The sequence below is a fragment of the Solanum lycopersicum genome, chromosome 7 (assembly GCF_036512215.1).
Source record: "Solanum lycopersicum chromosome 7, SLM_r2.1".
In the NCBI taxonomy this organism is placed as follows: Eukaryota; Viridiplantae; Streptophyta; class Magnoliopsida; order Solanales; family Solanaceae; genus Solanum; species Solanum lycopersicum.
In genome coordinates this window covers 8,859,426-8,931,514 of record NC_090806.1, presented here as the reverse complement: position 1 = coordinate 8,931,514, position 72,089 = coordinate 8,859,426, and the positions used below count along the sequence as shown (strand labels likewise).

Below are 72,089 nucleotides of genomic sequence, written 5' to 3'. Positions count from 1 at the left end.
CTATTTCAGTCCTCAAGAGCGGATTTGCCGGTTTGTGAAGGGGTTGAGGTCAGAATTGCGGATTTCGGCCTTACAGGTAGCGGAAACGGCAAAATCCTTCCAAGAAGTGGTAGACTTTGTGATAGAAGTGGAAGGAGTGAAGCTAGACGACTTCACCCCAACATCGACATCAAAAAAGCCTCGAAAGGGAGGTGAGTTTAATGGTTCTTACACTACAGGACAGTGTTCGGGAAGTTACTCAGTCCGACCAATTCAGTCTTCACTACAGACTGTAGTTGGGGGACCACCTCAGACTGGTCAACACTTCTCCGAGGGGCCTAGGATTGACTCCAGAGAATGTTATGGATGTGGGGAGATTGGACATATTAGGAAAAATTGTCCCAGACAAAGTTATAGACCCCCAATAGCTAGAGGTAGAGGTGTTCATGGTAGAGGCCGTTACTCTGGAGGACGTGGTGGTCGAGGTAATGGTGGTCACCAGAACGGCCGAGGTGATGGGCAAACTGGAGCCACTACATCACAACATGGTAGGGGCAACGGACAGACGAACGATAGGGCCCATTGTTACGCTTTCCTTGGGCGGTCTGAAGCGGACACATCTGATGTTGTCATCACAGGTAATCTTCTGGTTTGTGATTACATGGCTTCTGTATTGTTTGATCCTGGATCCACATTTTCTTATGTATCTTACTCATTTGCTAATGGTCTAAATTTACATTGTGAATTTCTTGATATGCCTATTCGCGTTTCTACTCCGGTGGGTGAGTCTGTGGTAGTTGAAAAGGTATATAGGTCTTGTTTGGTGAACTTTGTGGGGAGCAACACTTATGTAGATTTGGTTATCTTGGAAATGGATGATTTTGATGTAATTCTGGGTATGACTTGGCTTTCTCCAAATTTTGCAATCTTGGATTGTAATGCTAAAACGGTGACGTTAGCCAAGCCTGGGACAGATCCGTTAGTGTGGGAGGGTGACTACACTCCCAATCCGGTCCGCATCATCTCCTTTCTTTGTGCTAGGAAAATGATTAGTAAAGGGTGTTTAGCTTTCTTGGCACATCTCAGGGATGACACTACCCAGGTACCTACGATTGAGTCGGTTTCAGTAGTTCGTGAGTTTCTGGATGTGTTCCCTGCAGATCTTCCTGGTATGCCACCGGATAGGGATATTGACTTCTGTATTGATCTTGAACCCGGTACTCGCCCCATTTCTATACCCCCTTATAGAATGGCTCCCGCGGAGTTAAGAGAGTTAAAAGTACAACTTCAAGAGTTATTGAACAAAGGCTTCATTAGACCAAGTGCATCTCCTTGGGGTGCTCCGGTTTTGTTTGTAAAGAAGAAGGATGGGAGTTTTCGAATGTGTATAGACTACAGACAACTAAACAAGGTAACCATAAAGAACAAGTATCCTCTTCCCCGCATTGATGATTTGTTCGATCAGTTACAAGGTGCTTGTCTCTTCTCTAAGATTGACTTGAGATCCGGGTATCATCAATTGAAAATACGGGCAACGGATGTGCCAAAGACTACTTTTCGAACGAGGTATGGGCATTATGAATTTGTAGTGATGTCCTTTGGTCTTACGAATGCCCCTGCTGCGTTCATGAGCTTGATGAACGGGATTTTTAAGCCATATTTGGACCTCTTCGTGATCGTATTTATTGATGATATATTAGTATACTCAAAGAGCAAGAAGGAACATGAAGAGCATTTGAGAATGGTATTGGAAATGCTGAGGGAGAAAAAGCTTTATGCCAAGTTCTCTAAGTGTGAGTTTTGGCTAGATGCGGTGTCCTTCTTGGGGCACGTGGTTTCTAAGGATGGAGTGATGGTGGATCCTTCTAAGATTGAGACAGTAAAGAATTGGGTAAGACCCACTAATGTGTCAGAAATAAGGAGCTTTGTTGGGTTAGCTAGTTACTACCGTCGATTTGTCAAGGGATTCTCTTCTATTGCTTCCCAATTGAAGAACTTGACTAAGCAGAATGTTCCATTTGTATGGTCGGACGAATGTGAGGAAAGCTTTCAGAAGCTCAAGACTTTGTTGACTACCGCACCTATCCTTACCTTACCAGTAGAGGGTAAGAACTTCATTGTTTGTTGTGATGCATCCTATTCGGGTTTGGGTGCAGTACTAATGCAAGAGAAGAGTGTGATTGCTTATGCTTCGAGGCAATTAAAAATGCATGAACGTAACTACCCAACTCATGATTTGGAATTGGCTGCGGTAGTGTTTGCATTAAAGCAATGGAGACACTATTTATATGGGGTTAAGTGTGAGGTCTACACGGATCATCGTAGCCTTCAGTATGTCTTTACTCAGAAAGATTTGAACTTGAGACAGAGAAGATGGATGGAACTACTGAAGGACTACGACATCACCATTTTGTATCATCCGGGGAAGGCGAATGTTGTGGCGGATGCTTTAAGTAGAAAAGCGGGAAGCATGGGAAGTCTAGCTCACTTGCAAGCCTCTAGACGCCCATTAGCTAGAGAGGTTCAGACTCTAGCTAATGACTTGATGAGATTAGAAGTAAATGAGAAGGGAGGATTGTTGGCTTCTGTGGAGTCAAGATCTTCCTTTCTTGACAAAATTAAGGGAAAACAGTTTGATGATGAGAAACTAAGAAGAATTCAAGATAAAGTATTGCGAGGGGAGGCTAAGGAAGCACAAATCGATGAGGAAGGTGTTTTGAGAATCAAGGGAAGGGTATGCGTACCCCCCCGCGTCGATGATTTGATCAACACTATTCTGACAGAGGCTCATAGTTCAAGGTATTCTATACATCCGGGCGCAACCAAGATGTATCGTGACCTAAAGCAACACTTTTGGTGGAGTAGAATGAAGCGTGACATTGTGGATTTTATTGCCAAATGTCCAAACTGTCAACAAGTAAAGTATGAACACCAAAGGCCCGGAGGAACGCTTCAGAGAATGCCCATTCCAGAATGGAAGTGGGAAAGAATTGCAATGGATTTTGTGGTTGGTCTTCCGAAGACAATGGGTAAGTATGACTTCATTTGGGTGATTGTTGATAGGTTAACTAAATCTGCTCATTTCATTCCGGTCAAGGTGACTTATAATGCAGAAAAATTAGCCAAACTTTACATCTCGGAAGTGGTGCGATTGCATGGGGTTCCACTATCCATCATATCAGATAGAGGTACGCAGTTTACTTCTAAGTTTTGGAAAACATTGCATGCGGAATTGGGTACTAAGTTGGACCTTAGTACTGCTTTCCATCCTCAGACCGATGGCCAGTCTGAAAGGACGATTCAAGTGTTGGAGGATATGCTTCGTGCATGTGTGATAGAGTTTGGTGGTCATTGGGATAGCTTCTTACCCTTAGCGGAGTTTTCATACAATAATAGCTATCACTCAAGCATTGATATGGCCCCATTTGAAGCATTGTATGGTAGGAGATGTAGGTCTCCCATTGGTTGGTTTGATGCGTTCGAGGTCAGACCTTGGGGTACTGATCTCTTGAGGGATTCGATGGAAAAAGTGAGGTCTATTCAAGAAAAGCTTCTAGCGGTGCAAAGTACACAAAAGGAATATGCAGATCGAAAGGTTAGAGACTTAGAGTTCATGGAAGGCGAACAAGTCTTGTTGAAAATTTCACCCATGAAAGGGGTGATGCGGTTTGGTAAAAGGGGTAAACTAAGTCCAAGGTACATTGGACCATTTAAAGTACTTAAGCGAGTGGGGGAAGTGGCTTATGAGTTAGCCTTGCCCCCAGGGCTGTCCGGAGTACATCCGGTATTCCATGTGTCGATGTTGAAAAGATATCATGGGGATGGAAATTACATTATCCGTTGGGATTCAGTTTTACTTGATGAGAACTTGTCTTATGAGGAGGAGCCTGTTGCTATTTTAGATAGAGAAGTTCGCAAGTTGAGGTCAAGAGAGATTGCATCCATCAAGGTGTAATGGAAGAATCGACCGGTTGAAGAAGCCACTTGGGAGAAGGAGGCAGATATGCAAGAAAGATACCCACATCTGTTTACAAATTCAGGTACTCCTTTTCGCCCTTGTTTTCCTTCTTTTGATCGTTCGGGGACGAACGATGGGTAAATTGGTATCTAATGTAACGACCCGTTTAGTCGTTTTGAGAAACAGACTTCAATTCTGGAAAAACTGGCAGAAGCGACGGACCCCACGATGGAACGTCATGGGCACGACGGACCGTCGATGGGGTCTCGTCCCAAAATACTTAGAAAATCTGAAATTGGGTACTGAAAATCAACTCTCTGAACTTTGTGACGGAATGGCAGGACGGACCGTCACAGGTGTGACGGACCGTCACAGACCCTTGGTGGAAATTTGGGTCTCTAAACTCTGCGACGACCTGCAGGACGGACCGTCGCAGGCACGACGGCCCGTCACAGGTTGCGCAAATCCCAGGCAGAGTCAGATTTCTGGTGAAGTTTTAAGGGACGTTTTTGGACTATTCTTTCCTTAATTATAGACTTCGTGGGTTTATATTAATAACTCAAATTCTTGAGGGTTAAAAGAGGTAACCCTAAGTTAATTAGCGGCGTATTATTGCCACCTTTTATTCTTAATTATATACTAATTAGGGTAAAAGAAAGAGGGTTGAATAAGAAAAAGAAGAAAAGAACAGAAAGAGAGGGAGAAACAAACGGGAAAGAGGAGAAACGAGAAGAAGAACAAAGCTTTGGGAACTTGCTTGCTTGATTTCTAATCTTCGGTGGAGGTAGGTTATGGTTTTCATGCTTTCATAGTAAACTCTTAATAGAGAATGATATGTATTGGTAGTATTGTAAACCCTACTATATGCTTAATTGTATGTTTGCATGAATATGATTATGTGATTGTGATAAGATAAACATGATCAAAAATATTGAATCCCAAATCTTGAAAAGAAACTTTAATATACATTATTAATGATGATGCCTTGGTATAGAAGAAGGCCTGATAAATTAAAGTAATGGGATTGAGGATGCCTTGGTATAGAGTAGGCTTGATGATTTACAGAATGATATTAGTGGATCGGAGTGTCACGTTCCGACACATGTAGGGGATCAGAGTGTCACGTTCCGACACATGTACGGGATAGGAGTGTCACGTTCCGACACATGTAGGGGATCGGAGTGTCACGTTCCGACACATAGAATTAGGGGATCGGAGTGTCACGAACCGACACAAGAGGAGGAAAGATAATGAATCTCGAAAGATGTTAATATACTCAATCTAACGAACATGATTCCCAAATGAGTATGGTATTGGGGCTTGAGTCCTCATGTGTGAATTTGATGGTACTTATTGATGATTATAGTACTTGTTGTTGTTACATGTTGAGTTTTATAGTTGATTTATGATAATACTTGATACATACTATTCCCTATTTTGAGTTGGCCGATGATATCTACTCAGTACCCGTGCTTGTACTGACCCCTACTTTTATTGTTTTCTTCTTGTTTAATTGTGGAATGCAGCAAACGTGCCGTCATCTTCGACTCAATAGTAATTCAAGCCAGTCTTCGTCACACCGGATCTTCAGGGTGAGCTAACACTTCTAGCTTGAACTGGATCTCCTCCGTCACGTCTTGATGCCTTGAACCTCCGGCACGGACTAGCTTCTTATGTATTTTTAGCTTTTAGAATACTCTTAGTTTAGTCATTTGATTGTAGATGTTCTTGTGGTGATGACTTCCAGATTCTGGGGATAATGATAAGTTTTTTAGTTATAGAAGTTGATTATTGATTTTTATTAATGAGTTTAAGTCTTCCGCATTACTTTTTGTTGTTATTACATTGAAATGTTAAGGTTAGATTGGTTGGTTCGCTCACATAGTAGGGTAAGTGTGGGTGCCAGTCGCGGCTCGGATTTGGGTCGTGACAGCTAAGATGTATCACACTAAATCCCCTAATTGTCCCAACATCTTTCTTTTCAATTGACACTCGAATCCTTAGATTCTAGAACTCAAACCAAATTATGATTATTATTTTTCCCTAGTAGTAGACTCATTAATTTGCGCCCAAAATTGCACATCTCTCCAATGACTTTGAACATGCGTTTAATCGTTTTGTGTAAGAGGTTCATTTGTTTGTTATGGCCATTATGTTTACATCAATAATCCGTTTTCGGTGATTATTGTTTGAAAATATACTACAATATTGATATAGAACAAAAATTAAAAATAGTATCTAAATTATCACAAATACTGTGTCAATTTATGGTGGATCATTGTGTTGATGTTGTGGGTTTTTGAGGGAGAAGGAAGTTGAAAAGTGAAATGTTGAAATAAAGCGACAAAAAATGTGACTCAATTTGAATATATTTGAAAAAGAAAATCATCATTTTCAGTCGAAGTGTTTTTATATTTAATTAAAATTTAACAAGTTCTAAAAATTACATTTCAAAACCATTTAAACTTAATTAGTAGAAGTTTTGACTTAAAATTGGTCAACTTGTCACTTTTTTTAATTAAGAATTGTTGTCACCGTTACTCAATTTTTTTTTGTTTCTAATCATATATATATATATAATAGAAAATTTTATTGTCGCCTACGTGGCAGCTTCCCCATCCAGAAAACCCTTTCACTTTACAATATTCCCTAAAATACCCTTTTTTAAAAGATCCCCCACACCAGCCGCCTCTTCAACCCAAACAATCTGTCGTTTTGCTTTTTGTTTTTCTTTCTTCACACAACGTGTCCTGTCGCCGGAAACAACCATTCATTCTGCCTTCTCCGAAACAACACGCCTCATCGTCAACGGTTTCAACCTCTTTATAAAATGGCTAACACCCTTCGTAGCACCCATTCTCTATCACTTCTTTCTGTCTTTCTGACTACAAATATAAACAGTCTTCTACTTTCTACCAAAGAAATCTAAACATGGCCTATTCACTTCTTTCTGATTTGGATGCTACTCACGATGAATGGCTGATTAGAGTCCGAGTCTGTCGGCAGTGGGAATTTATTAATTTCAAGCGCAGCCCAAAAATGATAAGCCTTGACATGATACTAATTGATGAAAAGGTATGCATAATTCACATCCTTCGCTTCTAATTTTTAATATCGTTATTATGCAGTGTCTTCCACATTGACTTCTCTCAGGGAACTTTGATGCACGCAATAATATGGAAGAACCAAATCAATAAGTTTCGTGATAAGTTGAGTGAAGGATTTGCAGTCATTATTAGAAACTTCAAAGTTTCAGCATTAACCAGTGACTACAGACCAGTACAGTCGAACTTTAAAATAACATTTTTGCGGAAAACTGCCATCCAAAAACTACAGGATGATGTTGTCCATATCCCTCAAAATGGTTTTCAGTTTATTCAACCAGAAGTTATTCGCTCAAGGATCAACAACAACATTCTACTGTCAGGTATATTTATTCCTTTCATTTATGTTAGACGCTGTGTGGACCGTATACAATGAATAATTCCCCTCCTAACTTGTAGATGTTGTTGGATGCTTATGCGGAATTGGTGATGTAGAAAGTGTGGGTTCAAAATGGCAGAAGCGCGACATACACATTCTAACCGATCCGTAACTTTCTTAACTCATTTACGTTCATATTCATTCATCCCCAAATTGCAGCATCAAAACTCATATTGATTCACTGTGTAATACATTACAATTATCTTTTAGAGATGATCTGACTATCAAAGCAAGGATAACTTTGTGGGAGGACCATGGCGAATCATTTTACCCCTATGTATATCCCAACGACTTTGGACCCTACAATGTCATTATCACTGCTACAACAGTCAAAGAATTCAGAGGTATGTACTTATTCTGAACATGCTGCAACATTATAGTAGTGACATGTATATGCCGTTATGACAATTAAGTTGTTATTTATTTCATAATAGGCGAACTAACTTTTGCCACCACCGCTGCAAGTAAAATTTATGTCAATCTTAAAATGGACAACATCACCGCCTTGCGTCATAAATGTTCAAAGAAGTCAGTTGATATTGTAACTATTGCGAGTGGAAACTCAAGTAACGTTCCCAATGCACAAGCTATGTTTGAAAACGGGATGACTGTTGCAGAATTATTAGATTCTGAATGGAGTCCCGACATAGAGGTTAGTACCATAATAACCCTTCAAACAAAAATCACCTTTCCTTTTATCAACATACTGCCTCTTTTTAATATGTGTACCAATGTTTATATGTTTTAATGTATCTATCTTCATTATTCATATGGTAGGAATGTGTGGTTACACTCCGCGCGCAGATCACTGCAATAGAGAATTTCTTTGATTGGTATTATATTTAATGTAACTTCTGCAACAAGAAAGTTGAATCCTCAAATGGTGTCTACACATGCCAGAAGTGCAACAAACAATGTGACTTACCATTGATTAGGTAAGCAACTAATAAACATTCTATTCACACCTTATATTTGAAGGAACACTAACGTTTTATACTCACACAGGTTTAAAATCCACATTAACGTCAAGGACAATGGTGGGAGAACACTACTTTGGTCCTGTTTAATGGAGTTGCTGAAAAACTTCTTGATACTTCTGCTCACAAGTTGGTTAATCGTTTGTCCAAAAAAGAGAGTAATATACCACCCCAGATTCAAAGTCTTTGCGGGATGGAATTGGTCTTCAAACTCAAATTAAGCAGTTTCAAATTGAAAGAAGGGCTGGAAAACTATACAGTCACAAAAGTTTATGTGCCTGATGAAGAATTAGAATTGCAGCACTGCATAAACAAAGACAAAAGGGTTAAGGTATACAGTGTGATTTTTTTGTCAAATTCGAACTCTCTTGATAGTAAATCAGTCATCTTCTATACCATCCATTCAACATAAACCCTCCTTAATTATTGGAATGGTTTTTACTGTACAGGGTAAAGAGAAATTGGAAGATTCCACTGAACAAACAGACTTCAATGCGGAAGGATTAAACACAGACTACTCTAAAGAACTTTCTGATGAAGAAGACACTTTCATTTCCAAACAAAGAGTTTATTCAACAAAGTTCAAGAAGCGAAGGAACTTATTTATAGCTGACAGTGAAGAGAGTGATGATGACACCATAAAAAGGACAAAGTAGAGTTATTTTTATCCTAGGGACCTTACCATTATTAGTTTGATCAAAAAGTGACAACTTTTTTTGTTTAACAGTGGCTATATATAGTTGATGTTTGTTATGGTAGGTGATTAGGTTTAGTTTAGTGTCAAATAATCTTTCATTACTAAATGCACATTACTATCAAAGTTGAGTTGTTTATATATTCCATCTCCCAACACACATTTTGCTCCTCAAGTTATACGTAACACTTATCAAGTTCACAATTAGTCGCTCAACTTACGGTATTTTGAAAATCCTCACCCACAAACATATTACACTTCATTGGGAGTCGTTACCGCATAGTTGAACAATAAAATGCAATAATTACAAAACCATTTTTGGAAAAGTCAAACAAAGATACAAAGTTGTTGCATGAGCAGCTTTCTGTATGGCCCTTGCACCTCTCCAAATCTCATGTTGAATTGCTGCATTCTGCTCTTCACCGCCAGACTATTAAGATATTGCATTTGCTATTCCAGCAAAGAAATATAACTCACTTTCGCCGTCAATACGAGGCCCATAAACCTGCATACAAAACTCAAAACACTTACTAAACAGATACAGAACTAGAGCCATCTTCGCAGACATTGTTTGTGGTGGCTGTAAATCATCTGAAATGACAATTTCATCATTTCACAATTCATGAGATCTTGTAATACTAGGTATTAAGATTTGATATTTTTCCTCTTTAGCAGGGATTAGTTTCATTCTCGTAATACATACTCAGTAGAGTCCAATGGCTGTAGAGACAAGTCGTGTTTGAGAAGATCATTTTCTCACTTTGTTTTTGCTGATGAATTAGTTTTGCAAGTGATTTTTTGTTTCTTTATATTTCTCTTGTACATAAAATGTTCAAATTTAAAAAAATTGTCTTCCATCAGTCAATTTATGTTTAAGGAAAATAATATCAGCATTCTTCTTTGAGAAAACAAAGGACATATTCAGGCATTGAAATAATGATCTGTCACCATATTTTCTATCACACAGACACGAACAGACTACACACTTGAGTGATAGCTAAGTTTCATTCTAAGATAAAGCAAAACTCAGCAGAGATTCAACCAACAGACACGTAAAATCTTTTTCCATATCATTTTTAAAAGTCATATTCTTAGACAGCCCAAGAACACAGGCATAAGTGCAATTCATGAGGAGCTTTTGATCTATGAAGAAGAGCCAAACAGAATTTCAAAAACGTCTTAATTTCAATTATCTAAAACTATATGTATAAAAATGAACCATGAAGAAATAACTCATTCAGAAGGAGCTCCATTCAGAAGTGTCTCAGTCTCATCATGTTTGAAGTCATCTTTCATATTTGCGATGTGAGTATAAAAGGCAGACACTATACAAAATAACCAATTTGACAATCGCAACATATTCCACCACATAATCCCCACAGCATCTCTGGAGTACTAAAAAATATGTGGTTCAACACATAAACCACAATGAAACTAATTAGTTAAAACTAAATAAAAAGAATCAACTACGAAAACAAAATGACATGACAACTGACTGTCTTAATGGACTACTCAACTCTGTCGCACCGAAACGTTGTGTCCTTTCAAACACTTAAAACACACCAATTCCACCCCCGGAACGAAATGGTGTGTCCTTTCATACAGTTAATTTACACTGATTCCTATTGATATAAAATAGGAACAAACAATTACTTTCTTCATAACACAACTAAAATCCAACCTTCTGCTACTAAGAAATCTATTGCAACACATTGCTCTATCGAGAGAACCAGATTGGGAAGAAATCTTACCATCAAATCTATTGCACTACACTAAAAAATCAGTACACCATATATTGGCCAGTATTCTTACCAACATAAATTTTTTTAAAAATTCAGAATTAGCAGATCATGGGGCCAGACATAATGGATTTGATAACACACAGTATTAAGGCATTTTGTGGGTCTACAGATATTTCCTCTGACATTCAGGAACTACACCAAATTCTACCTCATTTAGAAAGCAAATATAGGAAGTCCAAAAAAATATGAAGAGTAATACATTAACAACAACCTATAATACGCGGACAGAGGAATTAGTAAATATAAGAAAATTCCTGCCAAGGTATTCTCGCCTGAAGAGGAAACTCACATTACTTCAGAGGAAATACAAAGATCAACCACAGAAGCAAGCGGATTTGGTTGTACGTTTTCTCAAAAAAATGGCAAACGAGATGAAACTAACTAATATCACAACTATAAAACGGCAACAACAAATACATGGTACGTTCAAATTAACTCGAACATACCACCACACCCGACCCAATTAGTTAAATTGTATACTAATTAATACGTAGGAAATATAAAAATTGAAAAACGTGATAAAACATATCAATTACACATGCACATTATCTGTTACTATGTAACTCCCTTCTCTTACATTATGTGAAGGCCTGACACATAAAACAATAAACAGAGAAATATGATTGCTAGAAATTAAATGAACCCATTCTTTACTAATAAACAACTTCCCAGATGTACAGTACTTAGTAACTAACATTTTCAAAACTATTTTACAGGGATCCAACCTAACCAGTCCTATGATTCGGTTATGGATGAATGTGAAGACGTATCAAATCCAAATCAGTATCACAGAGGCAACAACCCTGTCATTTGCCAGAAAACAAGTACATTTAAAAAACTTATAATTTGATACATTATAACCTATGCACCTAACTCTACATAAGGTTAGGAAATTCAATATTTGTGCATATAATACTTAAACTCATTAGCTACAATCTTCTATGACAGGTGCATACAAGAAAGCTTGGAATTTAGGCCCTCCAACCTACACCTGCCAATATTGCGGAGCAATTCTATGGTATGAAGAACGGACAATCAAAAGTACAAATACACGACAACCCAAATTTTCAATATGTTGTATGGAAGGTCGTGTTCGTTTACCATTACTGAGCCAACCACCACCCTACCTTCAATATCTTTTAAGCACTACATCCGGACAAATAGGTGTACACTTTAGAAAAAATATCAGGGTATACAACTCCATGTTCGCATTTACATCTATGGGAGGCCGAGTTGACAAATCAATCAATCGTACAAAAGGTGCTTATGTATTCAGAATCAGTGGACATAATTATCATCATATTGGCTCTCTCTTACCTGAAATTGGGAAAAAGCCACAATTTGCACAACTATATATATATGATACGGACAATGAAATAGAAAATCGAATCAACAGTCTAATGCATGAAGAAGTTCAAGTAGACATTGTTCAGGGAATATGTGAAATGCTCGACGAGCATAATGTTCTGGTAAAATCATTTCGTATAGCAAGGGATAGATATAGAGAACAACCACAAAGAGAGTTTCGCCTACGTCTTCTATCAGAAAGGATTAATGATGGTCGGCAATACAATATACCTACGGCTTCGGAAGTAGCTGGATTGATCATTGGCGATCTTACAGATGCTAACTTCCAGCGAGATGTTATTGTTGAACACCGCAAAAATGGGCTCCAAAGGATCACCGATTTACACCCAAGTTTCATGTCAATGACTTACCCATTAATACACCCATACGGTGAAGATGGATTTAGACTGGGAATACAATTGGTGTCTCAAAGCCAAAAAACTTACACACGAGAGCACACAACAATGAGACAATATTATGGATACCGCATACAACAACGACTTAATGAGGGGCGCACACTTATACAGGCTGGCAGGCTACTGCAGCAGTACATTGTGGATGGTTACATGACAATTGAAGAGGAGCGATTTAGATATATACGAAATAACCAACCAAAGCTTCGGGCTGTTCTTTTTGGGGGCTTAATGGATGCTGTTGTGCGTGGAGATTCTGATTGTTCACAGGTCGGGAAAACAATTATATTACCTTCGTCACACATGGGTGGACCTCGCTACAGGGCACAAAATTATCAAGATGCAATGGCTATATGTAGATGGGCTGGATACCCAAATTTATTTCTTACCTTCACATGTAACCCAAAGTGGCCAGAAATAAAGGCAATGTTGCACCTAATTGGTCAACATGACGATGGTAGTCGGGTAGACATCATATGCAGGGTTTTCCAGATCAAGCTGGCCCAACTAATGCAACATATTAAAAAAGATAAACCATTCGGGACAGTAATAGCATGTAAGTTCTTTCTATCAAATACTCTTATATACCTCCATACTTTAGCGCACTGTATGCATCATCTAAAAAAGTATTAACATATTACAAAATAGTTTACTAAATAGTGCCAACTAAGACAAGGAAATATCCACCTTAAAATAGCCAGATGCAACACCCAATTTACCAGGAGTTAAACAAGGGAATTCTGTACAAAAACTATACTACGCACGAAATACATGATATACACGTGAAATACTTTATTTTGGAATTTATATGAACGGGAAAAGAGAAATACTCCCTAAAAAAACAGAAGGAACTACAATATTAAATAGGAATTAATACGGCTTCCAACATCCTAACCAAAGCCATTACTATGCAGGTATATATACAATTGAGTTCCAGAAAAGAGGCTTGCCACATGCACATATATTGTTGTTCCTTCATGAATCACAAAAAAATCCTACAGCGGAACATATTGACAAACTAATATCCGCTGAAATACCTGACCTTGAGGAAGATCCAGATGGGTATAATGCGGTGAAGAACTTTATGATACACGGACCATGCGGACAACTAAATCCCTGCTGCCCATGTATGAGACAAGGGAAGTGCACAAAGCATTTCCCTAAGAAATACAATGACCAGACAAATTTTGATTCGGATGGATTCCCTATTTATAGGAGACGCAACACAGGTGTTGAAGTGAAGAAAAATGGAGCCAGTCTAGACAACAAATATGTTGTTCCGTACAATAGGAACTTGCTTGTGCAATTTAATGCACACATAAATGTTGAAGTCTGCAACTACTCAAGGTCAGTGAAGTATCTATTCAAGTATGTTCATAAAGGGTCTGATAGAGCAACAACAATAATAGAATCAACAGATTCAACAAAAGACAACGATGAGATCAGAAAGTATCTAGATTGCAGATACATTTCAGCTACCGAAGCATGCTGGAGGATATTTCAATTTGACATACATTACAGACAACCAGCAGTTGAGCGATTACCATTCCATTTACAAGGACAAAACACCAATATTCGAATAATCAAGGCAAGCTGAAAGCGTATTGAACAGACCAGATATTGAAAAAACAAAATTTACTGAATGGTTTGAAGCAAACAAAGAGTACCCCGATGCAAGAGATCTAACGTATTCTGATTTTCCTACACGGTGGGTATGGAATGTAAAACAAAAAAAATGGACTAGGAGGAAAAAAGGTCGGGCAGTTGGTTGAATCTATTTTGCACATCCAGCAAGTGGAGAGCGTTTTTATCTGCGCATGTTGTTAAATTCTGTCAAAGGCTGCACTTCATTTGAAAGCATAAGAAGAATTAATGGAGTAGATTATAAAACCTATCGAGAGGCTTGCTACGCATTAGGCTTATTAGATAACGACAAGGAGTGGAATGACTGCTTGTCAGAGGCTGCCCAATGGGCAAGTGGAAATGAACTGCGCAATCTATTTGTGACTATTCTTATTCACTGCCAAGTTTCAGATTCACACAAGCTTTGGGAGAATAACTACAACATATTATCAGAAGATATCACATCGATGTAGAGAAAGCGATTACATCTGAAAGATTTGCAACTAACTGACAAACAAATAGAAGCGTATTCCCTGTTAGAAATTGAAAACATGCTCATAAAACAGGGAAGAAGTTTGCGAGACATAAAAGGGATGCCACTGCCAGATAATACATTAGTGCGGAATGTGGGAAATCGCCTAATTAGTGAAGAGCTAGACTATGACAAAGGTGAACTAAAAAAAATGCACGACAAATCATTTAAACTATTAAATAGCTTTCAATTACCGGCATATGAGGCAATAATATCATCCGTTGATAATAACGAAGGCAGATTATTTTTTATACATGGACATGGTGGTACAGGCAAGACATTTCTATGGAATACAATTATTTCAAAAATCAGATCAGAATCAAAAATAGTTCTACCAGTCGCCACTTTAGGTATAGCAGCTTTATTGTTGCCGAACGGCAGGACTGCTCATTCGCGGTTCCATATTCCGCTTGACGTCACACCCGAGTCAAAATGTGACATAAAACAAGGAAGCCAATTAGTAGAACTACTAAAGAAAACATGTTTGATAATTTGGGATGAAGCTCCAATGGCAAACAAATATTGTTTAGAAGCCTTAGACAAGAGCTTGAGGGACATTCTTCGAGATAGGTATGAAAATAGTTGTGACAGGCCTTTTGGGGGACTAACAATCGTGTGTGGTGGTGATTTCAGACAAATCCTGCCGGTAATTCCAAAAGGAACAAGAGCTGATATTGTTGATGCGTCTCTAAACAATTCGCACCTCTGGCCCTACTTTTCAATTTATGAACTAAAGGAAAATATGCGTCTTACTTGTGGAAAAGTGATGGGTTCTGAAGCTGAAAGAATTGCAAGTTTTAATAGATGGTTATTGCAGATTGGAGATGGATCACATTATGTTGATAAAAAGATGGAACTCATTAAGCTGCCGCCTGATATATCCATTGCACCATCACACAATCAAGTGGAATCAATTGTAGATGCAGTATATCCATCTCTATTACAGAATTACAACGACCCGACATACTTGAAAGAAAGAGCCATACTAACACCAAAAAATGAAATGGTACATTATCTAAATGAAAAAATAATGAATATTATACCAGGGGAAGGAAGAACCTACTACAGCTCTGACAATGTGTGCAAAGCAAGTGTGAACACTAATGAGGAAGACATATTGTACCCCACTGAATTCCTTAATAACTTACGATTCTCAGGCATCCCTAACCATGATATACACTTAAAAGTAGGAAGTTCGGTTATGCTTCTTAGAAATCTCAATCAAACAGAAGGACTATGCAACGGTACAAACTTAATGATCACACATCTGGGAAAATGGTCTGTAAATGCAAACATCATATCTGGTAAGAACATCGGCACAACAGTCACAATACCCAGAATTATCATGTCTCCAAATGATTCAAAATGGCCATTCAAGCTTAATAGACGGCAACTTCCTTTAGCAACCTGTTATGCCATGACAATCAATAAAAGTCAAGGACAAACTCTTCAGACAGTTGGACTATATCTTCCAAAACAGGTATTCACACATGGACAATTATATGTCGCACCATCACGTGTAACAACAAGAGAAGGATTGAAAATATTAAATGCAGACGAGGACAGTGAAGATCATACACACATTAAAAATATTGTTTACAAAGAAATATTCCAGAATGTATATCCAAGACTTGTAGAAACACATGATGTCACGTTATAAACAACATAGTCAATCCAAAAAATGACGCATCAGCTACAAATACATACATTGAAGGTGATCACTCACATAACGAATGGTCATACGAAACTTACAAAGGACAATATGGAAACCATGTGAACATGAATCACATATAATGTAAGGACAATTGGATCTGTAGCTTACAATTGCACACAATATGGAGTTTGTGCTTCAATAGGACTAACTTATTAAATATTAATGTAATTTAAAGTTGTAATACACAACAGATATATGAATCGCTAGGTGTACATTTTATACGCCCCTCTTATATTGGCCCCTATTCTGTGACATACAATTGCACACAATATGGAGTTTGTGTTTCAATAGGACTAACTTATTAAATATTAATGTAATTCAAAGTTGTAATACACAACAGATATATGAATCGCTAGGTGTACATTTTATACGCCCCTCTTATATTGGCCCCTATTCTATGACAGCCAATTAAATAAATAATAAAGAATGTGGGAACTTGGAATATGTAAAAAACGAGCATAAAGGAAATATGGCACAAATGATTAATAAAATGTTCAACAATTACTACGAAGATATACATCGAAAAAAATATATTATATATTGATAATAAATCACGGTGATCAATACGAAATAACAATATTAACCTATGATAATGAGTGAGCTAATTAAACAAAACAAACCGCGCGAAGCGCGGACGTTTTTCCTAGTTATAGATAATTGCATTTACATATAAATGTCCAACAACAGCTTTAAAAAACAAAATTTACACGTTCAATATTTAAAATGAAAATTTGGGGTATAAACGTAATAAACCAAAAAGTATTTAACAAGAAGAACGGAACATTTTGAAAAGGCACTCCACTGCATCCCGCCGCTAGTTTCTCGCCGGCGACCGCGCAATTTCTCCGGCGAGTGAGAGATAAAGTGATGCTACGTTACCCAACGACAGTAAGAACTCTGAGAAATCTGATGGAAAATTCGTCTCCGACTGCTACCCAGCAAAAGGTGCATTTTCACTATAACCACACTGACTCGTGTAAGTTCTCCAGATGGACTTCCAGGTAAATTTTCCATAACACTTCACTTTTGCTCCTTAATTTTCCAGAATTTTTTTTGGGGATTCTTAAAATTATAATTTTGTTCTGAAATGAGAATTTAATTGCTAATTGTCTGTGAATAATGTTTTTTGATTTCTCTGCTTTCAATTGTATTCAAGATTTTAGCTCTATATTGGATTTTTAAATTGCATTCCACTATGTGGGCTGTGTTTGATTCTTCAAGTGGATTTATTTGATTGCTGCTTCAACTGGACTGCTACCTTTGGACTGCTACCTTTCCAAGAGGATTATGTCAAATGCTGGTTACTGGGATTTGGTTTTAACTGTATAAGGTTGTATTTATATAAAAAGAATGTACTGTGATGGGTATTCCATACATAGTGGCGTACACAGTTTTTTCTGTAAGCGGTATCAACATTTAATTAAAAAAATGAACAAACCTTAGAACATCCTTATATTAACGGAAAAGACGGTTCTTGTATGAATTAAAAAAAATATGTCATATAGATTACACGTCTTGTATTATTTTTCATCTAAGTTTGATGAAAATGAATGTTGGATTGATTTGTGTATTTGATATCATTTAAGAAGGTAAGCCTCACGAAAAACCTAACATTCTAGAAGATAAAATGGTGAGGCACTTAAATTAAATTAAATGAATGTTCCAGATCCCATGCTGATAATTGAACTCTCAACTCAAAGTAGATAAGTGAGGTGCTTTACCAGCTAGGCAGGGAGCTGTTTGTGACAAGAAATGCCACACACACACACACACACACACACACACACACATATATATATATATATTTGATGATACCTCTTAGCATTTCGGGCGTCCTCCCTTTTGCATATAGCTACTTCTATGATTTATATGCACTTTAGTCGGTAGCTTATATTTGATTTGACAGGGAATGTTACGAGTTCATGTATGCAAGGCCGTGGCACAAAGTTGTTGACTTTTATGCAGACATGGTGAAAGGCCATATTTCATTGTCAGGATTATTTGGAAAAGAGGTACACTTTGGCAAGTTTTATAGTTGAGCATACATTTGTTGTTTGTATCTCTTTTGCTTTTGTATGTACTTGTAAGTTATTTGGAATGGGAATACTCTAAAGAACTTTTTCAAGATGAGCTAACAACATATCCAGTGTAATCTCATAAGTGGGTCTGTGAGAGGAGGATGTATACATACCTTACCTCTACCTTTCTGGGATAGTGAGGTTGTTTCTGATAGACCCTGGGCTTAAAAAGAATGTCGTCGAAGTAAAACTTCAAGCAAATGTAACAACTAAATAGCACAATACAAAGCAAAAAAGCAACAAATAGTACCACACATAGAACAATAGGAGACTACGCAATTACTAAATACTATTACCAATAATGAAAAGTGGAAAAGGAGGTGGCCAACCCCCTACTCTCCCACATCAAGTTTGACAACACCCAGTTACCTACTAACCTTCTTCCCTAACCCTCAACCTCCATGCCTTCCTTTCTAGGGTCATGTCCTTAGTAGACCGGAGTTATCAATACGCTTAAAATGCACCTGTAGTTTTGATGTATGTGGTCATATATATTAATAGTAACCCACCTAAATTTGGGCTTGAATCCCATAGAAAATATGGTTTTTTCTTAGTATACGTATAGGTACTTTGGTTTACAGCTATGTACTTAGTCTCGTGCACTACCACTCAGTCTCTTCCGAGTTCATGAATGATTTGTCTACATATGATGCTTCCACAACTATGAGTTATTGACAATAAGACCGGCCAAATTTGCCAAGTAGATTCAATTATGTCTAATCTAAATGTATCAAACAAAGGTCAACGCCTTGAGTTCATGCAAATCTTTTTCTATCAAATCCTAACCCGCACTTTTGGGTTTGCAGATTAAGATATTATGACGTAGGTTAATGTTTCCAATCACTAAGACTTTTAATTAAGAACAAAAAGAAATTGATATCTTATAACCCTAGTAGCATGATCACACAAAAAGCTTATGAACTTTTACAATCTTATTAGGTTTCACAATATCAGTAGAGGATTTAGGCACTCTTACTTATAATAAATAATTAGAATATAAATTGAAAGAATGCATTAACTTTTAGGAATCTTGAAAGCTTGAACAATATTGAAGAACTTATTGAAGAATTGAATTATTGAGGAAACTTTAACTTAGACGACGACAACCACAATTATGCTTAACCTAAGGAAAATTGTCGAATCTTTCAATAGAAGCCTAACATGTCTATTTATAATGGTCCAAGAAGTAAGTATCCTAAATAATAAGGTATAAGCTTTGCAATGCACTTCATGACAGTCAAATGCTTTACATTCTGTGGAATCTGCCTTTCGCTGTCGGCGATTGCCTTTTAGTTTTTTCGGAGCTGCTTTGTGGAATACTTCTGCAGGCGTGAATTTATTTCATGATATGTCTTTTTCAGTTTGTAGGTTCTTTTGCTGTGGCAGTCTCCTTCTTCAAGTTTTGGTTGTCAAGCAAGTCTATGATTGTATTTAGCTTCGTATTTGAACCTTCCTCTGCGAGATCTTAGAAACAAGTCCTTTGAATCCTTTTATGCTCTGATTTGTACACTGTTAATTGATTTGTGGTCAAGAACACGACTGTAAGGCCTCAGTGTTTGCATTTAATGGAGGTCTGAATCTTAATCATTCAGATTCAACTCATTAAGTACGTTTGGTTTTTAGGTCTGAATCTGAATGATTCAAATCCAGCCTATTAAGTTTATTTGTTTTATTTTTAAAAACCTCTTAATGGGTCTGAAGAGGTCTGAATGAATCAAATTTGTAGGAGACTCTTAACCATATTCAGACTTATTTGATAAGTTATCAAATAATAAATCATAGTTTCTTTGCTTTGAATGTGTCTTTTTATCTCATAACTAAAAACTCTCTTTCTCACTTTTCTCAATCAAACACCATTCCCTCCCCCCCACCCCCAATTTATTAGTTTTCATAAATCCTTTCAAGTATTTTTTTTATATTAATAATTTTCTTGTAGTGATGTGTGTCAAGAACACTAATTGCAATAATATTTTTATTGTACTGTTGTTTATCAAAGTTTTTGAATGAAGAAATAGTACTTCAAGTTGATTATTAAAACTTTAAAAAAAATTTCATCAAAAGTTATATATTTTGCTGAAATGAAAAATTTATAATATTTTATTAATATAATGTTTAATTTCACTTCTACATTCAGATATTGAAAACAAAATGTTTAATTTCACTTCTACATTCAAATATTGAAAACAAACAACATTAATTATTTAGTGTTCAGATTTAGAGACCACATCTTAATATTCAGATGTATATTCAGATTAAAACACCCAGATCTTAATGCAAATCTTAATATTCAGATGTGTGTTCAGATTCAGACCTCTTAATCTTAATGAAAAACAAATGAGGCGTAAATCACCCAAAAAAATTCTCTATGTTTTTGACTTTTGGCCATTTAGACATCAATCTCCTTCAAAACAATAAACTAAACATTAAAATACAAGAAAACATTGTAAACAAGTTTAAGAACATTCCAAACACTAATGATGGAGAATATGTGCTTAATTTTAGGCACATCAGTTGTGCTAAGTGACTAAGTCATGTCTACCCCAGTTCTTTTTAGGTCTACCTCTCCCTCTCCTAACTCATGCTACAACCAACCTCTCACACCTCCGGTGCATCCTTGTACCTTTTCTTCACATGCCCGAACAGCCTGAACCTCACTTTCCTCATCTTGTCTGTCACGGAGACCATTTCCACCTTGTCCCGATAAACTTAATTCCTAATCATATCTCTTCTATTGTGCCCCATATCCATTTAAGCATCCTTATTTCCACTAGATGTAGGCTTTTTTGACTGACCAATATTCTGCCTGATTTAACTATATTTGTCTAACTGCCACTCTATAGAATTAACCTTTAAGCTTTGGCGACACATTCTTACCGCAAAGTAGCCGAAGGGGAGCCTTCATTTTATCCACCTTGTAGTGATACGGTATGCAACATCATCATCACTCTCCCATCTCCTTGGATTGTAGACCAAGATACTTAAAATTTCCATTTAAGAGGAGCTAAACTAAGGGTGTTTGGATTGATTTAAAGGTCCGTCAAACCTACTTATAAGTCAATTTTGTCTTTTGAAAGTGTTTGACAAATTTAAAGAATAACTTAAAATAAATTGAGAATGACTCAAAATAAGTTAGGAAGTGTTTGACAAGGTCAAAAATGACTTAAAATAAGTAAAAAATCAAATCCCCCTACTTTTTATTTTTTGACTTAAAAGTCTTTTCAGATTGACTTTTTATTTTTGACTCAAAAATGACTTTTTTTTAAGCCAATCCAAACGGGCTCTAAGATTTATTTCCATAAATATTTGCTCGAGATAAATTCAAATACTTTATGGGTGTGATACTATCAAAACAAGTGTTCCTTTGAATCTTAAAAGTTTCTACTCATTTGGTTTAAAAGGTTTATCTTTCCAATGCAATTTTGTTCTTTCTCTTAATTATAAAATTAAGTGCCTTATTATATGTTTCTACTTTGTCATTTATCTCATTTGTGTACTTATGCAAGTTCTTTTAGAACAATATTTAGTGTATAGTATACTTACAGGTCGTTTGGTAGGATGCATTAGAAACATATTGCATGCATTAGCTTTGTATATTACTAGTTTACTACTTACCTTGTTTGATACACCTTTTCAACCTATTGATGATTAATTTATTAGTTATGCATTCTATTTGGTACTATGCTATGCATAACTAATACGTAGCAAACCATGGCATTAGCAATGCAAAGATTCTTAATGCATGCATCAACATGATTAAATAGATAATTACCACATCATATCTACCATATTTCTGGAGGACATTTTTGTGAACATTTCTTTTTAGGAATTATACAATGCATGTTGTTTTTAATACACCACACCAAAAATTGCATAAGAAATAATCTCAGCATAACTAATACTACATTATTAATGCCATCATTACTAATACATCTTATTCAACACTTCTCTTATAAAAGTAAGTGTCATATTATATGTTTCTACTTTCTCATTCATCTCATTTTGTGTACTTCTTTTGCAAGTTTGTTTTAAAACAATATTTAGTGGTATAGTACATTTATAGGTCTTTTGGTAGAATGCATTAGAAAAAAATAGTACATGCTTAGCTTTGTATATAACTAATACTTTGTCCGGTGCAACTTTTCGACTTATGTGTAACTAATGTATTAATTATGCATTTTATTTGGTACTATGCTATGCATAACTAGTATGTTGACAAACCATAGTATTAGCAATGCAAAGGTTCTTAATGCATGCGCTAGCATTAAATACATAATTACCTCTCAAAATTAGAATTTCTTCCACATTCTATCTACCATATTTTTGGAGGACATTTTTGATGACATTTCTTTTTAGAAACTATGCAATGCATGATATTCTTAGTACACCAACCAAACAATGCATAAGAAATAACCTCACTATAGCCAATACTGCATTACTAATGGCATCATTACTAATACATCTTATAATCTTATACACCCTATCAAACGACCCCTTATTGTATTTATACTTATCTTAAAAATTTCTACCTCAGACACCTGCTGACCATGAAGATGCTGAAATTCGAGAGGACCATGAAAAATCTGAGTTAGTGAATATTCCAGTTAAAGATAAGAGCAGAGATAAGAGTGGTAGATGGGCGAGAGCAAATTTTATGATTGTCCTTTCTTACCATGGTGGTTCTTTTGATGGATGGCAGAAGCAGCCTGACTTGAATACCGTTCAAGGGTACGTATTTTATAACATAGCTATTCATATCATGAATGAAGTGAACATATGCCCTATGTCCTTTCATGTGGAAATTAGCTGGAGTTGATGATAGTTTTCGACATGACATTCTTTTAGCAGTATGTATGCTCTCAATGGTTAAGTTCAAGTTGATGGATTTCTTATGTCATCTTGAATGAGCAATTCTGTATCTTCAGTAAATGACTTCATTTTGCAGTGTTTGGTTATCTTACGGAAACATGGATATGATATACTCAACATTGAGAATTGTTTCTTAAACTAGATTCTTTGGGCAGATCCCAGCAGAGTTATAAAAAAGGAATTATTTAATGATATAAAAGAAAGAATGTTAAAAACCATAGATCGTCATAGAAGACATCCATTGCAAGAACTCCAGAAATAAAGTCTCGCAGAAACATACTGAGGTGGTGCTGAACTTCTGTCTGCCTTATTTGGAGCTCAGATCATCTAATTGGATCATTCATACCAGGTCCAAAGGGATCTTCAGCAAAATTATCACGCATGTCTATTTCTCTTTTTAACGTGATAAAAGCTGATTTTATTTGAGGCTAATCCAACTGATAACTTCTGTTGGATATGGTATTCATGTGTATTTTACTCTGTTTTATTCAGATTAGTTGAAAGATCTCTCGGTGAGTTTGTTGATGAGAAGAAGGCTCAATTATTAAAAGATAAGAACTTACCATTAGAAGCATGCGCTTTAGTTGCTGGACGTACAGACAAGGGCGTTTCAGCCTCTCAACAAGTTTGTTCTTTCTGTAAGTCACCTTGTTTGGTGTACATCCTTTCAGTTATATGAATCAGTTTCCAATATTCCCCTTTTAATGATCACTGTTGTTAAAGGCATGATTCAGCACTGAAAATAGGTGCAGAGTGAGCTGGGCGCTTCTACTCGCTTCAGTTGTGCTTTTGTGCAGACACTAAAGCACTTTGGTGAGAGTGTCAGCATCCCATGAACTCCTCTTGAACAGGGTTGTCTAAAAACTAAATATAGCTCACGAATCGACCTATCAATAGTTAAAGAAACGTAAAAGTTGAATATGATGTAGTGATTTGGTCATTAAATCGGAATTGAAACAAAAAACTTCATCATTGCATTTTAAATTTCTTGTTTATGCTTAGTCTTGTACTCTTCATGCTTTGCAGATATACTTTTTAATATTTCTTCATTTCTCCTTTCATCACTAAAGCAGACACTTCAATTGCAGTGCATGCTTAAAGCTCTAGCATATCTTGGCTCTAAGAGTGGGATTTTCTCTTTCTGATTTTCCCACCGATTCCTTAGATCCCTAGTCTTTGAGGTAAAGGTAATCTTCTACCTATCTAATTCTTCGAAGGAGAAGGCGGAGTTAGCTTTCCTTTGCTAACAATAATAAGGAATACCATGCTGTCGTTAAAGTAGTTCACTCGGCTCAACAATAGAAAGTCCCTGTGGTTCAGTCAACTGCAACTAATTTGACTCACTCTTCTTGAAGCTCTTGTGAAATTGTTTCTGTCCTTAGCTTTCCTTCTTTCTTATGGTAACTAGGGCTGGCAACATCTTTGCTAGTCTTGTCGAACTAGGAGCTCTACTAGCCTTGAATAAGGGAAACTGTTTTATTTATGAAAGGAAGAATGACCTAGGGAGATAGAGGTAGTAGGAAATCCCTTCAAATGGAAAATGATTCATTTAGAAAAATATTCGATACCAAGTAAGAGTGCACTACCTGGTCGGTGTGAATGATAAAGGCGTAAGTCGCATTGCTATACGCTTCGTCTTTGAAAACACTATTTCTTGATGCCTGTGTCCTTCACTTTTTATGCATCTTATTTTTGCTTGCTCGATCAAGGATATGATATCGACTTTAATTTAGCAGTTAAGTAGTTTTAAACTTAAAAAGAAAATGCATTGTACTGTCTTGTGAAGTTTGGATGCAATTCCTCGATTTGTTAAGGGTATAATTTGGTGTTTCACATTAATTTTTTCTCCTACTTCAAATCAAGACGGCCACTTGCCTGTATATATGTTTTTTTAATCATTAAAAGTCGTGTCATTGATGATTCAGCAAATAGAAGGTGCTGTAGAATATGTAGAAAGGAGCAACACTACAGCCTATGAATAGAACTCAAACAATCTACTATGACTTTTCTGTCATGCTGTCATTTGAAATAGTCATGTTAGTTGTTAAAAAAAGTCAAAATAAAATATAGAAATGCATTTGTATTGAATATTTATTACAGATTCACTTTCTTTCAGAAGAACTCTGGCATTCTTGTTACCCCTCCCTCGGAGCTAACCCATCAATCTCCTTTGGTGACAAAAAACCATAACCTCAAGGTTGGAGGTGGAGGTTCTTACAATCTTACCACTTGAGGAACCCTCTCTTGTCAAAACTTAGTGTTCTTTTCCTTCCAAATGATCCATAAGACAACTGAGGGGATTGCGTTTTAAATTTTGATTTTTATTTCTTTCCAATTCCTTTAAGATATCAACCTTGCAACAAGTCTTTGTTCTCCGCATAGTTTAGTTGACACCAACGATGTTCCGGACCCAGGTTTCTTGGTAAATGAGCAGTGGATGAAAAGGTGATTTATGTCCTCATTTTGACTTGCAACAGAGAACATCTACTACCAGTGTTGACTCCCCTCTCTTTTGAAGATTCTCATGAGTTAGGCATGCTCCACTAGTGACTAACCAAGTGAAGCAATCCACCTTCAATGATGGCTTACTCCTCTAAATACACTTCCAAAGCCAATAGGGAATGATGGCAATGGATCACTTAGAAGTTTGTAGCAATTTGTGACGTAGAAGTTGCCTTTTGTGTGTCCTTTCCACCTATGGGACATTTTTCTGTGAAGTTTCCTATTCATATGATTTTGGGATTGTTATGTCTCATGCTGCAGCTAGTAGGGGTATTACTAAAAATACTCTCTAGCTATATATGTTGAAATCTTTTTTAACTCTAAAATAACTGTTGGACCCAAATTTTCTTTTTGTATTTTGATCACATATCAACAGGTGATCCGCCCTTCTTGCCTTACTATCATATTGCATGGTCTGACTTGTCCATACTTAAAAAAATTCATAAGCTATGGAAAGGCCCTTTGAATACTTTTTCAAACGTTCTTTAGAACAAAATCACGGAGAATCCGCTCAGTGGAAATGGCTTGATGCACGGAGCGGATTTTGGATTCTCCTCTCCATATAGCATAGTTGGACTAACCACCACTCTCGGTAGAACTTGCCTTTAAATTTAGGTGGTACTTTCTTATCACAAAATCCTCCAGATGTGAACCTCCATTTCGTCCACCATGCACTAATAAAATCTATGACATCATCATCAATCTCCCCATTTCCTTGGATCATAGACATATGATACTTGGAAGCTTTCTTTCTCCGTGACGGGTGAGTTTTCATCCCTAAATCCGCTCAGTGCTGAGAAATTTTAACAATTGAATGTATGTTGATAAACTTAATTATACTAGTAACTGAATAGCTCATAAACACTAAAATAGATATTGAACTGATAGAGACTTTATTTGAAAGCATCTTATACATGTAGAATTGAATCAATTGATATATTGAGTATTTAACTGATCATGATGAATTTCTACTATCCTTACTAGAAATCATGCAATTTAGCTATCATAGTTTCAGGACATGATTTTTCCTATTCTAATGGATCATGAGGATAACTATATGTATGCTGAAATATTAGTAAAACATGTAATTAAAATTGTACATGAAAAATGACTGAGATATAATGAACATGATTTCTTATGAAGCCTAGTTTTTTTGTAGAAATCATAACTGAAGAGCTGGGGTTTTACTTTGGGATTCAATGGGTGGAAGGATACCCATTGATGAAATCCCACATACCTAGAATGGAAACCCTAGTTTGATTCCTTGATTTGAAACTTGAAGCTATGCGTGAGAAATATTGGAGAAAATATTATTGAATTGCGTATCTAAATTGTTACATGAAGACCCTATTTATAGACACTACATTGGAAACCTTTTCCAACTAGAATTGCTATTCTTATTCCTTTTCTAATTCCTTTTCTAAGTAAGAAATACTTATTCCTATTCTAACTCTCCCCCTCAAGCTGGTGCATACAAATCATATGCTACTAGCTTGTTACAAATGTAATTATTACGAGGACATGTAAGAGACTTGGTGAACATATCTGCAAGCTGATCATTTGACTTCACAAATTTGTAACAATATCTCCTGAGAGTATCTTTTCTCTGACAAAGTGACAGTCAATCTCAATGTGCTTAGTCCTTTCATGAAACACTAGATTTGATGTGATATGAAGAGCTGCTTGATTATCACACACAAGTTCCATGTGATCAATTTTGCCAAATTTTAGTTCTCCAGTAACTGTTTGAGCCAAACTAACTCACAAGTTGCTGTCGCCATTGCTCGATATTCTGATTCTGCACTAGATCGAGCAACCACATTTTGTTTCTTACTCTTCCACGACACCAAATTACCTCCAACTAAAACACAATATCCGGATGTCGAACGTCTATCAGAGGGTGATCTTGCCCAATCAGCGTCTGTATATCCAATGATATGCTCATGACCTTGATCCTCAAAGAGTAGTCCTTTGCCGGGGCTGACTTTATATATCGAAGAATATGAACAACTGCTTCCCAATGACTATCACAAGGGGAAGTCATAAACTGACTTACAACACTCACGGGAAAAGTGATGTCTGGTCTAGTCACTGGGAGATAATTCAACTTTCCAACAAGTCGTCTATACCTTTCAGGATTACTAATTGGCTCCCCCTGTCCCGGAAGAAGTTTAACATTCGGATCCATCGGAGTGTCAATAGGTATACATCCCATCATTCTTGTCTCCTCAAGAATGTCTAAGGCATATTTGCGTTGAGAGATAACAATGCCTGATCTAGACTGAGCAACCTCAATACCTAGAAAATACTTCAATCTGCCAAGGTCTTTAGTCTGAAGTGCTTAAAAAGATGTTGCTTTAAATCGGTGATACCATCTTGATCATTACCGGTGATAACAATATCATCAACATAAACAACCAAATAGATACATTGACCAGGTGCAGAATGTCGATTAAACACAGAGTGATCAACTTCACTATGAGTCATGCCAAACTCCTGAATTACTGTGCTGAATTTCCCAAACCAAGCTCGAGGAGACTGTTTCAAACCATAGAGTGACCTATGCAATCGACATACAAGGCTACTAGACTCCCCCGGAGCAACAAAACCACATGGTTGCTCCATATAGACTTTTTCTTCAAGATCACCGTGTAGAAAAACATTCTTTATGTCCAACTGATAAAGAGGCCAATGACGAACAACAACCATAGATAGAAAAAGACGAACAAATGCTATTTTAGCCACAGGAGCGAAATTGTCACTATAATCTAGCCCAAAAATTTGAGTATACCCTTTGGCAACAAGGCGAGCCTTAAGTCGATCAACCTGACCATCTGGACCAATTTTGACTGCATAAACCCAACGACAACCAACAGTAGATTAACCTACACGAAGGGAGACAAGCTCCCAAGTACCACTCTTATGTAAAGCACACATCTCATCATCCATAGCCTGCCTCCATCTAAAATAAGAAAGTTCTTCACCTATAGTCTTAGGAATGGAAATAGAGGACAAAGACGACACAAAGGCATAATGGGGTGATGATAGACGATGATAACTTAAGAAGGTATAATGCGGGTAAGTATTTCGAGTAGATTGTATACCTTTTTGAAGTGCAAGCAGTGGGCTAGGTAGAGGCAAGTCCGCAGTAGGAGCAGGGTCTGGCGCATGACATGAATCATCTTGGACAAGGGTTGGACGCGGACGGCGATGATAAGTTAGTAGTGGTGGCACTGCAACTGGAGATGTAGACGTAGCTGTAGATCCCTCAAAGGTTCACACAGGTAAAACTTGAGGTATAGGTAAGACCATAGAGACATCAGTATGATCAGAAGATGTATAGTAAGGCTGAGACTCAAAAAATGTAATGTCAGCAGACATAACGTATCGATGAAGATCATGTGAATAACAACAATACCCTTTTTGAACTCTAGAGTAACTAAGAAAGACAGGGGCACGATGAGCTAATTTATCTTTTCCTGGGGCTAAATTATGAACAAAGCATGTGCTCCCAAAGACACGAGGGGAATAGGATAGAGAGGTGACTGAGAAAACAGTATGGAATGTGGAACTTGATTCTGAATAGACGAAGAGGGCATTTTGTTAATTAAATAACAAGCTGAAAGGACTGCATCGCCCCAAAAACGCAGCGGAACATGGGATTTAATGAGGAGAGTGCAAGCAGTTTCTATGAGATACCTATTCTTTCTTTCTGCAACACCATTTTGTTGAGGAGTGTATGGACAAGATGTTTGGTGAATGATTCCGTGGTGAGACATAAATTGCTGAAATTGGGATGATAAATATTCTAAGGCATTATCACTACGGAAAGTACGAATAAAAACACCGAGCCGATTTTGTATTTCAGCAAAGAAACTTTTGAAAATAGAAAAATTCAGAACAATCTTTCATTAAAAAACCCAAGTACATCTTGAATAATCATCAATGAGACTAACAAAATAACCGAAATCCTAAGGTGGAACTGACTCTACTAGGATCCCAAATATCATAATGAACTAATGAAAAAATAGACTTTGAACGACCCTCAGTACTACGAGAAAACGTAGCATGAGTGTGTTTCTCAAGTTGACACGACTCACAATCTAATGTAGATAAACTAGACAAACTAGGCACCATTTTTTGTAGTTTGGATAGACTCGGATGTCCCAGACGTTTGTGAATTAGATCTGGGGAATCTGTAACGGAGCATCCTGTCAAGGAATTTGAAGAGGTAAGATAGTAAAGTCCTTGTGATTAATGTTCTGTTCCAATCATCTGTCCTGTACTGCGGTCTTGTATGAGAAAAAAATCATCGAAAAAAGTTATGCTATAATGTAGGGATTTTGTCAAACGACTAACAGATGCTAGATCAAAAGGAGAACCAAGTTCATAAAGAACAAAGTCTAGGGTGACGTAAGATAGGGGTTTGGCTTTTCCAACCCTTTTTGGTTTTGCATGGATCCCATTGGCTAAAGTAATAGCTGGAAGAGATTGCGAATAAACAATATCGGATAAAAGTAATTTATTACCAGAAATATGATCAGAAGCCCCAGAGTCCACGACCCATGTTCCAACAGTACTAGATTGCAACACACAAGCAAAAGAATTATCCGTGACAGACACATCAGGTTGTGCAATCAAAATTACTTGTGGAGACGTTTGCTTATTTGCACGATACTGAAGGAACTCATCATATTCTATTTGAGCAATATGAGCTTGGATGGTTGATTAGGTTGAGCACCATATGTTACTGGTGGAGATGACTGTATACTTGCGCGATTTCGAAGGAACTCATTATATTCCTTTAGAACAAGTGGATCATAACTGGGTGGTGGACCATGTAAAATATGACATATGTCACGAATGTGTCCAGACTTATGACAATGACTACACTTGGATCGAGGTTTTCCATAACGTCCTCCCCCTCACCGATTCTCTGTAGACTGATATGTACACTTTTCAAAGGTTTGAGATGCGAGAATAGAGGATTCAACAGTGGGTGATGAAACGACTTTGTGACTAGGAGGTGCCGCAAGACGAAGGAGGCGAGAGAATAATTCATCGATAGTAGGAACTGTAGGGCTATCTAAAATCTGATCACGCACAGAATCATTATCAGGAAGAAGTCCAGCAAGATTAAGAACTAGAAACAATGTTTGTCTATGTTCTTGTTGTTTTTCCACATCTGTAGTTACTGGCATCAACGTGTCGAATTCCTCCATGATTGTCTGTACCTATCCCAAGTAAGTAGACATATCGGATTCTTGTTTCTTTAAGTTGGTCAATCGAGATATCACATCATAGAATCGAGAGATGTCATCAGTGTATAAAGCACACGCCTTTTCCCAAACTGTATAACATGTTTGGAATGGGCTAAACAAGGGCATCAATTTGGAATCAATCGAACGCCATATGAGACTACATAATTGAGCATCTACTTTCTCCCAATGTGCTTTGACTTTTGCATCTTCCTCACTAGTCTTTGTCTTTACATCTATCACATAAGTCTTGTTCGATAAGTGATCCTGCACACCTTGACCCTTGCACCACAGTTTAACTGACGAAGACCAAGATAAATAGTTTGAACTTCCCAATAGAAGTTCTAAAGTGATCATTGGGCTATAATTTCCAATTCCTATATTTTTAGAACCAAAAACATCACATCCAAAAGACATTATGCTAAATTTGTCTCAGGAACAACAAAAAAATCTTGATTATTGAGATCTGATCGTCTGAAAATTCATATCTCGAAAAAAATTGTCGGGAACAGCCTGAAAATAGCCGGAACCCTAATTCCGGCGATCGAATTTGGTCGGAATCAAAAAAAATTACATAGTCAGCCTCGGAATGAAGAGGCGACTAAGATAGAAAAAAAATAATCGAAAAAAGTCACATGCGCCGGTGCGTGGGTTTGACAGTTCGCCGGCGAAAATCCTATTGGCGGCGCATGTAGCACTGGGTTATGGTGGGGATGACTGGGCTTTGTTCGCCAAAAAATTCCGCAGCTAGTGGTGGTATCAATTTTATGAAAACAGTGACGGAAAATAATAAATATCCGGACAGCTACTAGATTAATGGAAAATATCAATTTTGTTTAATTTCTTTTCTTCTCACAATTGCTCTGATACCATGTGAAAAATATTGGAGAAAATATTATTGAATTGCGTATCTAAATTGTTACATGAAGACCCTATTTATAGACACTACATTGGAGACCCTTTCCAACTAGAATTCCTATTCTAATTCCTATTCTAAGTAAGAAATACTTATTCCTATTCTAACACTATGGAACCTAGTTCTTGCTTGAGAGCAAACTTGAGTGCAGAGATTTTGATTTATGAGCATATGGGTGTGAATGGGGAGGTTTTCACTGACTAGGTTCCCCTTAATCCAACTTAGGAAAAGCTAAAACGACACAGTGCAAGGATTAAACGAGTGGGAAATGACCAAAAGGACCTTTAAGAAAAAATGACATCAGCAGATTTCATAAAGGTCATCTACGGTCCGTGGTTCCATCTACTGATCGGAGATTGCGTCTGTGGAAGTTAGGCTAAATATTTAAAATTTTGAGGTTTGATTCACGATACCCATCTACGATCGTAAAAGGATAGTAATCCATGGTTTTGGTTCGTGAAACTCAGTCTGGTTTCCCAATCTCTGAACTTGATTTAACGACATCATCTATGGTCTGTAGTTCATTCCACGAGTCGTGAAGACCATCTGTAAAAATCTAAAAAGTTCCTGTTTCTGAACTTAATCTATAAACATCATCTATGACCCGTGGTTCCATCTACGGTCCGTAGATGCTGCTCGTGGATTCCTGTTTCTGCAAAATTCTCAACTTCTCACGATCGAATCTGAACTTAGAATTTCTGAGGTGTTACAGTTCAAGCATGTGAGGAGAGAAACAAATGCCTTTGTACATAGGTGTGAGAGGTTAACTATGGATAGTTTCAGGAGAGGTAGATGGTAGAGCCTAGAGGAGAGGTAGAGGTAGACCAAAGAGTATTGAGGAGAGGTGATTAAATAAGGCAGGACGTAGTTGCAACTTACAGTGGACATGGCCTTAGATAGAATATTGTGGAGGACAGGGATTATGGTAGAAGGTTAGTAGGTAGTGGATTTAATCTTGCTTATCCTTTCATACTGGTAGTAGTAGTATTTATCGTCTAGCTTCTTGTCTTTCGATTTCTGTTAATATTCATTGTATCTTGTACTTCGATTATCACACTATTTTGTTGCAGTGACTGTTCCTTTTTTTCTTTTAGAATGCTTTGTCATGCTTCCTACAATATTTTGTCATTATTTCTTCTTTGATCTGTTTTGATATGTCTTTCATTGAGCCAAGGGTATATCGGAAACAAAACCTCTATCTCCCAAGGTAGGGGTAAGGTCTGCGTACCCTCTGCCCTCCCCAGACTCCACTTGTGGGATACACTGGGTTTGTTGTTGTAGTCTTTTCTATTTTTTTCAAAAAAATAAACAATTTTCAATGTCTTTTGAGGTAACGAAGAGTTAAACTACTCACTTGGCACCCAGTAAACTTATTTCATTCTGCTACTAGATTTCAAAGCTTTCTTGAGCTCTAGTTTTTATAAACACCTTTTCAACTCAAGAAATGCTTAAGCTATTTAGAGTTTGAGTTTGTCGTAAAAATAGCTTTTTAGAGTTTGTCACTGTAACTAAGTAGCCAAAGTAGGGCTTTGTGCAAGAGCAACTCGAAAGTATTTTACTTCAGTCCCTGTTTTAGAAGATGTGACTTAAGGGCTTGTTCTAAAGAGGGATCAAAGAATATGTAGTTCATTCAAGGCTCAGACTGAATTATTTAGAAGCACCTCGATCTGTTGATATTGACTTGATATGATGTTCACTTTTGCGCCTGTAAAACACAGGAAACATCCGCAATATACATCTTCATTTGTATGCTCCCTGCCCCATTGCGAGTTGGAGAAAATTCAGTATCTTTCAGCTCATTAAGGATGATCCCAAATATTCCTCTTTTTAAGGGGTGATTCTATGAAACAACTGTGTGGATGGTTCATTCAAATGCATATCAAAATTAAAACTTAAACAATAAGTTTGAGTAAATGACTAAAGCGAATTGACTTGTTATGATCTTCCTAATATCACAAGCTCAATCCACCAACAAAATCAAAAAATGCAGAAAGGAAACCAACTGTAGAATTTATTGATATCAAAGTCCTTTATTACAACTACTGATACTACAACTATGGAACCTACTGCTACGCCATTGACGATCTGCAAGGAAAAGGAGAAGAAGTAGAAAAAGAAGAAGAAGAAGACTGAGAAGAGAAGAATCTGGATCGAAGAAGAGAGAAGGAAGCAGAGAAGAGAATTGGTGTGACTCTTATTTTTCAGTTATTTCTCTCTCTCTTCCAACAAGACTACTTATAACAACCTCCACCAACAACCTGTACCCACGCGTCATAATCCTCACCCTCAACTTTCATTAATCAACTTTCAATCTCATCCGTTCATTTTATATTTCTGTTAACCTTCCCATTTCCTGTTATTCCCAGATTCAAGGATCGAATCCCTGTAACCCACACTTTTATACCTTTAACTGCAGTTCATAACATTCCCTTCCCCATCAAAGCATCCTTGACCTCAAGGATTAGAATCGAAACCAGGAAACTTAGCCTTCAAAAAATTATAATCCTCCCAAGTGACTTCCTCCGGTGGAAGATTAGACCACTGAACCAAAACCCGAACAGCAGCCACATTGTTTCGTTTGACCAACTGCCGCTGCAGAGTTGCCACTGGCTTAACCAAAAACTGTCCGTCGTCATTTGTATAATGCAATTCTGACTGTATAACCACTCGATCTCCGACCTTCTTCTTTAACAACGAAACATGAAAAATTGGATGAATCTTAGAATGCAAAGGTAGAGCTAATTTATAAGCCAACAACCCAATTCTTTCGACTATCAAATAAGGACCGTAATATTTAGAACTGAGCTTCAAATTTCGTCTCAAGGCAATGGAAGTATGCCGATATGGTTGAAGCATTAAGTAAACCCAATCTCCCACTAGAAACTCACGCTCGGTCCTTTTCTTATCCGCGAAAAACTTCATTCTAGCTTGGGCAGTAGCTAGATTGTCTTTCAACAATTAAAGAAATTGCTGTCGATGCATCACCGCGTCTTCTGCTGCCTGTACTACTGTCTCCAAAAGAGGGCCAATTGAAAGTTGATGCGGAGTATAACCATACAACGCTTCGAATGGAGTACATCGCAGACCCGTGTGGAAGTTGGTGTTATACCACCACTCTGCAGCAGGTAGCCATTGTTTCCACTGCGTAGGCCTGCTTGTAGTCATACATCGAAGGTAATTTTCCAGACACCTATTGACTCTCTCAGTTTGTCCATCACTCTGAGGATGATAGGCCGAACTATAGTGCAATTGTGTACCCATTAGTTTGAACATTTCCTGCCAGAACTTACTCAAAAATACCTTGTCTCTGTCAGACACAATACTGTCGGGAGTACCATGTAACCTATGAATATGTCTCCAATACAACTCAGCTACTGTCAGAGCAGTATACGGATGAGACATAGCTATAAAATGGGCATACTTGGTAAACCGATCTACCACCACCAATATCACGCTTTTAGCTTTCGACTTCGGCAAACCTTCTATAAAGTCCATGCTAATATTACTCCACGTTTGATTAGGAATTGGCAATGGCTAAAGTAAACCGGGATAGGCTGCATTGTCGTCCTTGTTACGATGGCAAACCTCACTGAGCTACATATTCATTCACCATAGCTCTCATTCTTGGCCAATAGAAATATTGAGTTAACCTTTTTAAAGTGCCCAATTGGCCCGAGTGTCCACCCAAAGGAGTGTCATGAAAAGTAGAAATTAGTTGTTGTCGTAAAGGACCTTTGGAACCCACATAAACCTTGCCTTTCTTCCTTAAAACCCCATTGACGTTATGCCACAAACTAGGCCCGTGAACATCTACTGATATCAAGGTTAGCAGCTCTTGAACATAAGGATCCTTCGTATAACTGTGCATAATTTCTTGTATCCACATTGGCGTAATCATACTCACAGCCATCTGTAAACCTGCCGAAGACTTTTCACTCCCTTGTAACCTTTCGTCTCGCCTGGATAGAGCATCTGCTACCCTATTCTCCGCTCCTTTTTTGTATCGCACCTCATAATCAAGGCTTAATAATTTCGTTAATCCTTTTTGTTGTATAGCTGATGTTACTCGTTGTTCCAATAGATATTTCAAACTGTGATGATCAGTCTTGACCACAAAGTGTTTGAACTGTAAATAATGTCTCCATTTATCCACTACGTTAAGTAGAGCCATATACTCCTTCTCATAAATCGGCTTGCCCCTATGTTTAGGAGCCAATACTTTGCTAAAGAAAGCAATTGGCCTCCCTTGCTGCATAAGTACAGCTCCAATACCCCCATGACTAGCATCAGTCTCTACCACAAACTCTTGGGTATAGTCAGGAAGAGCCAATACAGGTGTAGACGTCATAGCTATTTTAAGAGCTTCAAAGGCAGTTTCGGCATCCACACTCCATTTGAAAGCTTCATTTTTTAACAAATCAGTGAGTGGCCTGCTGATGGTCTCATAATTTTGCACATACTTCCGATAGTAACCTGTTAGCCCAAGAAATCCTCTTAGAGCCCGTAAGGTCTTAGGTCTAGGCCATTCTATCATAGCTCGAATCTTATGAGGATCGGTAGCCACCCCTTCCTTAGTAATAACATGGCCTAAGTACTCCACTTGAACTTTCCCAAAAGAACATTTAGACTTCTTTGCAAACAACACATTAAGCCTCAAAGTTTCAAATACCACCTGCAGATGCTGTAAATGCTCCTCCATATTTCGGCTATAGATTAATATATCATCGAAAAAGACTAGAACAAACCTTCTGAGGAACGATCTAAAAATATGATTCATTAATGCTTGAAATGTTGTTGGAGCATTGGTAAGTCCGAAAGGCATTAAACTAAACTCATAATGGCCCATGTGAGTCCGAAATGCCATCTTGTGCACATCTTCCATCTTCATCCTAATTTGATGATAACCAGCCCTCAAATCTACCTTAGAAAAGATAGACGCCCCATGTAGTTCATCCAACAAATCATCGACTATAGGTATGGGATACTTGTCTTTAATGGTCAAGTCATTCAATCCTCTATAATCGACACAAAACCTCCATGTTCCATCCTTTTTCTTTACTAACAATGCTGGTGAAGAATAAGGCGATTGACTAGCCTGTATGATTCCACTACTGAGCATCTCTTTCACCTGCTTCTCCAACTCATTCTTTTGATGGAAATTATATCTATAGGGCCTTAGACTAACCGGCATAGCTCCCGGCTTAAGAAGTATCGCATGGTCAAACAGTCTTGCCGATGGCAGTGACTTCGGTTCTGCGAAAATATCAGCATATTTAACCAACACATTTTGAAGTCCATCATTGATTACCTCCTCCTCACTGTTTGTCATCATGTTCATCATAAAAAGATGAGCAACTATAGCTTGACCCTTCTTCAACATCTTTTTCATTAATCCACTAGATAGCATACTCAAACTTCCCTCACCTGCAATTCCCGGCAGCACTAATTTATTAGCTTTCCTGCCTATAGTAACACACTTCCGCTCATGATCAAACTTAGTCGTTTCTTCATCCAATCATTTCCTAACACCAATGCACAACCACCCAAGGAAATAATGAGCAAATGTTCTATGAAAATTCTACCCTGCATTTTCCACGAAAATCCTTTACAGTGAGAGTTTCACATTACGTAATTACCATCTGCCACTGTCACTCGTACAGGAGAACACGGATGAGGTTGGTAGCCTGATGCGGCTACGGTATGCTTATCAATGAAGCTATGAGTGCTTCCTGAATCAATTAAAATTGCCAGTTGTCGCTTCTTCACAGTCCCCCCGACAAGAATTATATTCTCTCCTTTGTTATGACCAGTTAATGCATTAAGACACACAGCTTGTTGTACCTCTTGTTCGACTACTCCTTCAATGGTTATCTCTTCCATGTCTTCCAATACTGACATCTGATCAACTTCCCTTTCCTTCCCAACGAATCCAGTTAAATAATTCAACTGTCTCGTTTTGCATATATGTCCCGGCCCATATTTCTCTCCACAACGGAAACACAAGTGATTCGACTTCCTAAACTCGTAAACTTCAGGAGTAAGTCGGTAAGGCCCATTCCTGTTAACCATCGCATTAGATGCTTTTCCTACTTCCTACACAGCTGCCGGCAACACTCGGTTCACTGTTCTATTCCTCCTTCGTGCAGCTTCAATAGCCATTTCCTTCATCCTCGCTTTCTCTACCGCTTCTTTCAACGTCCTCGATTTGAACATTTTAACCTCAAATCTAATTTCCTCCTTCAAAGCTCCAATAAAACTAGATAAGAAATGAGCTTCGTTCAAAGCCGGATTTCGTAAACTCATCCACAATACCGATTTGTTGTAGCTTGTTAAACTCTTCCACCACATCACTTACTACAATTTCTCCAAACCTGCTGATTAAATCCTCTTTAAACTCGATCCAATTCGGTATTCCTCAGCTTAACACCATCGACTGATACCATATTTCAGCAACATCAGTCAAGTATAAAGCAGCTATTTCTACCCTCTGTTCATTACCTACTCTGTATTGTGTAAAAAATCTCTCAGACTTTCGAATCCACACCTTCGGCTCCTGACCTGCGAAACTAGGTAACTCCCACCTCGGTAACGTCACTGCATTCGGCTGAACTCTATTGCGATTATCCCCATTCGAAATAGGTAGTAAGCCTGCTCCCACATTCGGAACCACCGGAGCTCTTTCCAACACTCCTAATCTCTCCAAAATTAAATATAATGCTCCTCGAATTCCAGTTTGAGCATTGCGTACTTCCTCTTGCGAATTCAGCAGATCGGAGAGCATTTCATCGTGCCTTGCTATCTTATCCTCTGTAATCTTCCTGCGTGTTCCCTCAGCCATTACATAGGTTCGAAGGCTCTGATACCAAGTGTTATGATCTTCCTAAGATCACAAGCTCAATCCACCAACAAAATCAAAAAATGCAGAAAGGAAACCAACTGTAGAATTTATTGATATCAAAGTCCTTTATTACAACTACTGATACTACAACTATGGAACCTACTGCTACGCCATTGACGATCTGCAAGGAAAAGGAGAAGAAGTAGAAAAAGAAGAAGAAGAAGACTGAGAAGAGAAGAATCTGGATCGAAGAAGAGAGAAGGAAGCAGAGAAGAGAATTGGTGTGACTCTTATTTTTCAGTTATTCCTCTCTCTCTTCCAGCAAGACTACTTATAACAACCTCCACCAACAACCTGTACCCACGTGTCATAATCCTCACCCTCAACTTTCATTAATCAACTTTCAATCTCATCCGTTCATTTTATATTTCTGTTAACCTTCCCATTTCCTGTTATTGCCAGATTCAAGGATCGAATCCCTGCAACCCACACTTTTATACCTTTAACTGCAGTTCATAACATGACTCTTTATCGTTTCTCCTAAAAATTATATGTTGGACACAATAGCAAAAGTTCTGTTATTCATGCCAAAAGATTTAATTAAGATTGAAGGACCCTGAAACCGAGTAATGCTGATCATTCTTTCTCTGGGGTCAATCTACAAAAAAAAAATGTGGCTATGGCTAGTAGTTTTAAACTTTTTTAAGCAATAATTTGTTACTGTTCTATAAACAGTATCTTAGATGTGATTAGAATAAGTTTTCCAATTTTCTACCATTGAAAATACTTATATACAGTCGACTATGGATGTCATGGGTATACAGCTTATCATTAAACCATGAGTACATTCATATCCAAAAAACTTAATGTTCAACTTGCGAATTTTGTTTCCCCCTTTTTTTTTAGATAAGAATATTGGTTCACTTCTATGTCTAGACACTTGGCGAAAGGATGTTAAGATTGAAGATGTAAAAGCTGCTCTTGATAAGGCAGCACCAGGAAAGATCAGGGTAGTTTCTCTCACCAAGGTAACTGATTATCTGGTTTATTGATTTTTCAAGCATGAAGATGCAACTTGCTTTTTGTCATCTGTTGGGGAAAATGTATTTCAATGTTTTCTGGTTAAATACAGCTGTTACCATTTGCATTTTCAGTTATTTGGTGAATGCCCACTAAAGTTTTAAAAGTTGCTTTAAATAATTTATGGTTCAAAGTCATGTGGAAAGGTCGTTCTAGCTGAAAAGTTGTCTAAATCCCATGTGTAACTGAGCATCATGGAATCGCGGGAAAAAAGGTGAGAACAAACGTACTTTTTCCATTTATGCATGCACGGACAAAAGGCTGATCAACAAGACGAGAAGCCTTCAACTGAATATTCCTCTTTTCAACGTTTGTCACCCACTCATCCTTGTCACATTGTTATTTCCATCCATGAAGAACAAAGGAAAGCTGGGAAGACTGGTCAATATTTAGGTTCTGCATTCTGTTGTGGGACAATTCTCATAATCTGCTGTGCTGGACTTCTCAGATCCTTTTTCCAAGATACCCACGGTTGTTCTACTAGTCCTGATGCTTTCTGAAATGAATTTTTGAGTAGAAATTTCTGTTTTTGTTTTTTGTTTTTCCTCTTCTCGACAGCTTGCATGATCTCTTCATCACTAGTTCTAGTCAGTTAAATGGTGTTTTTAGTCCTGGTTATGCATAAAGGGGGTTTCTTGGCTATCCATCTTTCCTCACTAGTAATTCAAATCAGTAATAATTTCATTTGCAAAAGCATGGTGCCACTGCTGCCAAATTGTCATTTAGCAGTCTGACACTCACATGCACCAATCTCCTATAGGATTTGGAGTATGATTGGATTTTTCAATTTGTGAATAACTAATGATTTTATTGCAACCTTTTTGGGTTTATTGAGCAAATTGCACATGTGCATCTTTTAGACAATTTTGTTCGAAAGAATCAGTATTTTTGAAGGGAAAGCACCATCGCCTTCCCGGTAAAATCTAGAATGCCTTTACTCATTGAATTTATGTGTTGGATGGCTTTTGAAAATTATGTTATTAGCAATTTCGGGTTGTTAGAGTCCCTGCATAATTAAAGGGATTCGGTCCATCTTTTTGTACACAAAATTTGTACTTGTTGCTACAGAAATTGATAGAAAGTTTGCTTTACTTATCAGAATTAAGGCATACTACCATCCACATATTGTTGGTTTCCCCTTACTCTTTTTATCTATGAATAAGATGTAACAACAAATTATTTTTTCCTGCTATAGGTATCCCGGGAATTTCATCCCAACTTCTCAGCAAAGTGGAGACACTATTTGTATATATTCCCTATTGATGATGTATTAGGCGAAAAGCAAGGGGGTCAAATCTGGATTGACGATAGCACTAATGTTCATCAACAGAATGAATGTGATAAAAGCGATGTTGACAAAAGTAACGTAAATGAAATCAATAATGAAAATGACAAGCTGGTGCATGGAAATAAACCAACCAAGTTTGAAGTAGGCAAGGTTAACCGGCTTTTAGGTCAGCTTGAAGGAAAGCTTTTATCTTATAAAATGTTTGCACGAGATACTAAAGCTTCAAGGAACATGTAAGAATTCATATTTCAGTATGTTTCGTTTAGCAATGATTCTTTATACCATTATACACTAAATCACAGATGATGTTAAATTCTGTTGATCTTCGAACCCTACAAGTTTGGCATCATAATATCTCATTCTAGATGTTTAATGAATGACTAGTATTACTGAGATTTTTGTGGATGAACTGACTAGCTTTTCATCTTATGAGTAGCTACCTTATCATTGCTACCTCCCAATTAAGTATATTCATGTATGATACGATCTTGATCTTTATCCCTATCTTAGCTTGTTGGGGGCTCCATGTTCATTTCCTAAGAATATTCCATGTAGGCAGCTTTTGTGATTTCTTTTGTTATCAATATTACATGTTTATTTCATGGTGTTGGATGTCTCATACTCTTTGTTGTTGTTTTTTAGTTCTTTTACAATACTATCTCTTGGATATATGTCCTAATTTTAACTCGAAAAAGGATTTCGCCATTCTACAGAAGGTTAATAATCATTGTTCTTTTTTCTTGATAGTAAAAACAAAGAGAACAATGCAAATATCATCATGCACTTAGGCATTATAGTATTATTGTTCTGGTTGTCATCCTCTTCATCTTAATTATTTGCTAAAATACCATTAATAATTTTTGAAATTACTACCACCACTATTAGTAACGCTAGTGTTATTGTTATTATGATTTACAATTCGTGATGATCCTTGTTCATGGAGAAGAAATAATAATAACTTAATACAGAAGACCCAAAAGGTGTCTCTATGATCAGCTTCTAGCATTAAAAAGTGCAGAAGAGAACTACAAGTGATCTTACTTAATCTACAGAAAAGGAAAAAAGGATATGCAGCTTATCTTTATTACTTTTGGTTGAGTATGGATGATGGATACGGTTGCATGCTCTTGTAATTTGCTTTTTACATCTATTTTGTCCATATTCCTTGTATCACAGATTACATTACCTTTTTTTGAGAGAAATATCACAGATTACATTACTTAAATGAAGTTTATTCTGTTCAAATATGATAATGGATCTCGCATAATTACAAAAAGAAAATGACAAAGGATCTCCAATTCAATCATTCAGACAAGAGACATCATCTAAGTTATAATCATTTTAGCTTTGGATAATTGATTATGTCCCTAGAAAAGTAAAATGAACTTACTGAAGAAAGAAAAGAAAAATGTACTTTCGTGATTTTCCAACACCAAGCCATAGAAAGTAGCATGCTCAGTATAAGTTACGTTTCTGTGTATCAACCTTGATGGTAGACTGATCACCAGATTTTTGTGTCTATGAATTTTTCAGTGGTCCTCCAACAGAGTGTTTTGTCTTCCATGCTAGAGCTATTGAAACTTCAATACCGTGTGCAAAGGTATCAAACTGTTACTTACTTCTAAGTTTGTTGTTTTTGCTGTTTCAAATTGTGGATTTTCACATGCTTCATGTTGAGAACACGTATCTTCATATGCTTGAAGATCCATGTTCTTTCATCTGGAATAACTTCTAGAAATTTCCTTTATGGTAGTGTGGCTGTTTAGGATCTGGTGGATATATTTTTGTGAAAATTTCATAAATAGCAAGAAATGAAACTTAATTAGCCTCCTTAGCTATAGTTGGCCTAATTACACTCCATAGCTATAGTTTTAGTTGCTATGGGTATTTCCATGTGTATATTTCGCTTGCATTTAATATTTTATACAATTCGGTTTTCAAGAATTTTAATGAAAACTGGCGGTAATTTCGGTTGAAAAAAACGAAAACAGTCCCATAAATCACGGGATTGTATCTCATTAGAGTTTCATACCAAATATGACTTCCTCCATATGAACATGATTCTGCCTGAGTCCATGAGATCACGGAAGTAACCTTAAAAAAATCAATCAACTTCTTCGTTTATTAATAAAAGGTACATGAGACAATCAATTCACTTCGTCCTTTCTATAATTTTAAATCAATCCAATTGATTGAAATATAGAAATCAGTAAATGTGTGCAAATGCTGAAACAATACAAATAATAGTTGGAGCATATGCTTGTATATAATTGTTTAAAAATATACAAATAAGGTCTAAAAAAGTAATGTGAAATGTGAAATGTATTGATACAAATTCAAATCACAAAAAATATACAAAATAAATTATACAAAATACCTCAATAATGTTGAAATTATACAAAAAATAGTTGGGATGTGTACTTATTTGAAATGGTACATAATTGTTGAAAATATAGAAATAAGGTCTAAAAAAGTAAAAAAACCGCTATCAACATTTATAGGCTAAATCCACATAATCGTATATAAAATAATGTGAAATGTATTGATAGAAACACAAATCACAAAAATATACAAAATAAATTATACAAATACCTCAATTTCTTCACCATCATCTTGGTTCATTAACCCAGATTCAACTTCATTTTCTTCAGATGTTTAAGAACATGCATAAGTTGTGGCATTTTCACTGGGTCAATGTGGTGTTGGATCTAATTTCTTGTTGATTAACTCCAGATTTAGCAAGAGATCCTGCAATTTCTTGGAACTCTCGAGTTAGACCCAAAGAAAAGATGGGAAATTGTCCAACTTTTGTTCATGCATTTGTATACTCATTTGTATACCTTGAGTGATTCTTCTGGAAGGAGTTTGTTCATCCATGATGCATGATTTGTATGTATCTATGGAGATAACTGGAAAACTAAAAGAAATCAGTGGCATATACAAATTCAGATAAAAAACAAAAGGTTGAAACTGCTGGAAGAAAAATAAAAATAATAATAGAAAGAAACCGCAAGAAGTCACCTTAAATTGTGGGAGCACGATTTGAGAGGGAGACAAAAAAACTTTTAAATTTGAAATTTGATTTTGCTTGAGTGATTAAGGAGAAAAATCAGTAAAACAAATTAGGATGAGAGAGAGGCTATTTGTATAATTGGGGAAAACGGAAAGTGTGGTAGAATATATTGGATATACAAATCTGTAAGTGTTTCCTAGTAAACAGGATGAAATATTAGTGGCGAGCTGTAATATTTTACAGCTATAGCCATGGTAAATAATTAAGTTATATGTTTGCTTAATCGCGTAATTTTTCATATATTTTTGTTTTTAACTAGGTAACATTCTATTAATAGAAGTACCAAGAAGGTACAGTTATATCAGACCTACAATGTCAAAAAGCATGACAACTAAATATCACCTATCACCTCTAGGAAAGCTAAATCTTGTTCCAAGTTCCGTAAAACTCCTTTTACACCAAAAAATAAATAATTCAAAAGACATTTATTTGTAACCTTGGATGCATGCCTTCTTATCCCGTCACAGAAAATCTTGTCTCTCAAACCATTTTGTCCCCAAAACACATAGGGGGATTGTTCTCCACACTGCCTTCAGATTTTTTCTTTACGTTTTGTGGCAAAACTCACTTAATACCATACATATTAAGGAATAGCTCCCAACATTGTCTTGCCACTTTGCAACGAATGAGGAGATGATTGGCCGTTTCTAACTCTTCTTCTCACATATATCATCAACTACTTGAAATTTTACCTCTCTTTTGTAGGTTATCCTAGGTTAAAAAGCTTTATTTTCCATTCTAAAAAAAAAGCTTTATTTACTACTACCCACCGAAAAGATGCTACTTTGACTTCCATATTACTTTCAGTGGCCAATCTAATGTATACATCCCTTATTGTTCTGTAACAGAGCATAACATCACTTAACTGTGCATCATCTGAGAAATTCATCTACTTCCTAGTGATTGAGGTCCTCACTAATGATCAGCTACCAACCAGTACTTGAGTAAAAATCTGTTACCTCCCATCCCTATTAGTGGAACATCTATATTAAGTCAGAAATTTTGATTTGAAACTTCCATTTTCCAGCCATAATCAGACCAGAATTGGTTATTATTACCATTGCAGCTTCAACTTTACAATCTGGCCATATTCACTCCAGACTACTAATATTGCTCCAAACTCTCTCCATTGGAAGAGGATTGGACTGTACAGGGAGTCCAAAAATCTTTCTGCCATATTTGATATCTCTTAGTTGCTTTCATAACTTGAGCTTTCATCATTAATTTTTTTTTTTGAGAAGGTAACCGTCTTGTATTATATTCCAAGCCACAACTTGTTACAGGTTTACTTATTACAAATGAGTATCAGGAAGATCTTCAATCCTAAATAAACAAAAATTACAAGGTGCCTAAAGCATTCATCTTCATCTTCTGGATGCTGTTGCTTTTGTTCTGGAAGCATCTGAGGTTCCTCTCTTTCCACACAGACCACCAGATACAGGTGGGGATGATCTTCCATCTTTCTTTGTGACCAGAAACGTAGGCAAAGCTACTCCATATCTTCAGGGACTGGACAATATTTCTTGGCATCACCCAAAATAGGTACTTCGAATTGATGAAAATGCTCCACAAAATATTAGTGATCCTACAGTGAAGAAAGAGGTGGTTGACTGTTTCAGGCTCTTCTCCACACAAAAAACACCTAGGACTCAGGATACCCCTTTTCATGAGGTTCTCCTGAGTCAAAACAGCCTGCTTCGCTAGTAGCCAAGTGAAGCAGGACACTTTAGGAGATATTTTAACTTTCCAGATAAGTTTCCATGGCCAGCCAGTAACCTGATGGGTGAAAGAGTTGAACTTTTTGTAAGCTTCGTTCACTCTGAAATTTCCGTTGCAGTTATGATTCCAAAGTCATAATTATACCTCCAAAGCCATTTAAATAACAGGGTTATGTTATGCAACCTTCAATTCCTATCCCCTGGATATTAGTTAATACATGTTCATTAGAGATGGAAATTAGATTAAGAATAACTTCTTTAAGATAATATTTTTCTTCATTTCTGATCCTGTTCTTTTTTATTCCCGTTACCAACATAGACCCTATATGTGCTTAATTGTCTGCTGAAGATAATGGATTCAGAGTGCTGTAGATATCTGATCTGATAGTTGTACAGTTAACTTGCCATTAAATCTATTCCTTCATTTTTAATCCTTTTCTTTTCTTGAACTGAAATTGTAGGACGGGAGTCATATGAAGACGATGTGCATTGAGTTAGTTGCTAATCGTTTCTTGCGGAAGGTATGGTCGTATTTCATAAATTCTGTATATGTCCCCTCATACTCGTAATTCACATTAACGTCACATGTAAACTCCAAAGTCAAGGTTACACTTACAATAGAGTGTTGAGAATTCCAGAAGGGGTTTGTCTCATATGGATTGTATTAAGAATTCCAGAAGGGGTTTACAAAGTTTTTCTCTCTATCTGTTGTATTGTTTTAGATGCTTAGATTCTTTCACAATTGTCTACTCACACTCTAGGCTATGTAACATAGGAGGTACTTATTTGTTCCTTCTGTTTTTGGAGTGATTGAAAAACTTTATGCAATAGGGTAGAATATCCCTCTACTTTTACTCCATCCAAAGAAGGAAGATTATCATTGTCTGTATCTAATACTTCCTCCGTATAATAGCTGGATATAGTATTTGGATAGAATCACACACAAAACCCAGTCTGCGCGATGTATATTATATAATATATGCACATATGTATGTAATGTATTACAAAGTATTGGTGGATATAGGCTGTATATCACATCTGCTGACTTCAATTTTTAGCTCACCCTCTACTTCCTAACACTTGTTATAGAAGGAACAGGAATAGGATTGTATAGTCTCCTACAAGAAAAAGGATTATAATGTAGTGTCTATAAATAGGGGTCAATGTAATAGCATAGAAAACCCGATTCGATAATACTTTTATCCTTTATTTCTCACATGGTATTAGAGCATTGGTGAGAAAATGTAGTTGTGCAACCAACTTCTTCCCGGAAAGAATATTTCACACTGCTATTTTCTGGTTACTTAAAGGCTAACTCCGTTAATATCCCTTTCTGGAGGTGTTCCCCAAAAACAAACTGCACAAGGAAGATCAGCCTCCAGTGACCAAACCTCGGAAAAAATCTCGGGCAGAAGACCTGTCATACGTCTCCACCCGTCGCTGACAATAGTTTCCCTTCAAAGTTACCCATGTCCAATTTTCAACCACCTTTTTGGGCAGTCATAGTTGGTCCAGATGGACAAGTTGATCAGCTTAAGGCTCACTTTGTTGCCGAGTGGTATACTAGAAATTTTGTGTTGATTATACAGTGGTTTTTTTTTTTTTGTGTTGATTATACAGTGGTACTTTTTCTTCCATGGCTAAAGTAACGTTTATCCATCTTTTCTATCCATGGCCATTGTCCGTCATTGTCCTCTTTATAAGTTGGACTTTAAAAATGCTTTTCTAAGGTGACTTAAGGAAGATATTTATATAGAGAAACCACGTAGTTTTGTTGTTCAAGGGGAGTCTAGTAGCTTGGTATGTCGATTGCTCTGATTATTCTATGGTCCTGAACAGTCTCCTCAAGCCTAATTTGGGAAGCTTGACGCAGTAATTAAAGAGTTTGACATGATTCACAGTGAAGCTGATCACTCTGTGTTTTATCAACATTCTACTCCAAATCTGTGAATTTGTTTCGCGTTTAAGTTGACGATATCACCGGAAGTGATCAGGATAGTATCTCTAATTTAAAGCAACACATTATTCAATATTTTCAGACTAAAGACCTTGGCACACTAAGTATTTGTAGGTGTTGAGGTTGCTTAGTCTAGATTACACATTGTTATTTCACAAAGAAAGTATGTCCTTGACATTCTTAAGGAGACAGTGTTTGTAGGTGTTGAGGTTGCTTAGTCTAGATTACATATTGTTATTTCACAAAGAAAGTATGTCCTTGACATTCTTAAGGAGACAGGAATGGTGGGATGTAGACCAATTAATATCTGAATGCTTAACTCCTGCCAAGACAGTGGGAGACCCTCAGTGATCCTTGAAGATATATCTGGCTGATCAGTAAGTTGAATTATCTACGGTGTCGAGACCTGACATTTTTTTTCCTGTGATTGTTGTAAGTCAGCTTAAGATTTCTCCCTGGATAATCATTGGGATGCATTTGTCTGCATTCTACAATATATTAAGTCAGCTCCAGGCAACGAACTACATTTCGAGGATCGAGGCCGTGAGCAGACCATTGGATATACACATGCTGATTGGGCATACTGATAGACATTCTACATCTCAATATTGTGTTTTCATAGGAGGTAATTTGGTGCCCTGGAAGAGTAGAAATAGAATATGGTTGCTCAATCTAGTGCAAAAGCAATTTATCGAGCATTGGTTTGGATCAAACAATTTTTTAGAGAATTTAAATTTGGAGAAATCAGATGGAACTTGTATGTGATAATTAAGCGACACTCCATACTGCATCAAATCCGATATTTCACGAAAGGAATAAGCATGTTGAAATTTACTATCCCTTTGTGAGAGAAAATATACTCTCAGGAGATATTATAAAACTTGCGAAGTCAAGTATTCAACCTACAAATGTTTTCATCAAGTCCCTAACTGATGCTCGTATAAGTTACATATGTAACAAGCTTTGTACATATAGCGTATATGCAGCAGCTTGAGAGGACGGGTTTAGAATAGGAATAGGAGTAGGATTGTATATAGTCTCCTACATGGAAAAAAATTATAATGTAGTGTCTATGAATAGGAGCGTGTAATAATGTAAAAAACCACAATTCAATAATACTTTTCTCCTTTCTTGGTCATAACACTTCTTCTTTGCACTACAAGTCTACACAAACAACAATAGAGTGTACAATTCATGCATAGAAGCACAATACACGAGAGTGAAATAGTATTGTTAAAGAATGACAAAAGTTCCACATTTGTGATTAATAAGATGGGTGAACTCCTTATAAGGCTTGGGCAATCCTCCTCCCTTTGAGCTAGCTTTTGGGGTGTGAGTTAGGCCTAAGACCTAATTTACATGGTATCAGAGCAAGGCTCATCTCACCTGATGTTGGGGCCCCCAAAATCAAAATTGTCCACGCACCAAATGCTAAGCACTGGGCGTGAGGTGGGGTGTTAAAGAATGACAAAAGTCCTACATCGGTTGTTAATGAGATGGGTGGACTCCTTATAAGTCTTGGACAATCCTCCTCCCTTTGAGCTAACTTTTGAGGTGTGAGTTAGGCCTAAGACCTAATTTCACAAGTATATGCATTATCAAATAGGTGCCCCAAGTTAAAAAGCAAAACAATTCTAGACAAAGAAAGGATGTGAACATCTACCCATGTTACCTGTTTCTAAAAAGGATGTGAACATCTACCCAAAACCTTAAGGGGGCGTTTGGTAGGCTGTATTAAAAGAAATAATCCATGTATTAGATGTGGTATAATTTAATACTGTGTTTGGTAGGAATGTGAGCCTATGTATAACTAATCCATGGATTAGTTAATACATCCTACATGGTATTATGTGATGTATTACTAATACCTTCCATTTGGAGGTATTAGCTCTAATACCATGAGACTATTCTAGGTAAAGACAAAAATACCCCTCAAATCCTTTTAATATTTTATTTATTTTTTTGATTTTATATTTATATTTTATATTTATACTAATAAAGTTATTTAAATAAATTAGCTTACAAATTTTATTATTTAGATATAATTTTTTGTTTCTAAAATATGAATTACTTAATCTATTTATTATTAATATAAAATATTATAATCCGACTAATATGTTAATGTTGATGTATGAATTTAACAATTCATAAGTAAAATATTGTCTCTTAATGAAAGTTCATTAAACATTACACAAGTAGTCTAAAACCAGAGTGTGTGTGTGTGTGTATATTTATTTTTCTATATTTATTTTATATTTTTATTTATTTTATGATAAAGAGTTTTTTAAAATTTATTGATACAAAACAAAGTTCAATAAATTTTCTCTATAATCATTATAGTTGTGTGACCTTTTGAGTTATTAACTCTAATTTATTAAGATGACAATTATTTACTCTCAAATAATTTAAGTGAGAAAATAGTGAACATGACAATAAAAATTTTATTCTCCTAACTAGTTAAAAATGTTATAAAAAAATAATATTCTCCGTTAATTATCTATTTTAACTCAATTACATGAAATACAAAATCTCATAATAACTATAGTTTTTTTTAAGAAACTTTTAAACCACACAAAATTAGATAAGAAACAATGAACCAAACACTTGATAAAAATAATCCCTGCATTACTTATTCCTGCATTATTCATTTTTGTACCAAACGACCCCTAAGAGTTAAGGCAATGAGTAGAGTAGCCCAAGACCTTTATAAACTCCAGTGTATCTCCTTACACAACCTATATGGGACAATACTATAACTCATCACCCCGGTCTCCAGCATGTGTAATTCAATTTTTGGGTTCATGCTTGAACTTTAATGTGAATTTGCAGGTGAAAGCATGGGCTTGCCAAGTATTAGCTCCTATACTCTATGAAAGAATTTAAACATCCTAGAAGAACTTTAATGCAATTGAACTCCTCGCACAATCGATGTGGCACAACAATATAACTTAACTCAGACAATTATTTGAAACAACATAAAAAATAAAGAGAAGTGTTTGCCACTTCAGTTACTCTTATGAAGAAGTGGTTAGATATGTCATGCTTTAATCTTCCCCTTTTTTTCTCCATACCTGAGGGCTGAGGTTAGTTTATATGTAACTGATAATTGTACCATAGCAGTGGGCTTTGGGTAATATCACAAATTTCCCATGTAATGATAATTTATAACTAATCCGAAACATTGTCCTCTAAGACAAGCCTCTGACCAATTTGTACAATTAGTAAGACCAAAAAAGGAAAATAGGTTCTTTTTGTGTTGCCATTACCCTGATTGCGTTCTCATCTGTGCCCTTTGAGAAGGCCCTCATTTTCAATATCAGATACATGATACAGAGAAATAAGTTAATACCAGACCCTCGTCTTTGTAAACTGTTTCCTATTTTTGAAGCATGATGCCTATGGTTTTTGTTCTATCATTTGTGTATGTAATTTAAAAGATTAAAAGCAAAGATGCATCAGCTTGTTTTTCACTTCTTTTTTTTCGTTTATAATTCCTAAAGGCATCACTCTGAGGCCAATGAATAATGAGGAAGCTACTGAACGTAAAAAACAGAAGAAGGGAGCTATACAGAACTTAAACTTGCCTTAAGAAGCATATGAGTCCGGTTTCTTCCTCAGTAACTGCCTCGCGAATTTCGGCCAAGAGCAGTTTATATCCCCCACTAATTTGTAAATAATTGACGTAATAAAGACAGACCTTCTTCCAAGTTGCTGCCTGTTAGATAACTCTGAAGGACCAACAGAGGAAAGTATCATGAAGTCAAATAATATTAAGAATTGCATGCAAACTTCTCTTCTTTGTTGAATTTGGAAACGGCCATACTATTTTATCATTCCCTGTGGTGAGGCCATTAATATTTCTTACAATCAGAGTGAAAATACAAGGTTATGTTCTTCAAGTCGCCTCTGGATATTTCAGATATTTGGTTGTGTTGTTTTTCTGCTGTCTGACGTGTTTTCGCGATGTATCAGTAATGATCTACTAGTACATGAAAGTTCATTGAAAAATGAGAGTTTGATTATATCTAGATCTTACAGATAGATAGAGAGAACCTGATTCCATAGGAACTTTGGGTTCATGTCCTTTAAACTGTTGCAACATGCGTAATTACTTACTATGCTATGCAGATGGTTCGCGTTCTTGTGGCAACTGCAATTAGAGAAGCAGCTGCTGGAGCTGATGATGATGCCTTGCTGAAGCTGATGGATGCCACCTGCAGGCGCGCCACTGCTCCACCTGCTCCACCTGATGGTCTTTGCCTGGTCGATGTGGGTTACACAGATTATGATATAAGACACTGCCTAATTCCTTAAAGAGACAAGGCAGACGAATTGTCTGCTTACAAGCATTTATCTTTCTCAAATGGAATGAACTTGGGATGGCTGCATCAAGCCTCTCAACCAAAACAGAGACTATCATTCACTTCTTATTACATTTCTGAGTTCCTGTAGTTTATGCTCTTAAAACTGTTACCTTGATCTCCACTTCAGTGTTTCAAAGAATTATCATTAGATTTCATGTCAATGGTTTGTTTCCTATTGCAATTTTTACTAAGGGATCACGTGATTGTACATTTCCAAATTTTCTTTCATTAAGTATATGATTTTGCCCCCTTTTTCACTTGTACAACAAGATAATAGGGGTGACAAAAAATCATACCCAACTTGCTCACTCGCCCAATCTGGTTAAGTTTGGGTTGGTTATTGACCTACCCATTTCATTAGTTCAACCCATTAAGACTTGAGTTGATATGTAATTCAAATTGGCTAATGACAAATCTTGTCAATTTTTTATTAAAAAAAAAGATGATATGTTATATATAGCTATAATAATAACAAAAAAAATTTATTAGGTATTAAAATAGTTTAATTAAAAGAACAAATAAAACAAACGATTGAAGATTACAAAAACTATACTAAAGACTTTATTTAACAATATATCTACATACTTCAATTTTATTACAAAAGTAGTTTTTAAATTATAAACGTAACATATTAATTAATTTTTGAATTTTAATCAATTATTTTCATCTCTCTCCTTTTGGATAATATTAATTAAGGTTGTGTGGAGCGGGGCGAGTTGAAAAGGATTTTTAAAAAATTAATGTGGAGCAGGGCGGGTATATGTGATTTTATATGGGTTTAAAACTTTTTAACTTTTCTTTTACATGTTATAAGAGTAATTGAGTATTATTTATTAAGAATTTCATTAAAGCTACTAAAATATTCAAGATAATAATTGAAATTAGTTCAATAAAAAAACAATACAATTTCTTACATGTTTCTCAATTGACCTCTAAAAAAATACAATTTTAAGTCGAACTATCCTATTAAATTAATAAAACTTAATGAAAAAATGAATTTATATATATGAATTTTATTTTTAGTATCAAACATAACTAGAAAAAGAAAATATGAAAAACATTATGCGCGGCTGGTCTATGCATCGCGAGGCGGGGCGGATTAAAAATGTTGTAGGTTAAGCTCAATCCGTCCATTATTCCATCGAAAATATTATTGAGTTCTTTGTACAATTCTTTTGTAACTACTTGTGATCTCATAACAATATATACCTAGAAACGTCATTCTAAAACAATTTAAGCTTAATCGCCAAAATTTAAGGTGAAATATCTCAATTTTTTCACCCTTTCTCTTTCTTTGGTTCCATTTTCATATTTTTAACCATTGAACTTCAATCTGTTGATATGGTTCACCACCAATTCTATCATACCTTTTACCATCATTAACGTTAGCCTTGGTTCATCTCCAATATTATATTGCTTTTCGAGATCGATGGAAAGCCCTACCCTTAATAAATTGGTTATAGTGTTTGATAGTTTGTCAATTATAGGTTCAAAATCGCCTTTTGAGTTCACTCAATCTCCTGTAAACGAAGGTTTAAGAGACTACAAGAAAATCGCGTGTGAAAACAATGAATGTGTTTGTCATTAATTCAAATACATACATTCGCTAACAATGTGTATTAGTTATGATTTCCAAACTAAAATCTTTAACTTTTAAGCAGTTGTTTTCATATTCAATGTTTAAGGTTGGTGTACAATACCAAAATTTTGACCAATATTTGTGCTTATACTTGTTTTTTTACATCAATACTACGTAATGTTTTTTTATTCAAATAATTAAAGAATACATCACAAGGTTGTTGTTCATCTTGTATTTCAAACATACTTAGAACAAAACTTTGAACATCTTTGTAAGAAAACAAAGTTTAAGAACATTTTCATAACTAGAAAATTAAAACTAGTAGCGAAACTAGAATCAGAAACAGATTTTTTAAAAAAAATATACGAAATATTTTTCTTAAAGAAGAATTATTGTTTATATATGTCTAAAGAATCTTACTGATTCCAACAAACTTAGCAGAAACACGAAGTTACAAGTTTAATGAACTAGTGAAGAACAAAAGAATAGAAGAACTGAAATTAATTCACAAATCTAAAGTTTGTAAAATACGTACCATAATCTGGAAAACTTTTAATAGGAAAAAGATCAAATTCATTGAATTCACAGTGTCCCCTTAAGGAAATCATTCCCCTCTAGTATCCAAGGTTTGATTTGGAATATGACCTCCCAAAGTAAAATGATCTCAATCACCAGAGTATAGATATCAAAAACTCCGGTGTCAACGAACCACTCAACGGCAGTAAAGTACACTTAGAATCTTACATTTAGTAGTTGAAGAAGAAGTCCATGAATTCTTTTATTAAAATGAGAGAAAATCCCTCAATTTATAGAAAATAAAGGATAATGCGAAAATGTTCTTATTGTGCCTTACTGGAAAGGTCACAAACCTTTGGAAAAGTCACAATATTTCAGAAAGGTCGTCACCTTTCATAAAAGTCGCAACATTTCATAAAAGTCACAACTCTTCATAAAAGTCGCAACTCTTCATTTTCCATTCACATCTTTTTAAAATCCAACAATCCCCCGCATGAATGGGGAATGACTCGGAGACAAAGAAACTGACAAGTATGTGTACTTTACAAGTAAGAATTAATTGCATCTGGATAAATAGGTTTCCTCTTGGACTTTCCATAGTGAACATATGTCGGATATACTCGGTCAATCGGTAGATGCGATATCTTTAAGCCGTCGAACTTTGATGTATACCTAGACAACCATATGTCATACAATTAGCCCTTTACCGTTTATGCTTCTTACGGTTGTGTTCGTTTTAGCCATGAACACCTCCCGGTTTCATGAGTGTATAGAGAGATGGGCTTTTGACAATCATATTTTTTGAAGCGGCTTACACTTCACACTCACATAGGTTCCTAACCGTGTTATCGCGTAGATATACTATTTGGTCAACTTTGCCAAACTTAGCAAATCATTAAAACCATTAAGCTTTATTAACTCATTAACAAGCCTTAATGTTGTATCCTTGTCCCTGAGCATTGTCTTCATCATGAGAATGGATTGAGTTTGTTGACAATGTTGAACCGTCATTCACAACTTTGTTTTTCTCCTTGAATCTAGCTCTTGGGATCTCCAGTCTGCTAAATAGAGTTACCGCCATGATGACTTGTCCTAAGCCGTAAATTCATTCCCTTAGATGATCTTTTAACCTCCTCTCTAGTTAGGCCTTTTTATAATTGGATTCGTCACATTATCCTTTGACTTTACGTAGTCAATTCTGATAATTCCACTAGAGAGTAGTTTTCTAATGGTATCATGTCTATGTCGTATATGACGAGACTTTCCGTTATACGTCATGCTCCATGTCCTACCTATTGCATCTTGACTATGAAAGTGTATGCATACTAATGTCAATGGTTTGTGCCAAAATAAAATATCTATCAAGAAATTTCGGAGTCTTTCAACTTATTCACCGACCTTATCTAGAGCACCTAGCTCAAAGATCATTGTAGAGCTATCTATACATGTCTCTTTTGAAATATTTCTAAGAGACTGCTCCTCTACCAATAGTAAATGCATATCCACTCGTAAATTTTACTTCATTTGTCCGATGATTCAATTTGCATCACTATATCTTTCAATACTCTATTTATTGTCATCTAATGAATTTATTTGGGATCACTAGTGAACCGACTCAGTTTAAAATAGCAAATGCTATATCTGATCGCACACACTATATAATATACATCATGCTTCCCAAAACTCTAGCACAATCCAATTATGAGTCACTTTTGTTTTCACTCTTTTGAAATGTAAAGCTCACATTTATTGGATACTTGACAATATTGACATCCAAATATTTGATTTAGTTAAGTACCTTTTCAAAGCAATGAGACCGTGAAAATGCTAAACATTATTGAGTTCTATGAATTCTTATATCTAAGATCGCATTAGCAACTCCAATAATTTCATTCCAATTGCTTTATAGCATACGTTTTGTCATTGTTTGGGTTTTTTCATAATGTGACTTAACAAGTTCATACACTTTCTTTTATTTACCAGGAACCACAAAACTCTCCGGGTTGTTCCATGTGAATTTCTTCGTCCAATTCTACATTTAAGAAAGTTCTTTTCACATTCATTTGATGAATTTGGAGGTCATATACCACACTAATAATTTTTGCATCCGAATGTATGTAATTCTAATTACTAATGAGTATATATATATTGACAAGATCAAAACCTTTTTTTTTAAAGCCGTTGACACAAAGTCTTGCTTCATATTTTTAAACAGTTTCATCAATTGTTATTTTCCTTCTGAAGATTCACTTTGAACCCAAAGGTTTATTTTCTTGAAGAAGATCAATTAACTTCCAACATTGTTTATTGACACCATCTTTCCAAAGAATGAGTCTATAGAAGACACAGAAAATGTTACAAAATCATATTCGAAAGAAGTAAATGTCCTTTAACATTTACTAAGCCTCTGAATCTCTTTATTAAGTACATTATCATTTTCATTTCCTAGGCCTTTTAGACCCTTCTCTTAACTACTCAAGTCTAATTTTACAGTTCACAGTCATAGGTCCTATTTTAATTCTTTTCGGAATAGGAACTTGGACTTTGACTAACTCCCACACTTTGAAATATTTCAAATTGGATTTCCTTCCTTTCCATTTCTCAGGTGGAAAAGATTGTATTCTGATCAAACAAAATAGCTTTCTTTCTAAAAAAGACAACTTTTTGTTGTTCCCTTTTGCAGTAAGGATAGTTCCTCCACACAAGTTTTGTGTAAACCCGAACTTATAAATAATGCATCCATCATTTCTTTCAATGTTCGGTTTTTCATTAGATTGAGGTGAATATGGCAGTAGTTTGATGAATATTCCACTTTCCAAACATATTTCTGCACAATGAGATTCTCTCCATTCTTATAACTTCTTATATTTTTTCACACTGATTTTCAAATTCAATATTACATTATCTAGACATTTTTATTGCTTCATCTTTACCATTCAGCAAATAGACATAGTCATTTCTAATGCGATCCTCAATAAAAGTAACAAATACTTTTTCCCACCATGAGATGGTGTTAACTTCATATCACAAATTTCAGTGTAAATCAATTCTAAGGGATTAGAATTCCTTTCAACAGATTTATAAGAATGCTAAACATAAACTCAACAACCACAATATCAAATATACTCCAAGAATTTTGTGGGTATAACATAATATAAAAGTATCATTAAATTTCATATCTTTTGCTCCAAAGTTAAATTAGACACCAATCATAAGCAAATAACCCCCACATTTCAAATGTGATCTCAAATATATTTTTCCAGTATTTGAAAATAGTTTTTCCACATATTTTAATGTTGGAAACATTATTCTACGAAAGAATTATAGTGCTGCAATTCTCTTTCGCAATGTTTACACAATGTCAAAGTTCATTCCATAGAAATACAAAATCACAAATTCTAATTCACTGGTATTTTTTCTCTATCATAAATAGACATACCACTTAGTATTTTAAATACTAACAATAAGGACAAAAAAATTGTACAATTTATTTCTATATTACATTGAAGTTTATAGAATATCAAAAGCACAACATTGACTTATTATGTGAAGTTTTTATATTCTTCAAACCAATTGCATAGTCCAATTTATCCATGGTATAAAACCACAAAAGTTTTTAGTCTACAAAAATCAGACACATTAACATTTTTCATGGAGTACAAAACTACAAAAGTTTTTTTCTCCAAACAGAATAACACATATTCTTTATCACACAAAAATGTTTTTCTTATCAAATAGTCTTCCAACTATAACATTTTGACATACTATTTTATCAAACAAAAAATATGCATCTCTCATTTTTGTAAACTAAAGAATTTTAAAAGTAACAATATTTGCGAAGTAAAATTCATTCCACAACATATCGTTTGCAGATCTTTTTCCAAAGATACACATAATAAAAAAAAATTAAAAACCAAAGATGATAACTCTTAGAAACTATTTTCCTCCTTAGATAATTTAATAAGAAGGTTACCTGGTAATCTTTAAACAGAATACCATAAAAATTTTCTGTTACATTCTCACTTCGACCTTGCTAAACAAAACAACGAATTATGGAGAAGTAATACATTTATTTTCTACTTCCATGATCAGATTCTCTCAATCAGTAGAATACAAAAAATACTAACAATATATTAATTTCCTTAAGATTGTTGTTCATCTTGTATTTCAAACATACTTAGAACAAAACTTTGAACATCTTTGTAAGAAAACAAAGTTTAAGAACATTTTCACAACTAGAAAATTAAAACTAGTAGAGAAAATAGAATCAGAAATAGATTTTTTAAAAAAATATACGAAATATTTTTCTTAAAGAAGAATTATTGTTTTTATGTGTCTAAAGAATCTTACTGATTCCAACAAACTTTGCAGAAACACGAAGTTACAAGTTTAATGAACCAGTGAAGAACAAAAGAATAGAAGAACTGAAATTAATTCACAAATCTAAAGTTTGTAAAACACGTAACAGAATCTAGAAAATTTTTAATAGGAAAAAGATCAAGTCCACTGAATTCACAGTGTCCCCTTAAGAAAATCATTCCCCTCTAGTATCCGAGGTTTGATTTGGAATATGACCTCCCAGGGTAAAATGATCTCAATCACCAGAGTATAGATACCAAAAACTCCGGTATCAACGAACTACTCAACGGCTTTATAGTACACTTAGAATACTAGATTTAGTAGTTGAAGAATAAGTCCATGAATTCTTTTATTAAAATGAAAGGAAATCCCTCAATTTATAGAAAACAAAGAGTAGTGCGAAAAGATTCTTATTGTGCCTTACTGGAAAGGTCACAAACCTTTGGAAAAGTCACAGTCTTTCAGAAAGGTCATCACCTTTCATAAAAGTCGTAACATTTCATAAAAGTCACAACTCTTCATAAAAGTCGCAACTCTTCATTTTCCATTCACACTTTTTTAAAATCCAACAAAGGTTAGATTTCACGTGGGTTTGAATTCACTATGATAGATTTGTATATAACACTAACATTCAATCATAAATTATAGCATCAATTTTTTGAACATGTTGTATTGTATATTTTCAACTAGAGATGCAACATTGTATACCAAACACGAGAAGGTAAGCATGTGCGCCAAACACGAGAATACCAAACGATATGACAATTAAATCACCAATAAACTAATCAATAATAACCAAAGTTGGATAAATGTACATTTAGCATTCTTAAAAAAATTTGCAACAAAACATCAACAAAAAATATTGAAAATAATACATCTTGATTAGCAAATCTGGGGCAAGTCTTTTTGTTATGTTCTAACGTACCACATTTACTATAAATGACTTTACGCCTCTTGAATTTTTTTTGTTGAATTTCTTTTTACGATTGTTACGCACATATTGCTATGAATCTTTATTGACCACTCACGAGATATTTCATATCTAAATAAAAGATTGTCGTGTCCACGACCAATTGAAAAGCAATAGCAGTAATTAAGCCTTCATGTTTGGACTTTGGTGTTTGCATCATATATCGCTCCTTCAATAACATAATCAACGTATCGACCTGTTTTAGATCAAAACTTATTTGTAGTCAATCTAGTCAAATAAAATGTTGATTTCAATGTATTCAAATTAAACAGTTTGATTTAAAATTGATCACTTTCACCAAATAATTTATCAAAATAGAATCAATATGTACACTATCGTTATGTTAAAAAAAACACTCCAAAAAAATAAAAATTATAGCGAACTAGCAGTGCATCATTTTCACTAATTAAAAGCGATTCCACTTTCGCCAAATATATATCAAAACACATAATCATTAAACATGCTTTTTAAACCAAATAATCTACTATGTTTAAAAAAACCCAACTCGACATGACACCAAAAAAATCAGAATTACATTTAACACTGCATCATATACACTAATTAAAAACGAACTCTTTCACCAAATAAATTACCAAAACACATAAAAATTTAATATGTTTTCTAAATTAAATAATCTACCACAATAAAATGAACATATACACCATCATTATGTTAAAAAAAAAAAAACTCACTCTGCATGACACAAAAAAAAAACATAATTACTAGCACGGCATCATTTACACTAATTAAAAACGATTTCTTTCACCAAATAAATTGGGTAAATCACATCAATATGTTATATTAAGAAAATATTTATTATTTATGGAGATACAATTTTTCTAACTTAATATAGCATTTTTTTGGAATAAAAAAAATTATACAGTGAAAGCTTATCTATGTTCGCTTCTTTCCCTTTTTCTCTGTCATTTTCTCTTTCTTCCTCCTCCTCGTCTTTTCTTTTAAAAGACTATCCTCAAATTAATTTTTGCCCATATTTTGCGATTTTAACCCAAAGATATGATGCGAAGAGGAACAAAAAGACCAAAAAAATGTACAAAATCATGTTGTCAAATAGAAATTTCAAATATTTAAAATTACCATAGCAAGAATTCACCACTAATGGTCATTATAAAGTTTCAAATTTTGAATTCATTATTTGAGTTTTACGAATTTGTGATTAGTTTGGATAGATTGTTCCTACAAATAATTTAAAATATGTTTGGAATTTATATCTCAATATTATGACGATTTGATTAAGTTTAAAATTGATCGTAGGATAATACTGGATTGAATCTCAAAAAATGATGAAGTTTACGAAATTGTGTCACAATTATATTAATATTGTATTAGATGTGTTTTATAATTATATTAAAATTATATTAAAATCATTAACAATACATTTATAATACATATTGCAAACTTCACTTCTTTCTAGTGATATCAACTAAAATAACATAGGTAACATACTTGTAATACGTTTATAATGCATGAACAATGCATTTGCAATACATATCGCAAAAGCATAATACATATATTGGACCCTAAACTTGGGTTCAAATTTTAACTTTGACCTCCAACTTTCATAACGCACAAACAGACACTTTAACTATCCAACTTTTAAATAAATAAACACATGAGTCCTACATGACACAATATACGTTGAACACCACGTATGACAAAAAATGACATGTAGGACATGTGTGTCTATTTGTTCAAATTTATACAAGTTTAAGTGTCTACTTGTGCACGTCCAAAGTTGAAGAGCATAAATGTTATTCGAAACAAATTTAAAGGGCATATTTATGTGTAATGCCTCTTGCAAACATCACTCTTTTACTTAGTGATACAAATCAATATAATTTATAAGACACATATAATATATGCTTTATTCATGAATAATACATTTATAATACATATATTATACTTCACTCCTTTTTCCTTGTGATACCAACAAGAATGATTTTAGTAACACACTAATAATATATTTATAAGACATATTGCACAATAGATTTTAATACATATTGCAACCGTTACTCATTTTCTTAGTGATACAAATTAAAATAATTTATAAGACATATATGATATAAGTTTATCCATGAGCAACAAATTTACTATTTGCAAACTTCACTCTCTTCTTAGTAATACCAATCAAATAATTCAGCTAACACACTTATAATACATTTATAATACATGCACAATACATTTTTAATACATATTGTAAGCATCACTCATGTTCTAAGTGATAAAAATAAAAATAATTTATAAGACACATATAATACATGTTTTATTCATGAATAATACAAGTTTAATTCAGTATATAGACTATTCTCTCGTCTTTCCTTAATTACTTTATTCATTGATTTTTAATTCTCTTTTCTAATTCAACTTTGATATTGTGTAATACACTTTTAATGCAAATTTACTTCATTTGCAGTTTGTTGGTTGATTTTTTACTAGTGGATTACTTGTTTAATTCATTATTGATACGCGTTTAACCATTCTGTAGATCACTATCAGCTCTTTCATCAGTTACATCTTTATTCATGCGTAATTCTATCTTCTAATTCAACATTAGTATTTGTATAATACCTTTTTAATACAAGTTAAATTCATTTTGAAGTTTATTGATTGATTTGATACGACTTAATTACTTGTTCAATTCATTATTGATACAAGTTTTATTCAGTTTACAGATCATAGAATGCTCTTTCGTTTTATACATTTATATTCATGTTTAATTCTCTTTTAATTCAACTTTAATATGTAGGCAATACATGATTAATTCAAATTTAGTTTATTTTACAGTTTATTATGTCACTTCACTTGTAACAAAGATAGAATCATATCTTCAAATCTCACTTTCTTCTACAAATATACATTTCGAAATGAGGAAGTATTAGCCACAAAAATGACATCATATCTTCAAATCTTCATTTATTCAAACCATCATATCTTCAAACATTCATATTTTAATATATTCAATAAATATTTATATCTTCAAATATTCATATATTTTTAAATCTTCATATTTTTATCATGTATGAACACAATTATTTGTATAACCTTCACTATAAGTCGACAACACCAAAACAACAAATGAAAAACTAACTGACTTCTTCACTAAACTAAGGAATTTCAATTCTTGTCTTTGTGAAAATTTCCTTAACTTTTCTATAGATGTTCAGCCAATGATAAAATCCTAAATTTTTTTCATAATATGGAAAGGTAAAAGAAAAGAATATGTGATCAATTTACACTATTAGATCATGTATAAATGTTTACAGATGGGTTTCTAAGGTCAAACCGAGGTGTTTTACAATTGTTGTTTTTTAGCCAATAGGATTATTTTGCGTTTTGTGACCTTTCTACATAAACAAAACATCCCCATATTCACAATTAGTTTTTGCAACTTGAAAAAGCACATTCAATAACTCTTGCAAAGGCTTAGAAAATCAAGGAGAAGAAATATTCAACAACAACAGAAGCTCAAGTGAACATTGTGTAGTTGTTCGGGAATACTTTCTTTCGATCTTACATTGTAAACTGATCCTAAAATTATAAAGGAATCAGTGTAGTTTGATCTAAAATTCTAAGTTAGTTAGTTGAACTAATTTAGTGGGTAACCTTTATGTTGCTTAGAAAATTCTAAATCATTAGTAGGTTAGTGGTTTAGTGGACAATCTGTGAGATTGCTTCGAAAATTTTAAGTTGTCTAGAGTGATATCTTAGTGGGTAGAGTAACACCTACTTAGGATCATCAAGCAATAGAGTTATTGCTTGTTGGTGAGATTAAAAACTTTTTCTCACATCTTGTGTAACCGATTTCCTTTTGCTTGTGAAGATTAGTGAAACGATTGTGAAAATCTTGTGAGACCAGTCGTGATTTTACTCCCTTGAGCAAGGAGGTTTCCACGTAAAGCTTCTCTGTTGTTAAACTGCATTTACTTTTTTCTATATCCTTATTTGTGTGTCAAGGGACCTAGTCCATTGACTGATAGTGGACGAACAGATTCTAACAAGTGGCATCAGAGCGGGTACTCTCTATCTGGTTAATACCAAGAGAGTGATTCCTATTCTATTCGACCTCCTCGATTCAATGGTCACTTCTATAGCTGGTGGAAAGTTAAAATGCACGACTTTCTTATGGCTGAAGATGGTGAACTATGGGACATTGTCTTGGGTGGTCCCTTCATTCCCATGATTGAAAATAAAGATGGTGAAATCACTAGGCTTGTTCCAAATCCTAGACGCAAATATGATGAAGCTGATAGGAAGAAGATTGAAAAGGGATACAAAGGAAAGAATCTTCTTGTCTGTGGTATAGGACCTGATGAGTCCAATCGTGTCTCAGCTTGTGAATCTGCAAAGGAGATCTGGGATTGCTTAAAAACAGCCCATGAAGGAACTGAACAACTAAATGAGTCAAAGATTGATATACTTACCTCTCAGTATTAAAAGTTCAAAATGAGAGAAGGTGAAACTATTCATGAGATATTCAAAAAACTGTCATCAATCACAAATGAGTTGAGAAGTCTTAGAGAACCTATCAGTATGAGCAAGCAGGTCAGGAAAGTGTTTCGAATTCTTCCCAAGTCTTGGGAAAGTAAGGTAGATGACATCAATGAAGCTAAGGATTTGAAAGTGTTAACAATGGATGCTCTCATTGGAATCTAAAGACCCATGAGATGAACCGAAGTTATGATCAGTCAAAGATGGAAGTCAAGAAAGATAAGTCCTTGATACTAAAATACAGATCTGAATAGGACTCCAGTAATGATGATGATATGGTATATCTTATCAAGAGGTTTCAGAAGATTGTGAGGAAAAACAAAGGTTTTAGAAAGGGAGCAAATGTTCCACAAACTGCCACTCAAAATGATACTTATCACAAGTGTGGAAAGGCTGGACATTTTATAAGAGAGTGTCCCTTACTCAAAGCTGAAAACAAAGAATATCACCTGGTACTCGATAAAAATGATCGGAAAGTTGTTGCTGAGTATGTGGTAAAGAAAGAACTTGCTGCATAGGGTGATTCTTTGAGTGATTCAGAAGACCTTGATGAACCAAATATGTGTCAATGGTGGTGGTTCATAAGGATGAAACCATATTCAATGAGATGTTTGCTTTCATGGCTCATTCAGAGAATGAAGATGATGAGGATAAGGTAACTCTTCTTGATTTGAAACATGATCTGAATACCTATTCTCTTAAAAAATTGAGAACATTAGCAAATGTTATGGTTGATTCAGTGATTGAGTTAACTTCTAAAACAAATACCATGAATGTTGAGTTTGAAACTTTAAATGAAAACAGAGATAAAATGGGTGAGAAAATGTTGAATATTGAAGGCAAAATGATTGTTCTAAAATCTGAAAAACTAGAACTCAAAAACCAATTGTATAAAAAAAAAAAAAAAAAAAAAAAAACCAATTGTATCTGATGATGGAGAAGTCTGAAAAACCGAAAGGAAAGTCTACTAGTTTACATGTTGAGCTGGAGGAAAAACTGAAAAACACTGAGGATATTGTCAGACTTTATGATGACCTTGCAAATTCTCTTAAATGGACAAAATCTTCTAAGATGCTTTCAAATGTGACAAATCAAAGCAACTACAACAAAAGAGGTTTAGGAAGCTTGAATATTACTCCTCCTTTCAATCCTCACAGCAAATATGTTTTTGTGTCAGATAATTTGTTGTGTCTTCACTGTGATAGAAATGGACATTTAAAAAGGGAATGTAAAGCCTGGAGAGAGTCACATGAAAGATTCTCAAATTATACAGAAAAGAAAAGGATTTCAAAAGGGGGACCTGGTCCTGTCCAAAAGCCCTTGATCAAAAAGAGTCTAAAATTACCTCACTGAGCAAGAAACACTTTGATTACTCCTTTATCTGCCTTCTGGGAACTCAAATTGAAATGAATTCCCAAGCCTAATAAGTGATTCTTGTTGCAGGTGAGTGAGAGGAGAAGCAGTCAATGTTGGTAAATGGATAGTGGATGCTCCAAACATATGACTGGATATACAAAAAACTTCCTCCGTTCAAGGCACTTCAAGGTGGAGGTGTCTCTTTTGATGATGGAAAGAAGGGGTAAAGTGGGGAAATCTCTTGAAGAATCCATTGACAATGTGTACCATGTCAGTGGGCTGAAGTATAGTCTTTTGAGTGTTTCTCAAATTTGAGAGAAAGGGAAAAAAGTAAAGTTTACATCTGAGGAGTGTACTGTAGTCAATTTGACTACAAAAAAGTGATTATCAGATCTCAAAGATGTAAAAACATGTAGGTGGCAAAGTTAGAAACATCTCACGGAGATGATCTAACATTTCTAAGTGCTCAAAATGAAAATGTTGATCTGTAGCATCGAAGACTAGGTCATGTGAGCTCCTCTCTATTGAATAAGCTGATATCTAAGGACCTGATACTAGGTATGCCAAAGCTGAAATTTTGTGAAAGTAAAATATGTGAAGCATGTGTCGAAGGAAAACATGCAGGTAACTCAGGTGGTGTAACTCAGGTGCAGGTACCAGTGTAACTCAAGGACCTTGTAAAGGTACCTGGTCCATGGTGTAGGAAACTAAGGAGTGTGTCTACTCGACAGGGGGAAGAAATGCAGGTATTGGTGTATAATTTGTAATCATCAAAAAGGGGGGAAATGTTATTTGGAGTTTTGACGATTTGACAAATTGAAAGACCTTGTGAATAGACCTGATTCATTATGAAAATGTACATGCAACTGCCAGGTCTATATCGACAGGGGAAAGGAAACATGGAAGAATATGTAAGCACTGGTGTACAAAATGGTGTTAAGGTAAGGTATGAGATAAATGGTGTTATCACTGCTGGAAGAAGACATGGGTCATACTGAGAGGATGAATCAATGCCAGCTACCTGAAGAGGATTTGGTCCTACCGACAGGGGGAAGGAATTGAACAAGTTTGTCATCATCAAAAAGGAGGAAAATGCTATGTTGATATTTTGATGAGTTGACAACTTCGAGATGATGAAACTCCAATTACCCCAAGAATTCTTGTTGATAGGGAGAACTGGTGAATATGTTTGTCATCGTCAAAAAGGGGGAAAATATTATTTGTAGTTTTGATGATTTGACAAACTCAGGGACCTTATGAAGGAACTTGGTTCTTGGTTATATACTTTTTGGCTGCCAATTGGAGAAAGTACAAAAGGTTGGTGCACAGTCTCCAATAGTGGTAGAAGTGGCAGACGCACCAGAATCCTCAGTCAATGGGAGTGTTTTACGTTTTGTGACCTTTCTACATAAACAAAACATCCCCATATTCACAATTAGTTTTTGCAACTTGAAAAGGCACATTCAATAACTCTTGAAAAGGCTTAGAAAATCAATGAGAAGAAATATTCAACAAAACAGAAGCTCAAGTGAACATTATGTAGTTATTTGGGAATACTTTCTTTTGATCTTACATTGTAAACTGATCCTAAAACTATAAAGGAATCAATATGGTTTGATATGAAATTCTAAGTTAGTTAGTTGAACTAATTTAGTGGGTAACCTTTGTGTTGCATAGAAAATTCTAAATCATTAGTAGGTTAGTGGTTTAGTGGGCAATCTATGAGATTGCTTAGAAAATTCTAAGTTGTCTAGAGTGATAGCTTAGTGGGTAGAGTAACATCTACTTAGTCTCATCAAGCAATAGAGTTATTGCTTATTGATGAAATTAAAAAAATTTTCTCACATTTTGTGTAACCGATTTCCTTTTGCTTGTGAAGAATAGTAAAACGATTGTGAAAATCCTGTGAGACAGGTCGTGATTTTAATCCCTTGAGAAAGAAGGTTTCCATGTAACACTCCTCTATTATTAAACTGCATTTACATTCTGCTATATCCTTATTTGTGTGTCAAGGGACCTTATCCATTGACTGATTGGACGCACAGATTCTAAAATTACCTTTTTAAATTTTGATGATATTTTTGGATGATTTTAATCCTAGTTTGTAATTTTGACGGGTGTCTTTGGAACTACTTTGGTGAGTACTTTCCATTCTTGATAGTTAAGAATCGTTTCGGGGCTTTTGATAAAGAAAAAACAGCAATTAAGTGATTTCAAGTATAGATTTTGTGACTTGAGATATGTTTGACTTATATTTCTTTCGGACTAGATTGGATTACCATGCTTATAGACTAGAGTATGAAATGGGATTGTATTTGAGATTGAAATTTTTAATTATGGTATATTTAGATGCTCTAGATATGAGAATATTCCCTAATCTTTTTAATTAAGTAGTTAGGATATATACACAATATATTTGTTTCTTTCCTTATTTACATTATCTGTAACAGCTATTTAAGTCCATCAACTTGAGGGAATAATAAACAATTCAATTTCCCATATCTCTTCTTTTTTCTTCTTCTAATTTCTCATAAATATTAGAATTGTTGAGTTTATAATTTTATCCATTTTACGGATAATTTATATTATTTTTTTACCTATGTAGGGCTTATTTAAGTTGGTTTCCTCGTGCTGGGACTATTTGATGTTGGTCCATTGAGGAGGTCTATCAGTGTTGTTTCCCCCATTGAAGAAGTTTTTATGACATTATTTCTTTGAGAGCATGTTTTTTGTGAAATTCCCCTAAGTTACAGATTGAAGTTGATTATTCTTGCATGTTTAACTTGAAATGATTGAGTTAGGGGCTTGAGCTGATCTTATCATTTCTTAAAGTGACATGAATTTCAAATGATAAATTCATCTTTCGTAATCTCTTCTTCCACTATTTTTGCCATGTATTATGTGTATACCATGATTTACTAAGTTTTTTGAAAATTCGAGCTCTTTTATGCGTTCCATTGAATTAATATTATATATTTATTGTTGGTTTTGTTGTTAGCATTCATCCTCATTATTTTATAAGTTTTTTCATGGAAATTTGAGAAAATGTTGAATTATATAACACCTCACAAATTAGACTCATAATTGACATCAGAAAATCACCAAAATCAATGAACCACGACAGGGTTCATAGACGTAAAAGGGACCACAATCCATCGACCTGCCTGTGAATTCACACCCAACCAAGAACTAGTGGACCACAGGACCCTTCACGGGCCATGGACCACTACATGGGCTGTACTGGTGCTTGTGGAAAGGATACATGACCTCCCAAGCTCAGGCATCGATCAGACCATAGAGCCCTCTATATGTTGTGGTGAGGCTCATCAATCTGTACCACTAGACCTCAGCCTAAGTGAAGAACCAAGAAGACCTTCATGGTCCGTGAAGTGGATGCTAGAGAGGAGTGGCCAGGACCCAGTAGCCACTGGACCAAGCACCACGACCAGCTTGATGGTCTGTGGTCCCTGTGATGGTTCGTTAAAGGGGTCTGGTCAGTTGCGTCAGACTTTTTATGTCGGGGTTTGTTTGGTCTTTTCCTTATTCGTTGGACCCCAAACTACGTTGTTCAACCAATAAACTATGTAGTTTTGGTTAGTTTGAGTCTAGTGACTTAATTAGAACGTACCTTAATCGATCATTCACCTAAATCAAGTAAAACTAGCGCAAAAAGAAGAGAATTCAAGCGATAACTTTCTCGAGAACATGCAACAAGGTTTCTCCATTTCTATTCTCAAAATCAAAATATTTCTCCAAAAAAAAACGTCAATAGACATGTGGAATTGCACTAGTGGGTTCATTTCACCCATTAGGTCCTTAGAGTTCAGTTTGGTTCTTGATTCCCTTAATTATTCTTAGATCTAGGGTTTCTAGACTTCAGATTATTGCTATGATTTAGTTGTTAGATTAAGCTTAATCAAAATATTGCGTTTTTGTACTATGTTGCTCAATACTTGCATGAATTCAACACCCTAGTTATGTAGATTCTTTTGGTTCAAGATTTACACTTGCTAGGCTAGTTTACATAGATATACATGCATCAATTTACAAATGTTTCATTATCAGTTCTTAACGTTGCATTTTCAGTTAGCATGTGAGAATCTTGAGCTATGCAGTTATTTAAGTTATTTTGTATTTTATACATTCTATTGGGAGTAGACTTAATACCGAGTTGGACTAGGCTCAGTCACCTTTATAGTCCCTGAAACTACGTGCCCCACAAGTTAAGTTCCTTTTGTGGGCATTATACTTAGTGATCACACCAGTCACGCCTCTATAACCTCGGCAAAGTATATTGTTGTCCTCTGGATGGGTGTATACATCGGACTCTACAGTTAGCTCATGTGGTTTTATGTCGGTAAATAATAGCTTCTACAATCAGATTCTACTGTATTCACCAGGGTTACCATTTATATTTTCAGTATTCAGTTTCAGCATGTTATGTACTTGGTCATTGCACTTAGTTTAGTTATATTCAGTATATCTCAATGTTTTTATCATGTTCAGATTATGACATTGCTCTATATGCTATATTCAGTTACATGTTTGTTCCACTTTATTCTATCCTGCATGTCAGTTTCCTTCAATTATTGACACATATCTGCGCTAAATCTTCTCGTGATGTAGGTTCAAATCCTCAACATCCAGATCACGCATATATCGGTTCCAAATTTCCAATCAGGAGTATCGGAAGTGAGTCCTCATTCTTCGAGGACGATATATATGATTCTTTGTATTTCAGTATTTCATTTTAGTTTTAGTTTTACTAGAGTTATTTAGGGGCATGTACCAAGATCTCTAGTAAGTTAGAGGCTTATTTCAGACATAGACAGATTCAACTCTTGTATTTGAGTTTAGTTCAGTGTCTTAAGATCTTCTCAATATTTATATATTCAGACTTAGATTGGACATATTATTTCAATTTCTCTTATATTTAAGCTTTCGCACATTATTTCTTATTTCAGTAATCTTTTAGTATGCTTATGATATGCCATATATGGGTTAGCTTAGGGTCATTCGTGATCCTGGGTCTCATGTTTACGTCAAGAGAGTAGCCTCGGGGCATGAAAAATTACTATGATAAAGAAAGAGAAACATTGGTATAGGTTGGTGAGTGAACGAGATATTGCAATACTGATATATGGTATATGGATTGTGATTCATCCATGAGTCATTGTCTTAGAATCCCACAACACCTATTTACCTCGAGTCACTTCGTCCCGAGCTCCCCCCCTCCCCGCCTCGAGGCACTAAGGGAAAATCAAATGGGTATTGAAATTCAAATTCAAATTTCTTGGAAAATAAGGTTGGGGAAACATATTTATCTAATTCTCAACGGTACAAATCTTGTTATATATGCTTTGGACCGATCATTTATATTTTCGTTGTCGTCTTTTACTCCTTCGTTTATAAACCAGTTCTATAAGGTATACACACAAAAACTGCTGAAGCTATAGCACTCCTCCACCCTTCCTTGAGGAACCACGCCCCGAACCCCCAAAGGCACAGTTCCCCGCACCTCGAGCGTCCATCACCCACCCTTCCTCGAGGCATCGCACCTCGAGCTACCTCCATCCACACTGCCTCGAGGCACCGCCCCAGATCCCTCTACCCACCCCCACATCGAGGCACCACACCTCGAGGCCCCCTTCCACCCCTTTCTTCGAGTCTCCGCGCCTCAAGGCTCCTAACCCCATCTCGAGGCACGACACCTAGAGGCCCACACACCACACTGCACCGCCCTAAGTACCCGCACCCACCCACCCACCCCACCTCAAGACGTCGCACCCCGAGGCCTCCGAGGTGTCGTGCCCCATGACTACTCCGCCTTGAGGCACGCCCTCACCCCTACAGGAGGGAAAAATGGTAGTTTTCGCAAAAAAAATAGAAAATGACCGACCAGATCATTACAGTGCTCATGCTTGCACTTTAGGGTAATGCAGTTTTTTAATAATAGGATTGAATAGCTCCTAGTGATGGAGGTCAAAGAAAATTAGAAAAATGATCCCTTGTTGCTCCAGTTAAAGGAAGAAGTTCATAACCAAAAGAATATGATGTTTGAAACAAGGGGGAGATGGTATATTGAAGGTAAGAGTCCTTCTCTCGTTTTAAATTCAGCACTAATGCTTCTATTTGAGTGTATTATTTCCCTCATAATGTCTATACCTTTGTTTTCCTTCTAACGGTTTTTATCTCAAAAGAAGTTCATTTCAAGAAGTAAATTGAGTTTACTATTCAGTTCACGAGGAATGACCATAAAGGGCGATATTATAGCACCTCATGTCTATGACAATAAGTAGTGTTTGTAGCTATCACTTTGTTTAGTAGAACATAGTTGGGA

General features: G+C 35.6%; 3 protein-coding genes and 1 long non-coding RNA gene across 5 annotated transcripts; 3 read left to right on the top strand and 1 right to left on the bottom strand.

The window, feature by feature from the left end:
* The first annotated feature begins 6,868 nt into the window (after window positions 1–6,868).
* LOC138337283 (replication protein A 70 kDa DNA-binding subunit D-like) lies at window positions 6,869–9,053 on the top strand. The gene is made up of 7 exons (XM_069287188.1): window positions 6,869–7,012; window positions 7,091–7,364; window positions 7,477–7,528; window positions 7,631–7,764; window positions 7,855–8,072; window positions 8,528–8,728; window positions 8,847–9,053. Exons 1-7 carry the CDS (start codon window positions 6,869–6,871, stop codon window positions 9,051–9,053), a joined length of 1,230 nt encoding a protein of 409 aa, XP_069143289.1.
* A 3,060-nt stretch (window positions 9,054–12,113) lies between these two features.
* LOC138337282 (uncharacterized) lies at window positions 12,114–16,468 on the top strand. The gene is made up of 4 exons (XM_069287187.1): window positions 12,114–13,209; window positions 13,568–14,241; window positions 14,843–14,945; window positions 15,081–16,468. The coding sequence occupies exons 1-4, from the start codon at window positions 12,114–12,116 to the stop codon at window positions 16,466–16,468; spliced, it is 3,261 nt and encodes a 1,086-aa protein (XP_069143288.1).
* A 749-nt stretch (window positions 16,469–17,217) lies between these two features.
* On the top strand, window positions 17,218–52,621 carry LOC101257579 (uncharacterized). 2 transcript variants are annotated; one of them, XM_004242841.5, is made up of 9 exons: window positions 17,218–17,523; window positions 18,429–18,534; window positions 23,132–23,325; window positions 23,959–24,104; window positions 39,917–40,008; window positions 41,256–41,581; window positions 42,882–42,948; window positions 46,601–46,660; window positions 52,225–52,621. In XM_004242841.5, exons 1-9 carry the CDS (start codon window positions 17,390–17,392, stop codon window positions 52,408–52,410), a joined length of 1,311 nt encoding a protein of 436 aa, XP_004242889.1. In that variant the 5' UTR covers window positions 17,218–17,389; the 3' UTR covers window positions 52,411–52,621. The 2 variants fall into 2 exon arrangements, with proteins under 2 accessions (XP_004242889.1, XP_019070476.1); XM_019214931.3 differs by having other exon boundaries at window positions 17,272–17,523; window positions 39,887–40,008.
* On the bottom strand, window positions 43,653–52,354 carry LOC138337151 (uncharacterized). The gene is made up of 4 exons (XR_011210577.1): window positions 52,213–52,354; window positions 51,681–51,824; window positions 44,189–44,257; window positions 43,653–44,096 (listed from the first exon to the last, which is right to left on the bottom strand). It is a non-coding gene; the product is annotated as an uncharacterized lncRNA (long non-coding RNA).
* Window positions 52,622–72,089: the final 19,468 nt, after the last annotated feature.

Bases quoted from the DNA above. Each gene is read 5' to 3' on its own strand.
- LOC138337283 (XM_069287188.1), top strand. From the start codon at position 6,869: ATGGCCTATTCACTTCTTTCTGATTTGGATGCTACTCACGATGAATGG. The intron at 7,529-7,630 runs GTAACTTTCTTA...ATTATCTTTTAG, and splicing joins ATACACATTCTAACCGATCC to AGATGATCTGACTATCAAAG. The intron at 7,765-7,854 runs GTATGTACTTAT...ATTTCATAATAG, and splicing joins AACAGTCAAAGAATTCAGAG to GCGAACTAACTTTTGCCACC.
- LOC138337282 (XM_069287187.1), top strand. From the start codon at position 12,114: ATGGGAGGCCGAGTTGACAAATCAATCAATCGTACAAAAGGTGCTTAT. The intron at 14,242-14,842 runs GCAAGCTGAAAG...CTCATAAAACAG, and splicing joins CCAATATTCGAATAATCAAG to GGAAGAAGTTTGCGAGACAT. The intron at 14,946-15,080 runs GTGAACTAAAAA...ATGGTGGTACAG, and splicing joins AGAGCTAGACTATGACAAAG to GCAAGACATTTCTATGGAAT.
- LOC101257579 (XM_019214931.3), top strand. From the start codon at position 17,390: ATGCTACGTTACCCAACGACAGTAAGAACTCTGAGAAATCTGATGGAA. The intron at 18,535-23,131 runs GTACACTTTGGC...TTTCTACCTCAG, and splicing joins CAGGATTATTTGGAAAAGAG to ACACCTGCTGACCATGAAGA. The intron at 46,661-52,224 runs GTATGGTCGTAT...TATGCTATGCAG, and splicing joins CTAATCGTTTCTTGCGGAAG to ATGGTTCGCGTTCTTGTGGC.